General features: G+C 44.8%; 4 protein-coding genes across 6 annotated transcripts; 2 read left to right on the forward strand and 2 right to left on the reverse strand.

The window, feature by feature from the left end:
- Window positions 1–3,459: 3,459 nt before the first annotated feature.
- Window positions 3,460–36,872, reverse strand: slc36a1 (solute carrier family 36 member 1). The gene is made up of 12 exons (XM_018674987.2): window positions 36,663–36,872; window positions 33,139–33,255; window positions 31,272–31,386; window positions 31,092–31,182; window positions 30,403–30,491; window positions 28,559–28,648; window positions 27,974–28,058; window positions 26,159–26,386; window positions 24,542–24,640; window positions 22,756–22,922; window positions 21,176–21,345; window positions 3,460–5,126 (listed from the first exon to the last, which is right to left on the reverse strand). The coding sequence occupies exons 2-12, from the start codon at window positions 33,173–33,175 to the stop codon at window positions 4,852–4,854; spliced, it is 1,446 nt and encodes a 481-aa protein (XP_018530503.1). The 5' UTR covers window positions 33,176–33,255; window positions 36,663–36,872; the 3' UTR covers window positions 3,460–4,851.
- Window positions 36,873–38,601: 1,729 nt separating this feature from the next.
- Window positions 38,602–40,726, forward strand: atox1 (antioxidant 1 copper chaperone). Of its 2 annotated transcripts, none has more exons than XM_018674992.2 (4): window positions 38,602–38,752; window positions 39,281–39,356; window positions 40,038–40,191; window positions 40,291–40,726. In XM_018674992.2, the coding sequence occupies exons 1-3, from the start codon at window positions 38,747–38,749 to the stop codon at window positions 40,160–40,162; spliced, it is 207 nt and encodes a 68-aa protein (XP_018530508.1). In that variant the 5' UTR covers window positions 38,602–38,746; the 3' UTR covers window positions 40,163–40,191; window positions 40,291–40,726. The 2 variants fall into 2 exon arrangements, with proteins under 2 accessions (XP_018530508.1, XP_018530509.1); XM_018674993.2 differs by having other exon boundaries at window positions 40,038–40,180.
- A 265-nt stretch (window positions 40,727–40,991) lies between these two features.
- Window positions 40,992–44,324, reverse strand: LOC108882478 (uncharacterized). 2 transcript variants are annotated; one of them, XM_018674991.2, is made up of 3 exons: window positions 43,987–44,324; window positions 42,750–42,881; window positions 40,992–42,219 (listed from the first exon to the last, which is right to left on the reverse strand). In XM_018674991.2, the coding sequence occupies exons 1-3, from the start codon at window positions 44,162–44,164 to the stop codon at window positions 41,993–41,995; spliced, it is 537 nt and encodes a 178-aa protein (XP_018530507.1). In that variant the 5' UTR covers window positions 44,165–44,324; the 3' UTR covers window positions 40,992–41,992. The 2 variants fall into 2 exon arrangements, with proteins under 2 accessions (XP_018530507.1, XP_050925583.1); XM_051069626.1 differs by having other exon boundaries at window positions 42,666–42,881.
- A 4,866-nt stretch (window positions 44,325–49,190) lies between these two features.
- sparc (secreted protein, acidic, cysteine-rich (osteonectin)) lies at window positions 49,191–60,175 on the forward strand. The gene is made up of 10 exons (XM_018674990.2): window positions 49,191–49,334; window positions 54,880–54,945; window positions 55,084–55,137; window positions 56,226–56,313; window positions 57,227–57,348; window positions 57,573–57,693; window positions 58,269–58,402; window positions 58,752–58,900; window positions 59,053–59,201; window positions 59,756–60,175. Exons 2-10 carry the CDS (start codon window positions 54,889–54,891, stop codon window positions 59,782–59,784), a joined length of 903 nt encoding a protein of 300 aa, XP_018530506.1. The 5' UTR covers window positions 49,191–49,334; window positions 54,880–54,888; the 3' UTR covers window positions 59,785–60,175.
- The last annotated feature ends 773 nt before the right edge of the window (window positions 60,176–60,948 follow it).

The raw sequence follows: 60,948 nt of genomic DNA on the forward strand, positions 1-60,948 counted from the left end.
GAAAGACTCAAGTGATCAACTACTGATTACTGGAGAAAGTCCTGTGGCTGCAAATGAAAAATCAGTTCACCACCAAACCTACACATGACATAGCCTTTATTGGAAATGTAGTTTTACATTAATCATACTGCAGCAGCAGTGAAATCATCTGTGTGTGGCTGCTGCTTTTCAATTAGAGAGCGACCAACCGAGCTGCTAACGGCGAGAACCGATCATTCTTTTAAACAGAAAATCCACATTATTCTCAGCTCGGCTCACTCCGGTTTGAAATGGAAAACAGTTTCCAAAGATGAGAAATAAGAGAAGGATCCTTTAAGCTGAGAGTCCACAGGGAAGCTGCTCCTTATCTGCTGAGAGCTGCCTGCTGCTGCACCTTCAACAAGTTCTGATTCAACCGAGACTGATGGGGCTTCAACAGCCTGACAACAGCCTGTCAACACGGTTTCAACAGCCTGTCAACACGGTTTCAACAGCCTGACAACACGGTTTCAACAGCCTGACAACAGGGCTTCAACAGTCTGTCAACAGCCTGTCAACACGGTTTCAACAGCCTGACAACAGGGCTTCAACAGTCTGTCAACAGCCTGTCAATACGGTTTCAACAGCCTGACAACAGGGTTTCAACAGCCTGACAACAGGGCTTCAACAGTCTGTCAACAGCCTGACAACAGCCTGTCAACACGGTTTCAACAGCCTGACAACAGCCTGTCAACAGGGTTTCAACAGCCTGTCAACAGCCTGACAACAGCCTGTCAACACGGTTTCAACAGCCTGACAACAGGGCTTCAACAGTCTGTCAACAGCCTGTCAATACGGTTTCAACAGCCTGACAACAGGGTTTCAACAGCCTGACAACAGGGCTTCAACAGTCTGTCAACAGCCTGACAACAGCCTGTCAACACGGTTTCAACAGCCTGACAACAGCCTGTCAACAGGGTTTCAACAGCCTGTCAACAGCCTGACAACAGCCTGTCAACACGGTTTCAACAGCCTGTCAACAGGGCTTCAACAGCCTGACAGCAGCCTGTCAACAGGGTTTCAACAGCCTTTCAACAGCCTGACAACAGCCTGTCAACACGGTTTCAACAGCCTGTCAACACGGTTTCAACAGCCTGACAACAGGCTTCAACAGTCTGTCAACAGCCTGTCAACACGGTTTCAACAGCCTGACAACAGGGCTTCAACAGTCTGTCAACAGCCTGACAACAGGTTTCAACAGCCTGACAACAGGGCTTCAACAGTCTGTCAACAGCCTGACAACAGCCTGTCAACAGCCTGCAACAGGTTTCAACAGCCTGACAACAGGCTTCAACAGCCTGACAACAGCCTGTCAACACGGTTTCAACAGCCTGACAACAGGGCTTCAACAGTCCTGTCAACAGCCTGTCAACACGGTTTCAACAGCCTGTCAACAGGGCTTCAACAGCCTGACAGCAGCCTGTCAACAGGGTTTCAACAGCCTTTCAACAGCCTGACAACAGCCTGTCAACACGGTTTCAACAGCCTGACAACAGGGCTTCAACAGCCTTTCAACAGCCTGACAACAGCCTGTCAACAGGGTTTCAACAGCCTGACAACAGCCTGTCAACAGGGTTTCAACAGCCTGTCAACAGCCTGTCAACACGGTTTCAACAGCCTGACAACAGGGCTTCAACAGTCTGTCAACAGGGCTTCAACAGCCTGACAACAGCCTGTCAACAGGGTTTCAACAGCCTGACAACAGGGTTTCAACAGCCTGACAACAGCCCTGTCAACAGGGTTTCAACAGCCTGTCAACAGGGCTTCAACAGCCTGACAACAGCCTGTCAACACGGTTTCAACAGCCTGTCAACACGGTTTCAACAGCCTGTCAACACGGTTTCAACAGCCTGACAACAGCCTGTCAACACGGTTTCAACAGCCTGACAACAGGGCTTCAACAGTCTGTGAACAGCCTGTCAACAGGGTTTCAACAGCCTGTCAACACGGTTTCAACAGCCTGACAACAGCCTGTCAACACGGTTTCAACAGCCTGTCAACAGCCTGACAACAGGGTTTCAACAGCCTGACAACAGGGCTTCAACAGTCTGTCAACAGCCTGACAACAGCCTGTCAACACGGTTTCAACAGCCTGACAACAGTCTGTCAACAGGGTTTCAACAGCCTGTCAACAGCCTGACAACAGCCTGTCAACACGGTTTCAACAGCCTGACAACAGGGCTTCAACAGTCTGTCAACAGCCTGACAACAGCCTGTCAACACGGTTTCAACAGCCTGACAACAGGGCTTCAACAGCCTGACAGCAGCCTGTCAACAGGGCTTCAACAGTCCTGTCAACAGGGCTTCAACAGCCTGACAGCAGCCTGTCAACAGGGTTTCAACAGCCCGTCAACAGTCATACAGTGTGAGACTGACACAGTGAGGAAACAGAAACAGTCAGTAATAACCAGCTTGTCCACTCTGCTCCTTCACAGGATGAATGTAACTGCAGCTTTCACCTCTTTCCTTCCCAATCCAATCAGCCTCCATCTCATTTGTATCAATTACACAGTGAGTGAGATTACTCTGATTACTTTGATTACTTTGATTTACTCAGTACTCTGATTTACTCTGAGTACTCTGATTTACTCTGATTTACTCTGAGTACTCTGATTACTCTGACTGCTGCCGTGGTGAATGCTGAGAGGCGTGAACACTTCAGGGACGCAGAGAAGAAGAATATGACGGAGAGAAGCAGCTGAAAGATTCACTGGTTGATGGTTGGACTCTGTTACAGCATCAGATACATATGATCAACCAGGTGAGTTCACCTGAGATTTCCAGGTGAGGCTGACTGCAGGAACCAGGTTATAAAGGTGATGAGCTGAAGACGAGAGGAAACAGGAGAGTCAGCAGGCGACTGATCATCAGGTGAAACAGCTGCAGCTGTGGTCACGACAAACAGGAAGAGACGTCCGACCAATCACAGGAGGAGCAGCGGTCGTCCTTTAAAGACGAGGCCACGCTCAGTTTAACCTTCATACCTCACACTGACAAACAGACGTCAGAGCTGAGAGACACAGAAACCTTTACTGTTGCTTTTAGAATCAGAGATAAAGCTGCTCTCACGACTCCACAGCAGGAACACGTTTTAGATTCAGATAGAAAACAGTTTCTCATCCTTTCAGAGAGAATCTCACTGCTGCTCCACAGTCCAGCTATGGATGACAAACCAAGCTCTATCCACCGGTCTGCAAACAGTCCAACTCTGACACACATGAAGACACTTTACCACTGAGATGAAGAGGTCCAGGTCCAGGATCAGGATCTGGATCTGGATGGAGAGAGAGACAGAGAGACAGACAGAGAGAGAGACAGAGACAGAGAGACAGACAGAGAGAGAGACAGAGACAGACAGAGAGAGGACCTGGAGGACAAACAGGATGAGATGAAGCTTTGTTTGTCTCCATGTTTAAAGAAATGAGTTAAATTCAGATCAGCTGGTGTCTGACGTCTTTTATTGAACAAACTCAGGACATCTGATGGATCCAGTCTGTCGAGCTCTGGGAAGTTGAGATTTTCTTCTTAATTTAAACAGTAGATTAACTGGTTAATGACGTTAGTCTTTGGGTAACTTCTCATCATCATAAACTCACTACAACAAGTTGAGCTGTTAAATCCTTTAAACAGGAGAAGCTGAGGTTCAACAGCTCTGCAGCTTCATGATGAACACAACATGTGATGAATCTTACTCAAACCGCGGTTTATTTTACAGACATATTACATTATGTTACATGCAGCGTCTCTCTGGAATTAAAGTGAAATAAAACTGTGTGGTTAGTTTAACTTAGTAAATACATCCCAACATAAAAACACATAAAAAGAAGAACTGGATAAAAAAAATAAAAGATTTAAAGACAAGAACAAGTTGTTACAGAGAAGAGTTCCCACATCAACACTAATACTAAAATCTGATGTGTCTGTTTCTGGGCTTCATGTGGATCTGATTCATTGAATCCTGGTTTCCAGGATCAGGATTCCTCCCTTTTCTTGTTTAGTTTGACTTCACTTCAGTCACCACAGAAAAAGCCAAGGTTTCCTCCAGCGTCTCATTCAGTATCTCATCACCTGCTCCTGCTGCTCCACTCAAACATTACACAACATTTATCTTGACTTGTTATTACTTTGTTCTAATGAGACACTGGAGTCATGATCAAACTGTTTTCACCTCTGGAGGAGGAGAGGACTCTGACAGGAAACACGTTCTGACTCTGGACCTGGTTCCTGTCTGAGAAGCGGGTTGATCCTGAACCCTGCTCCAGGTCTTTTCTAACGTTACGGGTGATTTAAAGGTTGTGTGCTGCATCGTCTAAATCAAAGTAGTGCGCTGTCTCATTGAATAAGGCAAAAATCAAAGTGCAACAAAATAAAATGTGTCGGGTTTTTTTCTTTTATTCTAAATGAGTTGGAGGGAGTTAAACCTGAAAAGGTCTGAGTGACTCGATGTTGAGTTGAGTCGAGGGTTGAAGTCCACAGATGGCAGGTTCGAGAAGATGAACGGACCGAATCGATACCAGTTTGTGAGGTAGTTTGATTTTCTGACTGAAACATTAAGGACTGTACCTGTGAACCCTCCACTCCTACTCCACATTACTCACCATGATCATGTTAGATTGCACTGTGTGGATGTGATGAAGTGTGAGTACTACAGGCCACCGTAGCACAGCAGTGACATCATCAAACACAACATCGAGCACCACCAACGTCCATTACACCTAAAATGGCCACCGTGTCCAACAGCAGCGAAGAAGAAAGGAATTAAAATGTGCCCTAAAATGGTTTCTAAATGTCCTCAGGGGGTGAGGGGGGCTAACCCGAACCCTGGGGGGGGCATCACTGGACCATGAAGGAGGACAGCGTCTCTTCGTGTTTGAGTCCATTACGGGTGATGATCTGCTCCACGGCGATGTATGTCCCCGTGAGGAAGCCCACCAGCCCCACCAGGCTGATGGCGGCGTTCTTGGCGGTGACCAGCGGAGACAGACCCTCGGTGTGAAAGGTCACGATCTGCAGCAGCGGAGGGAAGATCAGAGCCAGAAAGCTGCTGCTGACCGAGCCCACCAACGAGATGACCAGGTCCAGCTCCGGGATCAGGATGGCCAGAGCACCTGGAGGAGGACAGACAGAGGGACAGGGTGAGGAGGAGGACAGACAGAGGGACAGGGTGAGGAGGAGGAGGACAGACAGAGGGACAGGGTGAGGAGGAGGAGGAGGACAGACAGAGGGACAGGGTGAGGAGGAGGAGGAGGACAGACAGAGGGACAGGGTGAGGAGGAAACAGCTTCAGACCTTCATATAGAAGGAAAAATACATTATAGCAGCTCTAAGCTCTGACCTCGTCTCCTCCTCAAACATGAGGAGGAGGAGGAGAGGAGAGGAGGGAGAAAGAGAGGAGGAGAGGAGGAGAGGAGAGAGGAGGAGGGAGAGGAGGGAGAAGAGAGGAGGAGAGGAGGAGGAGAGGAGGTGGAGAGCCTGTGGCTGTGCAATAAAGCTGATTGTTTTTCACGTGTTAGGAGTGGTGATCACGCCGTCATGGTCGCCGGGCGCCCGAGTCACCTTCACCTGTCGTCATGGAGACGGGTGTAAACAGCAGCGGGCAGCCGCCATCGGACAAAACAAACACGTGTTCATACGCAGCGATGCTGTCAGAGCTCCTGCTCCTGCAGAGAAACTCTCATCCTCAAACACCTGCACAGGAGCAGCCGTCACACACCTGGACTCACCTGAAGCACACACACACACACACACACACACACACACACACACACACTCCTCACACCTCCCTCCTCCTCCTCCTGTCTCCACCTCCTCCCACACTGAGGCTTGTTCTCTCTGAGCGTCAGACAGCCATTACCAGCGGCTGATAAAAGACTCTGAACCATAATCAATTGTTCGCTGCTGTGTGTTCACACAGTCTGTCAAATTAACCTACAGGGCGACGCCAAGGTCGAGCTTTCATGTGACAAGTGCGGCGAAAGCACCTCGCCGCCGCACGCTCCCGGGGAGTAAACCTGTCACTTCCAGGGAGAAGCCGTCGCCGTCGAAGGCTGCTCTTCAAACTACAGCTGAAGCTTTCTGAGCCATCAAACACAGCAGGAGAGGAGGAGGAGGACACCGACACTTCACAGCAAATAAAGCAGGAGGCTGCGGCTGAAAGCCCGGCTGGCGTCCCCCTGAGACAGAGGCAGAGTGGGGATCATCAGGCAGCTTCAAAGGGCTGAGGAGGGAACGCTGAGAACAAACTAATGTGGACAAACCATCTCCCAGAAACAAAGAGCCTGTCTTCTCTTCAGCCTGCAGAGCTGTGTTTGATGGAGAAGCTCTGAACAGGGAGAAGGATGTGTGGTGATGATGATGATTGGACCACAGTGAACCTGCAGAGCTCTGTAAAGGTCAGACACATCTGCAGACAGAAAGTGTCTGTGCAGTGAAAAGAACTGAAATCATATTTAATTATAAACTGGTTGATTTTAATAACTGTCTGCAGATAAACAAGACGTCAACAAGGAAAATGTTCCACAAACTACAGATTTAAACCAGACAGAAAAAACAAATGAGATGAAAAGAGAGAATTTAATTTAAACTGAGATGAATCAGTCGACAGTTAAAGCGGTGAAGGCCGGTGGATAACGTCGGTTCAGAGTAAAGTAGTGAGGTGTGAATAACCGTCTGCAGGAGGAGCAGAAGGTTCATGGCAGTTCAACAGTGTTTCAAGGAAAGAAGGATGTGGACCGGCCCAAACGACGTTACAGTACAATACGTATGGAAACACTGGACTAGAATAGAGATCTGTTCCCAGGTCAGATGAGATATACAATGCCTCCAGTTCTGAGGAGTACCCTGAGGAGGAGACCTCAGGGTAGACCAGGAGGATCCTGAACCACATCAACTGGTTCCTTTGACATGAAGCAGCTAGCTGAGCTCTACTCTGAGCCTCCTCAGACTGGCCCAGACCCCCTGAGGAGGAAGCTGATTTCAGCCGCTTGTATCCACGATCTCATTCTGTCGGTCACTGCCCACAGGTCAGGACCACAGCTGAGGGTTGGATCACAGATCCACTGGTAAATCGAGAGCTTTGCCTTCAGGCTCAGCTCCTTCACCACAACAGTACGGTACAACGTATCCACCTGTATCCACCTGTATCTCTAAGGTGAGAACACCTGGCATCAGACACCCACAGGTTTTCTCCACAGTCAGATAATCAGACCTGATTCACATGCACAGACCTGGTCTGTCTCCATGATCATTCTAATGAACATAGAGATCAGGGTTTGTCCATGTGCAGTAACACAGGACCCTGACCCTGTTATAATATAAAGTTATTTAACAGTAACAGCGTTTTTATCATTGTGGAACATGGTTATGTTCGACTTGGACGTCTACAAACAGCTTCCACTCCTGAACCAGATGGTTCAGATGGATGGAGGGCAGGGTCTGACAGAATATATCTCTAAAGTCTTCTGTAGTCATTTTGATTCTCCCAAAATCAGTGAAGGAGAAGGAGCTGTTTCTATTTTTAGCTCCATCATTTAGGACAACACGCTATCAGAAGCTCTGAGCTTTTATCTTCACCCCCACCAGCATCAACAGAGACGCCACAGAGGCCAGGCAGGTTCAAATAAGCAGCCGGAGGAGGGAAATAAAGGACAGGCTCAGAGGGAAGGAAGGGAGGAGGGGGTCTCTCTGCCTTTACACTGTCAGCAGGCAGTTTCTGAAGCCAGCCCACAACTTTTAAAACAACAGCTCCTGAGACAGGTGGAGTCAATTACCTCCAGAGACACAGAGTTAGAACCAGCAGCAGGGGATGCTCTGAGGTTGGATCAAAGATTGGTGTGGAGGATCTTAGTTTCCTTTTCTCCAGCAGTCGACCAGGATGTACAGACGCCGTCCCACTGTCTCATTTCTTCACCTTGCCGTTGGCAAACACCACAGAAGAAGGAGCCATGGAACTCTGCCGCCTCCGGCTCAACCGGCTGGGAGAAGACTTTCATCTGCTGCTCCAAGAACCGGCCAATCTGCTGCTGCTCGGTGGACTAGAGCTCATTAAAGATGGAGGGGAGCTTGGTCTCCTCCGGCAGACTCCCGGGCCGTCTTCACTGAGACCAACAGCAAGTGAAAAGTCAAGGTCTGAGTTATGCTAATGTTAATTAGCCAGGAGTGGATCTGATCAGCAGGAAGCCACGAGCAGCAGCAGCAGACGACTTCACTGACTCCAAACAAAAATCATACAGACGTAAACACAGGAAGCTGAACAGAAGCTTTAACAACAAAACATCAGGGATTCGCCAAGATGACGGGCAGACAGCTGATCAGATCTTGATGTTGAAAGATGAAGACCAAAGAAAACGTCACCATCTTTCGATAACTGACCGTCACTGAGTGAAACAACACCTCTGCTCTTTTTCTCTAAAGGCAGCGTTTTGTTTCAGCAGATGTTCGATCTGATCTGATTCTACATGATGAAGCTGTGACTGTTTATAAAGCAGAGAATAGTTTTAGGGCCAGAGAACATTTCTGATGTGCTGCCTGGTTGTGAACAGTCCAGACCTCTCGATGGTCTTGGACACGTCTGTTTTCTGTCTCCAGAGTCAAAACTGAACCTGGTGAAGCCACATTTAGTTTTTATCTGGAACAAACTCCCAGAAAACATGATGAATGATCCAAATCTGAGTTATTTTAAATCAGAGCTGCAGAGTTTTCTGTTTGCTGCTGCCTTTTAATAAATGTATTTTTATCTTGCACTGTGGCTACATAAGAACTCTCTTGTTCCAGTTTGGACTCTCTTCAAATGCTACTCATGTGAATCCTTGTGCTTTTATATTTTGTCTTAATGTCAGGCTACGTCACTATAACACGCCTGAAACACGCCACATCACATGACCAACACCGGACACGTGTGTACTTTTTGATTTCATGCAGAAATGGGTCACATGATCAGAACGTGACGACTCAGGGAGGGGCATGTTATCACTGATCAGGAAGAATAATTGTTTCCGTGCATCTTGACTAAAACTCGACTTCAGAGTTTTCAGACTAAAACAGGACAAGCGTTTTCAAAAGTCTTAAAGTTTCAGAGTAGTTTTCAGAGTAGTGCACACACCAGGTGTAATTGTAGCCACTCGCCTTATCTTACAACTTTAAGTAAGTTTTATTGTGTTGGAAAAGTCGCCACAGTAACTGTAGTTAAAGACGTGAAGCTGCTCAGCAACATTCATCTATCTCCTCCGACTGAGTTCACACTGAGCTTCTTTGTTCCTTAGTTGTAGAGAGAAGAATGACTTTGCCTTGAGATAACTCTCTGCTTCTTGTATACATCCTGTGATGGTGAACTGGAGTCCTTGCTGTCAGCTACTTTATGATGTGTTGCTGCGTGTCTCCTTCAAACAACCAAGGTTATTACCTTGTAGAAAAATCTCTACACAGCCTGAGATTTTCTGACCCAGTGGACTGTTTATCTGTCAGGCCGACCCTGTCATCAACAAATCTGTGAACCGCGATGTTGGAGAGAGAAAGACAAAGTAATAAACCTGTTAAATATGCTGATTTGCATTTTCTCTGACAGCCTCATCCCTGCCAGCACAGTATAAACAGCCATGATCCCTAATGATCATTAACTTGGCATCAGACACACCTCCTCTGCCAAATCTCACCTCCCTCTCTCCCACCTCTTCATCACCGAGTTGACTGAGCAGTCACTTTTTTCCTCGCCGTGATGAATGGACAGAGGCAGAGAAACTCCTCTACAAACCAATAGAATCTGCTTCGTCACTTCCTGAGGAAAAAACAGGAGGGATGAAGCTGTAACTGTGTCAGCATCAGTGAACTCAGGTCAACGGCACGGCCTGAGGTTAACTGACCGACTGACGAAGGACTGTTTCTGGCTAAACTGGTGTGATGGAGGACGAAGGCAGTTTGACAAACTTTCTTTGTGAAAGTGAAGGATTTTCAGTCCTTTGTATGAACCTGCAGTCAGGATGAGTCACTGCAGCACAGAATAAAAACTATTTTCACTTTCACTAAGAAACATTATACGTGGGCCTGAGGACGAGGTCGGTAAAAAAAGTCCAAACATTTTCTTACTGTTCAATTACAAACTTGTGTTGGAGGGGGTGTCTGTCCCCGCTGAACCGCTCCTCCCAGATCCTCCACAAACGGCCTGAGTTTCTTAGGAAATTAAATTGATTATTTCAGCTCCTGGGAAACAGTGTGAGCTCAATCAAAACCTTTGGCCGAGCGGAAACAGGATGTACACTCATCAAAGTTACCCATTCAATTTATCGTGGCTCATGGTTGTTTAAAATTAGAGGAATGTGAGGTAGCAGGAGCTGTCATTACAACTCCTCCCCACGAGCATGTGTGAGGATTCATTTAATCAGGAGGTGACAGTCTGCTGCAGGGGCTGTAATCAATTTCATTTTGACCTTTACTTAACCTCAGAGACATCTGACGTCTGTTTTTAGGCAGCAACATCACTGAGTCATAAACAGCAATCAGATAAAACACAAACTGTCCGTCACATCAGGTGAGTTGATGGAGGTGTGACTAGAGCTCCAGAGAGATGTAGAGAGAAGATGTAAATCGATAATGAGATGGTTGTTAATGCTTGCACAGATATTTCTTCCTAATGGATCTACCCTTCAAATCAAACTCTGGAGAGCTGGTAGAGACAGACCCAGCCACTAACAACTTCACAGGGTTTGGGCTTAGTGAGGATCAGTTAGTACAAATCTAATTTAATATTAGCTTGTTAAATTCTTTCTCTCTCTCCCTCTTGCCTCAATTTGGTAATACCAGAAACGAGTGGCTCTGTTTTCAGTTTTCATCAAGTCTCTGCCTCTAGTTAGTTTTGTGGTTTGTTCATTTTAAAGATCTGGTTGTAAAATTTACAGCCTGTTGCTCCTGTAGTGATCTGTGTGTGAACTGTGAGGCAGCCCTAACCTTTAATTTGTGGAATTCCAGAATCTGTTTCATTCTCAGATTAACAGCAGCAGCACATTGTGAACATGAACTGTGTTTGTCTCTGATAACTTGGAGGTTTTAATGTGGAGAAAAAGCACAGGGGCATTGACCGATTAAGGTGTTCAGTGAGTTTCTTTCCTGCTGAACTGAACCAGTGAAGTCAGTGTTTTTCTGAGGAGCTGATGTACAAATGAAAACGTAAATGTACAAACACCACATGGAACAAAAGCTTGCATTAAATGTCAAGTAAAAATAAAGGGACACTATATCACAGCATTCGAACAGTCTATGAATGCTGAAGCACTCAGGCGTATGAAAACACACCTCACAGTGTTGATTTTAAATAACAGAGATTTAGCCTTGAACAGCCGCCTGGGTTTTATGCGTGAGCGGGGTAATAAACTGCAACAGAGAGAGTGGAGAGTGCTGTGAGAAAAAGCCTTCAGGGTGGAATTACAACCAACACAGACGACTGTTTACCTTCTGAAGCAAAGCCAACAATTGTGGAAAATGATTGCTCTAAATTGTGCGGCTGTGAGGGAGAGGTATGATAAATAAGGATGTTTGCTGCTTGTTTAGAGCCTGGTTTCATGAATAAATCCATATCAATCTCTTCTGAAACTATGATTTTGAAATAAGTAGCGTACATCTTGAACAAAATGGAAAGTGGGCCATGGAGGGAGCAATCATGTTTCCTGGATAAGATGGAAAAGTTCACGTCGGATTACGAGGACGAACTGGTCACATGCGAGAGGTGGTGACGGGAGGAAATTATTGTATCGTCCTGTCACTCAGCAGCGAACATACAAGTGTGCACTGAACCAGAAATATTCTGTTAAACCAACATAGCTCTCAGAAGCAAGGGTGGGAAAAAAATATGATAAAACACACGTCACACACATCATAAAAACTGAAGCCAGACAGACACAATGAATGAAATGGAAAGGTAGAAACAGTCTTTGTCCAAGAAAGGACAAAGACAACACAGAACCATTCACCACCGCCTGATGAGCTGCCATTCTTTCTCTGTGCTGCTTTGTACAGCAACAAAATGTCATACAGACCTTTCTAGCCTGTCAAGTTATTTACTGAAAATATAACATTTAATTGTGTGAAGTCTGAGAGAAGCTGAAAACACAAAGGACAAGCTGCTGCCATTCAAACCTTAACTAAACTAAAAGTTTGTTCACAACTGAACAACATGAAGAAAAACAGCAATCAAACAGGTGTATCCTCTGAGAGCATGAATAATACCAGACAAACTATCCATATCCAAACCTAAAACCAGGAAGTCAGTTAGCATGTTAGCATGTTAGCACTTCCTGTTCCCTCGTCCCAGAGTCAGTGTGTTTCTGGTTAAATGTCTGAAATAAGGTCTGTGGTTTTAACACAAGCTCAAGACATTTTCAGGTTTGATTCTCCGACATAAAATGGGTCAGTAAATCCCCCACTCCTGATGTTTGAAGCTTTTACGTGTCTTAAAAAAGGCGGTTGCTAACGAGTGTCTAAATGAGACTACAGAGGTTGTCGGGGACGTTAACATGAAAACCTATCTACTCACCAGTTCACCTTTACAGCCTCGTTGTGTTTCTACTCACGCTCTTTCAAACTCTCACTAACTTTCTAAGAAGAAAGGCTTTTGTAGAAGAGCTCAGAGCTAAATGAAATGACCAGTTGGAAGCTTAGTGGTGGAGACGTTGACGTCATGTGACCGTGGTGTAGTTGGTTTATAGCCTAACATTAGCTTCTTACTTCTGGAGGTTGGATTTAGGCTTCAAACATCAGAACAGTGGTGTTCATCTGTGAAGATTATCTGATCAACTAAACCTGAAGGATCAGAAACTTTTAGCTGCTCAAAGTTTATTTTCTGGAATAAACCAAAACACAATGAAAAAATCCCATTGGCTTTTTGTGGAGGAACCAGGCTGATGCTAACTTCAGGACTGGACTACAGAAACACATCATCACTGTGGGACTGTGTTAGATATCTGGGTAAGTTCGACTTTACTTTGACCTGTGAACGGTGCAGAAAACTCTCAGACCAAACAAAATACATTTGATGTTATCTATCCATTACTTCTGTCCATAATTTTTATATTTCCTTTTGTCCTGACAGGGTTGTTAGAGAACATCCAGACAGGCAGTTTTCTCCAGTAATTGTTGAGATAAATGAGTTGTACAGATGGACACACCATCCTGCTCCCTGTTCCTGTCCAAAAAAGCAGTCAATCAGCAGTGCTCCTAAATCATCATTCACAGTCACTGATGTTCATTAAGCAGAGGTGGATCAAACACATTAACAGTACAGGATCAGAGTCTGATCAGATTTATTTGATGATACTGATCCTTCAACATCTCAGGTTATAAGACGTCTTTTCACGTCTTGTTTCAGGACGACTGTGGCATCAATGGTTTGTATATGAAAGTCTTTTCTGCCTCCAGCATGTTCAGAAATGTGAGGAAGCCATTTTCAAAAGGCCTTTTATGTTCTTTCTACTTTCTACTAAGTTGTAGAAAAACCTGAACTGATAAAAGTCAAGCGCCTCTTCTTCTGAACAAACATATCAAGCTGTAAGCACCTCTGGGAACACTACAATGAAAACAACGACAAAAGGACCTCAGCACTGCGGGCAGAGAGGTTCCCAGTGGACACTCAACTTTATCTCCTCACCAAACAAAGCTGAGGATAAACAAGCTACAGGATCAGAGACAGGGACTGTTGTCCTTGGTTTGACATCTCGCTGACCTGTCTGGATTTAAGAGCCCTCAGGTGCTCCTCCAAGTTGTTGGGGAGGTGCAGGATGGGCTTTAATGACAACAACAATCTTCCAGAGTGTCGGCCTGTGTGGCCCTGCTCTGGGAACAACACCACAACAACACTTCACACACAGAGACCGCAGAGTCTGATAAAGTGGCCGAGGTCACAGCTTCCTGACTGACTTTCTGTTGAATCTGTCTGAACACTTCTGCTGAAAATGTGCAAAACTCCCCAAACCCTGAAAACTCAAAAGTCCTGTCATGTCACGATACTGAGCTCCACAAAGCAAGCTCCTGTTACCGGACTCAGCCGCTCTGTGATGCTTTTATACCAGAGGATATCCAGAGGATCAGAGAGTCAAAGATCAAATGTTGTTGACTTAAGTTTTGTTCTCTGAACTTTCTTTCTGATGGAAGGAAGCTGTTGTTCTTCAAATCTTTGACTTGTGTGTTCAGACAAGGGATGTCAATGATTAACTGTTGATGAACCAACAAAGGAAAACAGAAATGTGAGCCATGATGAAGCAGGCTAAACGTAGCTCGGTGTGGGTCCTCCTCTAATACGATGCAAAATGTAAATATTAATACACCGTTCTCAAATACAGCTCCAGCACATCGTCAGTGTGATCTGTGTTAGCTCAGAGAAGCTGCAGTGATTCAGCTACTTTCAGCTGAAAGGGTTCAAGGTCGGACATTTTCCTTTTACGCACTAATGCGACTCCTGATCTGGCTGCGCAAGTTTGTTGTCAATTATTGTTTATCCAAATAAACTGGTTTAGTTTGATCTGTCTTGAAATTATTCCTGCTGTTATTCCTTCTTTTTTTGTCTGTTTGTTTTTGTTAATGGTTAACTAAACTATTGACTGTTCAGATACTTCACATAAAAAATATCTTTATCTTCTAAATAAGAGCGCTGACACATGTCTGTATTACATCTCTTACTCTGTGGAGTTTAGGAGGGTCTAAGGCCACATTCAGGCTGTGTGGGAAAATACAGCCTCCTCATTCATTTCAATGAGAGGTAGTGGTCCATTAGCAGAGGTGTCGACGCTCAGTGCTGCAGCAAGGGGAAAAAAAACCCGAACAAAACACCACAGAGCTGCAAACATCATCAGGACAATCAGTTAAATACAAATCCACACTGCTGGTTGATTAAAATGAAAACAGTGTTTCTCCTGTTTCCCTGGAAACTATCAGAACAGCAGCTTTCTTCTCTCACACATTCGTTTTTCAATTGTTAAACATTTGTGACACTTTTCATGTGAAAAACTGAGAGCAACACCCCATCACTGCTGCCCCCTTTACTCATGTAGAGGCCTGGTGAGGTGTCAGCTCTTAGCTTGTGGGTGGAATAACAGCGCAGAGGAAGGTTATAAAAATATGGATAGAGGAGGCAGACAGGTGGCCTACAAAACAACGACAAAAACCCGGCCTGCAGACAACCCTGATATTCAGTCATGAGATTTCTAGGACTAATATATCCTCTGATATTCCATTTGTGTTTAGTAAAATAAATAAAATGAACATGTTTTAATATATCACAATTTCAACACAATGAATTCTGAGTTTCTGCTGTGAACTGAAATACAAGAACACGCAGCGCTCCAAGTTAGAGTTACAGCTTTCTTTTCCTTCTGGTGACGTTACAATTTTAGGAGCTAAAAAACTAGGTCAGAGTCCAGAAAATGTCCCTGATCCAGACGCTGAGGAACAGAGGACAGCGACCTGAGGAGAGGGAGAACAGAGAGAACAGAGAACAGAGAACGTGAGGGAGGATGGAGTTGGAGGGTGAGGCTGACCTTCCCCGCCCAGCAGGAGGTCCATGCTAAAGACAGAAATCCTCAGGCTGACCTGTCTGCTCGCGGTCCGGCTGCACTGCCTGTGCTTCTTTTAGCTCGGCTGACACTCAGAGAGCTGCTGCTCCGGAGGTCTGAGGACACAGGTCGTCATTCAGAGATAAGGCCAGTTTAAAAACGTGACTTGCACATTCAGACGCTGACTGCTCTCTCAGGTGTGACCTTTAGGGCTGACTGCTCCTCCTGTCATCTCTAGGTGATCAGGTGAGACTCAACTGTTACCTTATCTTACAACAGGTGCTGCTGTAATGACAGAGACTGCACGGTGTGTGCTAACAGATGGAAAACAGGGACGAGTGTCTGACTACTGAATCCACAGCAGCATCGAGTCAGAGTCGAATCACAAACAGAGGTTTAATCCAGAGAGCTCCAGTTCCTTCTCACATTAAAACAGAGTTACTGATGAGTTTCTATTCACGCCACAGCCACATCCTGTTTCTTATGGTCTGAGCTCTTAGTCCCAGTAAAGGGAAATCTTAATGCTACAGCTTACAGAAATATTCTCCTGATCTCCTGATCCAACCTTTACAAAGGAGCTAACCCAGCTGCTAACCCCTCGGTCCACCATCTGTCTCAGCTCTGAAGGAGTCTCTCAGAAGGGGTCAGAGTGAGACCTTCTGTTTGTAAAAAGGTCTCGTCCACCATCCTGACAAAGACGGCCTGGATGGTGTTGGGGGTTTGTGGGATGTATCCAGAAGGAGAAGAAGCAGACCAACAGATCATCAGGCTATAATCCGATGCTCTGCCTTCATGATGTTAGGTTAGAGTTTATCAGCTGGTGGAGTGAACATGGTGTTGGAACAAGAAGTTCAACAATCATGTGTTATTTTGTTTTATTAACTTAAACTGAAAGGTAATGGAAAAACTCACAGATCCCGTCGTCCATGTTTCACTACCCTGTTGTTTTTCTCTCTATTCAGACAATTTATTGTTGCTTCTTAGTCATTATTATTCTAAAACAGAGCTGCAGTAGATGAATTACATCTGATCTTCGATTCGCTGCCTCTCTCGCATAGAGTAACTCGACTGAAACAGCCACAGAAAGCAAAGGCCAAACAGCAGAGATGAATTAGCTCCACCAGACATAAAGGTGAACGTGTGCATACATCATATTTCTCAATGGCTAAGACATATGACAGCTCTACAGTCCAGCCACATGCAGCATGTTCTCCCAGTGGCGTGCCACCTTTGTGCCGCAGCGCTCCAGGATGAAGTACAAAAAAACAAAGAGAAGAAGAAGAGGAGGCTCACGCGACATCCTCACGTCCTCTCTTGTTCCCATCAACAGCTTAACAACACACACTAGCTGCTCAGCTCCAGCCTGTGGCAAAGTGACTCAAACAGAAGAAGCACTTTCAGAGAGGGAATGAAATGACCAGTGCAGCTACTACAGCTGCTGCACAGGCAAAGACTGAGGCTGAGCTACGAGTGTGCTCTGTATTCAAAGCTCCATTACAGACGTAATTATGTGGAGATTACAGCATCTGTTAAATCATTCATTACATTTTGTTTGTAGACAACCAGATAATGGTGGTGAAAATTGGTGCAGTCCATGTGTTATAACCCATTCACCTGTGTCCTCGGCTCACACCTGAGGGGTGAGGACGGGGTGGGGGGGTCTTTTAGCTGATAGTTTCATTTCTATTTAAGCAAATTAACTGTTTCGGTTGATTCAGTGTCGTTTCCAGCAGCAGCTGTTTGTTTTAATAAACACAAACACAAAACAGCAGACACAGAGTCGTCGCCCAGCTGGTGAAAAAGTGAAAATCTAGGAGCTAAAGAAACAAATTATTTCTTTAGGATGTGGTGGAGACCAAAACAGACAGAGTGAATAATGGACTTCCAGACTAAACGCTAATGTTCTGCTCCTCAGTGACCAGAAAACTGTGAATAAGATCGTGTATAATGGAGTTTCAGAAATCTGCCACTGCTCCAACTTTACCAAGAGGATCAAATCCTGTATCATGGCAAGAACAAGTGCAAGAATCAAGACAAAGCCATGTAGCATTCCTCCACCTGCCAGAAACAGTGAGCTCCTCCTCAGCCTATCTGCTGAATTAGAATAGAGAGTTCACTTCAAAAGAAATCTCCCTGCACTGAAATGAACTGACCTTTCGAGCAGGAGAAGAAGTCACAGCACAGCTCAGCAGAGGCTGTCCTCTCTTTTAACTCTTATCTGACTGTTTAAGCTCAAACTGAAGGAAATGACAGTACAGTTAGTACAGTTCTGCCACTTCAAGGCCGAACTCCTGCTCTGACATGGCAGAAGGTCTGTCGACAAACTGATCTCACATTCAGTAAAAAACACCAAGTAAACAAACATGTCGAACAGTTAACATGAGAAAACACTGAGCACTGAGACGTTCAAATCTCTCTTCTCTGAAGTCTGAGTTCCTACTCAGAAGTTTGAACCTGAACGTCCAGGAATCAGTTCACCCTCATGGTTTAATGTTATGTTACTTAAATGTGAACGTCTTTTTAACAACGTTCTAAAGAGTTTGGATTAAAATCTAATGTTAACTGAGGAGTTCTTCAGGAGCAGATCTGTTCTGAATCTTTGACAGAGCAACAAAGATTTCCTGTGAGCGTCCATGTTTTTCTGACAGAATAAACTGCTGAGATGAAACATCCTTCAAACATCAGAGCTTTATCAAACAGACGTCTCTGGATGTTTCAGAGTCTCTGAGATGCTGATTCATCAGAACTTTAATGTGAACATTCAGAGGGAAATATAAAAAGTGATGCACCTGCTCTGTGTGAGGCTGTCGAGGGGTTTGTGTCTTTGTCTAACATGGGGCTGTGTTTGGCTGCAGATAACTCTGCAGACCGAGAGAGAAACAAACTCACTCTGCTAAAATACAGCAGCAGTAAAGACAAAGCTTCTCCCTGCAGACAGCCACGAACCAACATCTGCTGTCTATTCAAAGACTCGGACTCTCAGAGGTATTCCCTCCAAAGGCTTCTCTACTCACACACAGGATGACGCACTGCTTCAATCTCATCTCGTACTCGGATTCAAAACCAAAGGCAATCTCCTGCTTGAGCATGTAGGAGCAACACCATTCCTCCTCCCGCTCCCCCTTCCGTCTCCTTTCGCCTCCTTCATTCAAGCATGCATTAGAGGGATGTCTCTGGGAGCTGCAGCATCTCCACATTCACAACACACACTCTGCTCAGCGCCGATGAAACCACAGGGCTGCCTCACAAATGACCTGCAGACATGAAGTGGCACATGTATGCATTTATTCCCTTTTATTAGCTGATCAACATGCACACGCAGAAACCTGTGCAGCGTGGCAAATGTCATCTGCATAAATTCTCTGTGGGTTCCAATCACAGCTAATAAAGGGAATGAAGATCCTGAGGCCAACAAGAGCCATGGTTCTGTAACTCAATAACTCTGCTGTGACGTGAGGTTTTATTCTATGTGAGGAGCAGTGAGCAGAGAATGGTAATGAACTGGAGCTCAACACATATCTCAACATCTCTGACCATTTACAGCTGTTGGTATCAGAGTGGTGCAGTTCAATCGGTCTCTACTCGACACTCTACTTCCCTCATGTGCTGTATCTTCCTCTTAATAAAGGGTCCACATCTGTATCACACTCAGCTTATCTACTTCATTCTGAACCCTTCACGTCTCACAAAGGATCAGCAGCAGGTTTCAATGGGAATCAATAGCAATTGGAGGATTATTGCTGCTACAAATAGCCCAGCAGAGCTATTACAGGGAACTGTTTACTGCTGCCTGGAGGGGGGGGCAAACACACACTCTCCTCCTCCAGATGAACAATCAGCTGCTTACCTGCACGCACACACACACACACACACACACACACACACACACACACACACAACAACTGGGTGGTCTTTAAGGTGGTATCTGGTCTTTTGTTCGGCGTCCTCTGTGTTTAATATGTTACAGGATTGATTTGACTAATCCTCACACATCTACAGACGCTAACAGGAAAACACAACAGAGACTCTTTGTTCCTCGTTTCGTTCCTGCTCTTCCACAGTACCTGGAAATAATTGATCACACAGGGCTGGTAGGAGCAGCTCAGCAGCTCCTCAGAGACCGGATCCTTCCACCCAGAGTTAAACTGAGCCAGGAAATCAGCTCCAACTGTTGTTACTGAGGGATAACAGGCATCTTTCAGAGGATATACGCTCTCTGTGTGTGACTGGGACCTGCACTAACATGGCTGGCATTATTCTGTTTCCTCTGGTAAATTACTGTAAGAAGCAGAGACAGATTCTGTGACCCATTAAAAAAGGCTGTGACGCCTTTAAAGTGCCAGCTGGCACGCTGATTGTCTTTTTGTACAAATAAGCCTAATAAAAAATACAATAAAAGAAAGTCAACGTGCCACAGAAGGAAGCTTCACAGCAGCAGGAAAGAAAAACAGATGGTGGTCTCTTGTTCCTGCTCAGGACTGAAATGAAGGCATTGTCCTGAAGACGGCTGAATGGAGGAGACGACACAGAACATTCTGAGTTTATGCTGTGTGACTGATGGTTTCACTTCAGAAGATGAGAAGTTACACAGGAAATTAAGTTGGAGAGAGAGAAAGTTGAAGGATGAAGGAGGAGAGCAGGTCTCTGAGCTCCTCCTGAAACACCAGTGGATTTACACCATGTTAAAACCATTTTAAAAACACAGTGTTTCCTCTAATAAGCCCTGATTAAACATCAGCAGCAGCCGTCTTCTTCACCGCCTGCAGATCAGGAAACGGTGTGAGGACCGGTTTCAAGGTACACCGTGATTTAAAAAGTCAAGGTTTCATAACATCCCTCACCATTCCTATGGTTTAAGCTGGAATCTTTTCCCCTGTCAAAGAGAGAAGACAGACGGAGGAGGAGGAAGGTTCAGCCGAGCAACAGGAGGAAATACTTCAAACATCTACAGGAGCTCCACCGTCACTTTGTCAAATTCAAGGTAACGGTCTCCAAATGAAGCTACGAGTGTTAGCATGTCTAGCATTGGTGAAATAAATACTTCAGGCTGTTACTGCGGCAGAGAACAATGAACCAGCTAACATCAGCTGACTTTATTTCACAGAGCAGAGAGGTGCCGATTCTTTTACTTCAGTACGAGAGCTGTAAATACTGCAATACACAAACTGTGATATTTTTGCTACAGGCTACCATACTGTCAGAATCTCATTCAGACTTATGTCTTTGTGAAACCACCGGCAGGTATATTCATCACGTGAATGTGCATCCTTATACATGAGACTGAGAACATGTGTCTGTCGGCTGCCTGATGAGACTCAGGTTAATTACTGTGAACTAAAATTAACCTTTTACATTAATAACTTTTATATTAACAGATTGAAAACATACAAAACAGAACACATAGATAAGCAAAGACACTGTGACGGAGCCTGATGAGCTCTGGATACAGAACTGAAACAACAAGGCCTGAACGGTGACTTCCTGCCTCTGTGAAGCTGCTACCCACAGACTCACAGCAGCTCTGAGTCTAAATACAACCACAGCATCACAACACAGCTCAGAAAAATACAGATAAATGATTTTAATCAGTGAGTCTGGCTCTGTCTCGTCGGACGGTTCATACTCACATGTGAAGATGACCAGGACGGTGCGAAGCAGGAGGTCAACGGCCATCTCCCATCTCTCTGACACCCGGGCCACCACCGGCGGTATGAGGATCTCTGCTGGGACGTAGAACTGCAGAGCGAAGGTGATAAAAATACCAAAGCAGTACAGGAGCTTCACGGCCTGGTACGTCCTGGAAACAGAGACAGAAAGAAACCAGAAAACTGAATAAAATATATGAATCATGTTTAAATTAGTTTATCAAAACACTTTCATACAACACAAAACAAGCAGCAGCACACAGCCTCAATTTTCCTGTTGAACATCCATTAAAAACATATTACAGGACGTGGAGGAATCGATCTGCAGTAAAACACAGTAAACACCACTGTAATTACCAGCATCAGACACAGATACTGGTAATTACAGTCTTTCAGTTTTCAGCCTCATTAAACAGCCAATCTGTTCCGCTAATTAGACACATCAGTCCGGTCACAGGAGGATTTTCAAAAGACGTCAGTCTCCTGCAGCTGTGACGACACCAACGCATCAGATCAGAGGGTTGGTTTTTAACTTTACTACAGGAATAAAATGAGCTGCTTCATCAGAGAGGTGGAGATGAATGGTGTTAATCAAAACCTCTACGAACCAGGAGAAGTTAGTTTCCTGATGAATTTTAAAATTCTGAGCTGGGCTCTGCAGAGAGGACACTGCTTATTAACTCAAACTAATAACTGAAGAGAACTGGATTACACAGTCAGATATCTGTTCCTGGAGATACGACCTGATCTCAGATCTGCTGTGATAATCTGATCAAACTTATTCAGGAATATCAACTGTTACATTCAAACATGAAACTTGGTTTGTTCAATCTTGTAAAAAAAGAAAATATAAATAATATAAGATAAATTAACTGGTAATATCACTGACTAACTTTGTGTTTTTAACAGTAATGTAGGAGCCAAAAAATACCTTTATATATGTTTAATTTAATAAATAGCTGTGGTCTGTATTTTATTTAACAAGTGCTGTTGAAACAGTGATATAGGTTTCTGTTGTTCAGTTGTTAAACACCATGGTTTTCTAACCACGGTACAGTTTTATTGGGATGACTTGATTTTGAATAAGAAGCACAAACTGAAATAAACACTGTTCTTTTCTTCATCTGAGTCCTGAGGAAGTTTTCACTCCTCAGGTTAATGTAGAGGAGTGAAGCCGAGGCGGTTGATGAGCTTCGTCCCACACGCTGTCTAATCCTTCTGAAACCAGCCACCAGGAGGCGTTGTATCAACACTCTCCACCTCTTTCTCATTGGCCTCAAAATTCATCTGTAGCTCCACTGAACTGTTGCTGCTCTGACTCTGATGTTGGTTGAGCAGTGGTTGCTGATAAACTATAATAAACTATAACACAATGCTTTTGGACTCAAACTAAAGAAAAACACAGCAGGTACACGCTGAGAGATAACCAGGCTGGTTTTTGGTCAGAACAGAGCGATAGCCATTGGGTTTAGATTTGAAAAATCTTTATAAAAGTATCAGTATCAGCAGTGACTCCAGCTGTTCACCGGTCTGTCCTGTCAGACATGTTGGTGTTTCCTCACCAGCAGTTGGGCAGGTTCAGAGTGATGCTCCCTCCTATGTGCGCTCCGAAGCACATGTAGCCAATGGTTCCCAGGCTGATGTAGAGGAAGGTGACGATGCCCATCCCCAGATACAGAACCAGAGAGAAACTCTGAGGCCTCTGCATCTTGTTCTCCAGGGGAAGAACCTGTCGACCCACAGAGACACAACCAGACTGTTAACAGGATAATGGGCTGAAATGATTCAATGACATTTCAACAACATTAGAGGTAATAGTCCAAAGGAGTGAGAAACGCCTTCACAGTGAGTTTCTCATTTTAAAATGTCACTTCCTCTCAGGCTGCGATGTCTTGATTTTGGCTTATGGACGTTATAATGAGGCTGAATTTGTGTTGACATTTCAGCTGAAGACGGAGGCTCTCCTGCTCTGTTCTCAACATGTTGAAAAGTGTCATCTTCTCTCCGGCACACTGGCCAACGTTAACTGAATACCAATGAAGAGTTTGTTTCTGCAGAGCTGTCGCTTCAGAGCATCTTAAACTGAGCAAACAGAACCAACATGTAGGCTTCAGATTTTACCTCAGCACAGCGTCGAGCATGATAATAACCACTGTTCACTGACAGCCAGCAAGTGATTCAGACACATGGATTCTCATATGGAACAAAAACAACTTTCATTTCATAACAAGTCCATTTAAATTCATGACTCTCCATAAGACGTCATGTTAAACATCTGTTGAGCCACATTACAGTGGGGATAAACAGAACACCTGCTCCTGAATATCTTCTCTGGATCACAGGAAACACATGTTAATAGAAACTGTAAATGCACAGAGAGCTTTCAGTGATTAGACCTGAGGTCAGCTCTACATTATACATTCATCTACATTACTCTGACTTCGTCTGCTGCTGCTGCTGACTGAGTGTAAAACCACAGCAGTCACATCAGACTCATTCAAGGTGCTTCCTGCTGTGAGACTGAGCGACGGTGTTCACCTTTAACCAGCTGTTCTCATACTCATCAAATATACTGAACTCGACATGGGAAAACCTGCTCAGATGTTCTGTGTTTTTTTACACGGTGTTCCTCTCAACATGTCAGACTGTGAACCTACAGGCCTTTACACACTCAGAAACACAAGTTGTTCAGGCCAGAAAAGTAAGAAAACATCCAGGGTGATGTGTTCAGGTGCACAGAGGAGAGCAACACTTTTTTAATATTTATCTAGAAGAGAGATAGAGTCACAGACTGATAAAAAAACATGGGCCACAACATCACCAGAAGAGAAAAGAGGTGAAATATGAAGGATAAAAAATATGACCTCTAAGACTTTACTGCTTTACTGAACTAAACTGATGAACAGCTCCTGTCTGGAAATGAAAACTAAAGTGTTGGTGCACAGATGTAAAACATGATCAGATAAGTTGAATCAGCTGTAGAAGAGAAAACCACGGGACAGAACTGATCTGAAGCTCTTAGAATAAAACCTGCTAAACATGTCTTACTCCCACCAGGTTTTAAAGTCAGGTGACATGGAGACGTAGTGCAGCACCAGAGAAAGGACTAAACTTCTACCCAGCATGCATCACGTCAAGTCAGCGAAAACACCTGGTAACATCTCTACAGGAGGGTTAAAGGTCACATGAATGTGAGTCTACACACACGAGCAGAAAACACACAGGAGAATAACTCTCTCCACCTGCGACGCTTCATGTCTGTGGACAAACTCTGCCTCAGTAATCTGAACATTAAAATCCAGTCATGAAAACTTCTGACTGCAGTTTTTAATGTGTTTAGTCACGTACCACTCCGATCCCTTCGAAGGCGAAGATGGCCGTCCCAAAGAAGAGAGGGTAGTCTTTAGCTCTGCCCACCTTGGGCAGGTTGATGGGGTATGTGATGTGCTGCAGGAGAAAACAGAGGAAACACAACATTAACTCTGATAATCCACAGCTGCTCTCTGACTCTGTGGTTTGTTATTTCTGAATAACTGATAATTGTTCCAGCACTAATCACACCACTTCCTCTCTGTGGAGACTCAGTAATCTCCTCTCCTCAGCCCACTCACACTCATCTGTCCTCCAACACTCACAAATCACATTAGACTGTAATAGAATAATTCAACACGATTAGAGAAGTAGCTGTGGAATAAGTAGAGGAACAGACGGAGGATTAGCAGACGCAAGATTCATTTTTACTTCACTGAAAGAAGAGAAGAAGGAGACGCAGCAGGAGCAGTTGAAGTGTGAGGTCATTACAATCAAACTAGAGCAATCACATTAATATCATGATGTATTCTGTAGGTAAAATACAGTGAGGTGATAAAATCAAAGCAAACAACAGAAACAACTTGATCCCAGCTGCTGAAATCTCTGCAGCCTTCATGCTCTAGTTTTCACTCAGGTGATTCATCAGCTGCAGAAACTCCTCACAGGCCACATACATCTCTGAGAGCAGAATCTCTGGAAGCTTTCTGATGCAAGAAATTGCTTTTTTCAAGGCGAGGTCATTTCTCAGAGGCTGCAATGTTTCTGTAAAGGGCAGAAGCTGCGTGATGAAAAACTCCAGAGCTGGAGAACAGGTAATCTGCAGACTGTGTCAGAACCAGGCGTCGTGTTATCCATAACAAGGCCAGGAACCAATCAGAGCGGAGACAGAGGGAAACACAGAGGGTTCACTGACAGGGTGTAAACCTTAATGAGGAGAACATCATGTTCGTTTACTGTCTCCATCAGATCGAAATCTGTGTTTATAACGAGTGGTGACGTCAACAAAGACACAGATCTGAGATCCTTCCTGCAAATACAAAGCTTTATCCACCATCTTACGAGTGGTGGGAGGCTGAATCCCTCCTGACACTGGGTGAGAGGTCACTGATCTGCAGTCTGTCACAGAGCTGATATCAGCCTCTTGTACAGCCTTATCAAGGTGGGAATACTGCACCGTTATCCCTCCTCACTGTGCTGAGGGTTCAGAGGAGGAGAGAGGCTGATTGATGTCTGTATAAGACTGACAGTGAGGCTGCTGTGTTACACCCCACGCCTCTGATTCAGTGATGCCGACACCACACACCGTCAACACTGTGTGATCTCTGGGCTGAGAGACAAACAACCATTCACACTCACATTCACAACTACAGGTGAGTTAGAATCTGCAGTTCACCTGCATGTCTCTGGACTGAGGGAGGAAGCTGGAGAAACACAGAAAAAGGTGAAGAGAGTTTGGTCACCAGTGATTTAAGCCAACATTAGCCAGGTAATGTTAGCCAGGTAACGTTAGCTCTGTAGCTAAACAGCAGGTAGCTCCTCTGTCTCAGAGCAGAGCTGAGGTCTCCAGAGAACTGACTGTAATTAACTCCAGTTTTTCCTTTAATGTCAGTGTAACATTAATGTGGTGAGTTCAAAGCCAGGACAGGAGTTTACCGTGAGCGAGTAGAAGTAGATGAGCACCAGGCTGGCGGTCATCACCAGGTTGGCCACCAGAGACAGAGGAGCCAGGTATTTGAGGTTGGGGGTGAAGACGAGCAGGATGATGGCGGGCAGGAAACACAGCATGTAGAGACGGGAGTCGAAGCTCGGGACCAGGATCTGGGTCTGGTTGGTGTTGTTCACATGACAGCTGAAGGTGGTGGCGTTCGCTGCCTCCACCACCTGGAGGAGGAGAGAGGAGGAGGAGGAGAGAGGAGGAGAGGAGAGAGGAGAAGAGAGGAGGACAGGAGAGGATGAGAGAGGAGAAGAGAGGAAGAGAGGAGGAGAGGAGGAGAGGAGAGAGGAAGAGAGGAGGAGAGGAGGAGAGGAGGAGAGGAGGAGAGGAGGAGAGGAGAGAGGAGAAGAGAGGAGGACAGGAGAGGATGAGAGAGGAGAGAGGAAGAGAGGAGTTTATTAATAAATGAGAAAATGAAGGAAACTGATTTCTTTTTATCTCATTTTGGTTTGTTTGAATCTGTTTTACTGATTTTATTATTTTACATTTAATCTTTTCTATTTGTTCATTTGTCTAATTTTTTCTCTGTTTCATTATCAGTCATTAACCAGCCTGAAGCACCAGGTGAGGTGAGACCACAGCAGACAGACACCTCCACCTGGTGGTCACAACCTAAACTACACATGGACTCTTATTTTATCAGCATCATCCTGTGGATTAAAAACACAGGTAACAACATGTTCACTGAGAGCTGCTCAACCACTGTAACTTTCCACATCTTCAACCATAACAAGAGGTCAGCTGGTGGTAAAGAGGTCAGAGGTCAAAGGTCACAGGCAGTCACAGACAAAGCAAACACTCCTGTGACTTCACAGCAACCAATAGAGACGAGTGTCGCTGGTCCACAGAGAATCTAATCTGAATGATTCAGCCTGTTTCAACATTTTATTTCTCAGTCTCATAATGTTCCTTTGTTGTATCAGAGCTGGTTTTTGTTTCCACCTCATGCAGTCGACTGTCTGTGGAGCTGTTAGTCGAACAACAACTGTCATGTTGTTTGGTTTTATTTTAATTTGTTCTGTTGGAGCTGCTGCATGTAAATCCTTCACTGTGATCCCTCCACTGCTGCTGACCTATTTCTTCCTATCTGGTTGTGGTATGTGTAAACTTTGAACACTCTCTGAGGCCTTCAGTACATACAGGAAATACTGTTGCATAACGATGGAAACTGCCTTATAAACTAAAACAAGCTTCATGTGACCAAACTACCTGTGAGTCCACCATCAGAGTAAACAGGTTGACACTCTGTGTGTCTCCTGGGTCATGTAAACACTGATGACTAATCCTGCTTTCAATAGTTTACAGGTCAAAGACACAGCGAGCAGAGCGCTGAGACAAGCAGCAACATGTGAAACAGAAATCATGTGGTTTTAACTTTTGTCCAGTTGCTGGTGTTACAGGTGAGATGTACCTGAGTCCACCTCAGTTATCTGTGACTGAAGCAGGAGATTAATGAGCTGCTGTGTGAAACTCATCATTGATGTGTTGGTTGTTCACACGGAGTCAGTCTGAGCTGGATCTGAGTCTTTACAGGTCTGTAATGTACCTGTGATGAACCTTCACGGCTCCTGATAGGCTGAGACACCTGTCAATCAAGACAAACACACTCCTCAACTCTGCTCTGTCCCTAGTGAGGAGACGGGCCGGGGCTAGCTGTTAGCATGCTAGCTGTTAGCAAAAGAAGCTAAATGTGAGCATTGGTTTCCACAGCTGCTGGAGAGTGAAGTGTGAAGTGCTGTGTGTGTGTGTGAGACCTGTTTGACGTTGTCACTGAGGAAGACGAAGTAGACGCAGCAGAAACCGAGCTGAGTGATGATGAGGAACAAGTTCACTGTCCGTCTGAAGAGGAGCAGAGGTCAGAGGTCAGAGGTCAGAGGGTAAGGTTCTTCATACAGTAATGAACTACCAGGTGACTCTTGATACTGATATTATACACTACTCTTTACACGGAGTGTGTGAAGGAGCAGCTCCACATTTTGGGAAACGTTCTTTAATCAGTTTCAGCTTTAGAGGCCGACAGGTGGAGTTATTTTTACCTTTGGACAGATGCAGGTTAGCTGTTTGAGCTAAGCTAACCTGCTGGCAGCAGCTCTCTATTTACTGCACAGATAAGAGAGTGCTGTCCATCTCATCACCAACATGTTGAACTGCTCCTTTAAATTCAGCTGTTTTCATTTCACTTCATTTTACCGGTCTGTATATTTCTGATAAAGATTATAATCTGTTCTACTTATTCTTGTTAATAATTATTCCATTAATAAAAACTGTTTTATGTTTTATCATGTGTTAAAAACAGACAGAAGGACCGTGTGAGGAGGAAAACACAATGTCCATCTTACTTTCCCCACTGTGAATGTCTCCTCAGCCACGACACATTTTCCATCCCATACTGCACTGCTTCGCCGTAGGTCAGAGACGGCCTGTTCACCCTGGACCAGAAAAACACATCCTTTAACTGCCACGGTAAAATAAAGAGACGTTATTGTTGCGTTCATGTGTTGGGATGCAGCTCTCAGCCTTTATCACTGCTCAGAGATCAGATCGTGCAGTTACACACTGAAGGCTGCAGAATAAATCCACTGAACTAAAATTTAAGTCTGATATTTTAGCTGTACATTTGTAGTTAATGTGCAGAATAAACACAATCTGAGGCTCGTGCACGTGAAGGAAGAGGAAGTGATGACTGTGACTCTGCAGTAAATGAACCTCAGAAACAGGAAGAACAGAACTTTTCCCATGAGCACTTCTTCTCTGGTTGACATGTGACTTTTCAGGCGACTTGCTGTGGGAGTCGTTCATTCATCTTCTCTGTCAGTTTAATCCTGTTTAGCGTGTCGGGCGGGGCTGCTGTATATCCCTGAGTGGACTGGTCAAAGAGTGGGAACAGGACTCAGCTGTAACACACACAGCTCTGATAACAAGCGCAGAGTGTGTTATTCACCTCAGTGTAACTAACTAACAGCTTTATGGTCTCAGTGGATCAGTTACATAATCTAATGCTTTGAAACTGGACTGCAGCTCTACACCACCCCTGACGGGTGGAGCCGACTGTTACACTACGTCTGGTTCGACACCACAAACTCTGCCCATATGCCACTGATTACACAGCAGAAACAGGGTGGAGACGCACTGAAATAGAGTGTAATCTGTCAGAGCGACAACAAACAAGACGCTGTTGGCACGGAGTGTAAACACGACGACAGTACAGGGTTTACTGCTCAGAGTCTGACTAACACAAACAGTGGAGCTGCTGAGACAGAACGAAGGCTGCGTTTCAGAAACAAACAATTTCATCTACAGGGAAAAACAAGGACTCTGAGCCGAACCCAGTCCTGCTGCTCTCAGAGCAGAGGAGTGAACTCTCTGATGGAGACTGGGGCTCAGAGTTGGTGAGAGGTTTATACAGAGGAAACTACCTGATTATCTGCAGGGGAAAATAATCAGGTTCATTCACTGAAGTCCTGAAATGTTTCAGTTACTGTTCTCAGCTTTCATTAATAAATTACAACAATAAGTAAAAACAGTAAAACTCATTATTAACAATAAATCACCCTGAACCTTTCTGTAGGATGAGGACTTTTTGGATCCTTTAAGTTCTTTTTCCTGAGAATACTTTTGTATTTTTACTTCAGTGAGGTCTTTTATTTGTAGTGAAGTATTTTTAGATTCAAGAACAGTTCCTTCTCCTGGGCGATCTGTAGTTTCAACCAGCTTAAACATGAAAACAGTGAAAACAGTTTTGACGTTCAACATCATTCTTTCTTTCTTCTCAAGACACCTTTATATTGATGTGTTTATTTGATTATTTATCTAAACTGGACTCTGGGTTTTTGGAGAATGTGTGTGAGATTATTTTCCTTTATTTAACTTTGTGGCACCGTGTGGGAGGAGAACTCACACATCACAGTATTTTATTCACAGTATTTGTTCTTCTTAGATAAAGGAGAACTTCTTCCATCACTGCTGTTAATCACCTTCACAGTTCACCTCTCCTCCACACAGACACTCAGCTTCAAGGACCAACCTGTGATTGAAGCTCGACCCTCAGCTGCTGGACCTCATCATATGTCCTGAGATCATGACATTAAATGTACAAGTTTCAAGTCTAAACCAGCTGGAGGTGAGTTACCATGGCAGCAGCCTGGTGGTGTTCAGGTTTTCAGTCTGAGGTGAGTTTACTTACTTTCCACTGAGGTGATGGGAACATTTGACCAGCAGCCTCATACAGTGGACGGCGATGACGCCCATACACAGCAGACTGACCGGTCCGAGCTGAGGGAGGAGACATCAGAGGATTCACTGATTTATCTGCTCACAGTTACAACATCAGACTGAAGATATGACAAAGACAGGATTAATGCCACAGGTTCACAAACATTACAGGACACCAAACTGAAGACTTTGGAGTTTAATGGTTCACAGACCAAATGATTGATCAATTAACTGAGAAACAGATTAATAGATCATTTTAAATGTTAACTGAGTCTCAGCTGATTTTATTGTAAAGACAGATGTTAGTTGTTATTAGTCTTAAACACATGCTGAAGACGTTCAGGTCATTTCATCTTCTGTTTCGTCCCTTTTTCTTGAGAATCAACATGATGAGCTGAGTGCAGTTAAGATCTGATTAAGTTTATTACTTCATTTTTTTGTTGTTTATTTTCTTCCATCAAAGTTTATCAGAACACGGACAGAGGAGGTTTAATTATGAAGGGAAACATGACGAGCTTCTGTGCGTTTAATGTCTGAGCACAGACATTTCTGTTACTGTGGGTAAACCTCAGCCTCCTCTCGGATCCTGTGTCAGCTCCCTGTCATGACTCTCTGACAGGACAGACCTGCTGCGATCTGATTACATGATAAAATACTCACCACCAGACCTGCGTTCTTCACAGCCAGAGGCAGACCCAGCAGCCCTGTCCCGATGTTCCCCTTCAACAGGTGGATCAGAGTCTGACAAAAACTGCAGACCGAAAAAGTAAACCTGCGTCAAAACCAGGCCGACCACATTTTACCTTCACTGCTGGGTGTTATTAGATTTCTATCACTCACGATGTTCCTGTCTGTCCTCCGATCCTCTCGTAGTTACGCTGGGGTCTGGATGGTCCAGGAGGAGAGGGACACAGAGCGTCCATTTCTGACGGGTTCTGGTCTGAAAACAAAGAACCTATGACAAAAAGGAGAGAAAAACAATGACATGGCTGATGACAGACCACACAGAGGTGATGAATTATCCTAAAACTGATGAGTTTTTCAGTGTCGATGTGTTCCTCCCTTCCTGTCTACACTCCACTGATTCCTCTGTTTACCTCCGGAGAAACAGAGTCATTCAGAAACAGAGTGAACACAAGAAGAAGCTGCAGCTCAGTAAACAGGATGTAAACATACCTGCTAATGTCTCTCAGGTCTGGTTAGCTGCTGCTGCTGTGCAGTAACACGAACAACACGCTGTTTGCTCATTACAGGTAGCTACAACAGGTGTGTTTACTTTGTTCTGCCCCTCCTTATTCTCTGCTGCCAGCTCCTGTCTGCACACTGACTCCATTTATTTCACAACAGGAGAAATAATACATCCACAGCAAATTCAACAAAACCTAATTACAGCTGAATCCAGAGATGTTGTTTGGCCACCATATTATCACCTGATAAGATTTCTCAAACCAGTTAACAAACCGCTGCCTATTTACACACCCAACAGATCCACAGCAACATTATTACTGATGTGGAGTCATGTCTGTGTCCACCTGATGAATCCAAGTCCAACATTCACACCATCTGAGCAAAGTCAACAGTGAACACAGAGTGAGCTGAGTTTTCAGACACTGGAAAATACTGATGGTATTAAACTCACTGAAAAAGAGTTTTATTGAGTCTGAGATCTGCTGAGAAACAGACTCACATGACACAGAGATCTAATCTGATGCAGTTTTCTCCTGTAAACCAGCTGACTGTGTTAAACACGTGACAGTAAATATTTGGTCTGTTTGGCATGATGGGATGAGTCTGCACAGAGACTCAGCTGCTGCTGCCTGCTTCTCATCAGACCTGTTCAGTGATCAGTGTTTACTGTCGTCTGCGGTGACAGATGAAGAGGTTTCCTGCAGCAGGAGACAGAATGTCGACTCACAGTGTGAAAACTAAGACTGAAGTGAAACTGAACATCTTTAAAACCCACAGCTGAACGCTTCACAGCCTCTCAGCTACACCCTACAGGACCTCTCAGCTGGACTCTCAATCAGCATCACAACGGCCTGGATTCTCAGACTGTGCAACAACCCACATCCTGATAAAGTGTCCTTCTTCTCTAACAAACTACACCACACACGTTTCCTGCTGCTCAGCATCTAAAGTCCACTGCTAACGTCAGCTAATGAGCAGCACATTAAACAAGAGGTAAAGCTGCAGATGTTCAGCTGCTGCTGCTCTTTACTCTGTCCGTGACATGTAGCCACAGCAGGTGTGTTCATCCTGACTCGCCGGCCAGCTGCTGTTAGTCAAACACACCAAACACACACACCAACGCAAACTGTAAAGTTCAACACAAACAATGTGAATAAAATGTTTCTAATATTCAGGATGAATCAGAAAACCAACACAACAACAACAACAGAGTGTTCACACTCTTAAATAAGTCAGACCTTCTTCTGTCAGAGACTGGATGAGTTGTAGATAACACTGTGAGGACATGGTGAATATTTAATTCGATGCTGTGACCTCCTGCCAAACACACACAGCCGCTCTGTCACAGGGTTTAGAAATGAAATGAAAGCAGCTTTGATGATTCAGTGTCTACCTGCCAACTGGGATTACATCCACAATAATCCCACTGCCTTATATCATCCACACAGACGTCTTTATTTCCCTCAGACTGGGATCCAGTAACTGGCTGATCATGTTAGGGTGCGCTCGATTTCAGTACCTTCACCTCTGACGTCCACGTCGCTGGAGGCCATCATGTTGGGTCGGGTGGTGTCGTCTGTCCGAGCCTCGTGGATCCTAACGCTGGGAGATCAAAGAGTCCAGCATCGACAGCTTCCTACAGCAGGAGACAGAGTACCAGGATCATCAGCTGAGGGATGGACTGAGACTTTAAATGACGTACTGCTCCTTTAACTCTGATTCATTTACACTGGTCAGAGCTCACAGTGAGCAGCTGAAAATCCTCTTTAATATACACTACATGTGAAATAATGTGTCGAACATGATGAGAAATCTGCTGTAAATCACTCTTCATAGAAATCATGACGTTGTCCTGTTCCTTAACTTATAACATTTCCCACAAAAACATCTGCAGCTCAAACGTTTTCTCTTTTATTCAAGTTTTAATTTTACACATTTAGATTCAGAAACAGGGAGACGCTGCTTTCTGCTGTTCACTGCACTAATATATTTTTCATTCATTCCGTTTAGATTTTATCTGACACAAATAAACATGATAATGGTGTTAGATCTGTCTCCAGCTCTGCTCTTTAAATATTTAGATCAGTCGAGCACAGAATAACCTGCCTGCTACAGCTTCAATAATTCACACAGGAAAACAAACCTTCTCTGATTGGTCTTTAACGTGTTCCACATTAAAAATCTAATGGACTCGACACACTGAACCCTAACCCAATCACAGATCAATCATCATTCTGATAAATGTATAGAAAGTGACTGCATCCTGTCCACACCAGACATGTAAATCTGATCTGCTTTAAATCCTAATAATCTGTGTCCATTTAAAAATGATTATCATCTGCTCTGTGTTTTTCACGGTTGAACTCGTGGACAGAACATGTGTCTGACTCTCAGTATTTGTCACCTGTGCAGGTTCATGTTGAACCACAGGTGAAGCTCAAAGTTCCAGGAAACAATAAGTAAACCACATTTTCTAAATGTTTCATTCAGGTGTGAGATTTCCCTGCTGTATTATCACTTGTCTGAGAAACCACTCTGACACAGGTGCAGGAAGAAGACCTTTTATGTCTTTTTCAAACTAAAATACCAAACATCAGCTGACGCCACACTCTCAGATGTGAGGATCTGTTGATCCTTAGCTCACAGTTTTTAGGTTTTAGACAAAATGAACTGGTTGAATTCATCATGTTGGGAAATTATAAAGAGCATTATTTACTACTTTATTACATTTAACAGATAAAACAATGAGTGGATGATGGAGTAAATAATAATCAGATGCAGTTTCTCCCTCTGAACCTCAGCCTGACAGCCTGTAGATGGTCTTTGAGCAAGGCACTAAACCTCTGCCCTCAGGTGACAGTTTATTAGGTACACCTGGTTTAATCTAACAGTCCTGCAGTGATTCCTGGTGCTGATGATCAGTGTGGAGGCTGTAATCTGTGGTGATGCTGAACTGCACTGTGTACAGGTGTTCCTATTGTTTTGTCCACCCCATTCAAATCAAACAGGGCAGGTTAAACAACAGACACACCTCTGTGTATAATAAAGTACATCACATTAGACTGCATCAGGTTTAACTCAGTGTTCCTAATAAACTGACACTGAGTGAATAACAGCAGTGTGAGAACAGTTATCTCTAACATCTTCATGACCTGCTGCTGTTTCACTGTCCACCTTCAAACTCATATTTATCATTCATAACTTCCTTTATCTTCATGTCACATGATTGCTGTTCAACCTGTGAAACTGGACTGTCTGTTTCTTAAAGGACAAATTACAACCTGGACAAACACAGGCTGTTAAAGCTGCTGTAAACTCTCCCCTCAGGTATTTATCCTGACATCAGCACTGTAAACTCCTGAGCCCTGAACGTTACACAGTTAAACTACACAGTTTAAAGAAAAGCTGTTGAACAGACAGAGTGGAACTTATTTTCTTCCTCTTGGAGACGCTCAGTCATTCAGTGGTTTAACATGATTTCCACAGCGACAGTGAAACTGAGCTCAGTGTCTATTATGAGCGACTCAGCAGTTTTCACAACATGCTGCAACATGAAAACTGAAACTACAGATATAACTACAGGAGATACAGACAACACAACACTGAAACAGAGGATGGACACGATCATTAGCTATCAATAATTAGAAAATAAACATCACAGGTTCTTCATCAAAGACCAATATTAATCATTTTTACTGAGACAGAATAACTTTTATTTAATCTGATGATCTGCAGCTGCATCAGTTTTGTGTCATCAGGACTTCAACTAACAGTTATTTTAATGTCAGTTAATCTGACAAACACTCCTCTGATTAGGGATGGGGATCATTCATTCTAATGACAGTTTGTACTGATACCACTATACTTCTCTGGTGAATATCAGCAGTAATAAAGAGACTAACACACCAACAACTAACAGGTCTCAACAGGTCTGGAAACCTGTTAGTCTGGACAGCAGTATCGATAAACTCAGAGCTTATTAATTAATGAGTTTTAAGAAATATGGAACCAGGTCTCAATCTCCATCCCTACGTCTGATTGATTCATCTTTTGGTCTGTTATTTCTAAAAGGAGTAAAAGACATAGAGCTACAATTAGTTGGTCTATCGATTGGTTGATCGTCTGAAAAGTAATCAAACTATTTAAGATTTTTATATCACAGGAAATGACATATCGATGGATTGTTGTTTGGACAAAAAAAGACAATTTTATAGACAATAATCGATTAAGAAAATAATCAGGAGAGAATCATTAGGTGCAACATGTATTTTATCAAAAAAAGTTTTTCTAACTTTATTACATATATGTAAATGAAAGCTGAGCCTGTCAACTACAACAGTGGTTTTTCTTGTTGTGGGGACTCTGTCATGGAAGAAGGGCTGAAGGTGTAAACTGTGACCTTTACATTCAAAGGTCTGACACTGATACTGCACAAAACAGCCACACCACACATTCCCGTTTAACTGAGTCTGTGTGTCTTCATCTGGTCTTTAATGTTGTCAGATGAGATGTGTCGTCCTTTCATGACAGTAACACACTCACAGACACACACAGACACACACAGCTTTGAGCAGATCAGCCTGGTAATCCCATCATTTTAAACTAATCTTTGGCCAGGAGACGTGTGAGTGTCTCTGAATGGCCGCGGTGATAACACCACCGCCTGGACAAACATCACTGATGGAAACACCATCAAACGAGCTTGTGATTAATTGTGCTGTGCAGAGAAAGCAGTTAAATAGGGCTGAGCACAACCAGTTTCTGTTTTCCTCCGAGGCTCACCCACAGAGAAGAGACTGACACACCGACACAGGAAGACGGCAGCTAAGACGGGAATGACTGCTGTTTTTAGAAGATGGCTGTTCACTCGTTATAACCTGTTACCTGTTTATTTTCCTTCAGCTAGATGAGAACGTCGATGCTAGCTCGGCTAACGCTGTTAGTGATAAACCAGGTTTAGCCACCGTTAGCTATATGTCCCGATGCCATCTTAGTGTCCGCAAACACCCAGTCAACACGGCTCTCCCCCGAACAGCGACCTACCTCGGAGCAAGCTGGTCTTCTCTCTCGGTTCTCGGGGCTAGCTGTAAGCAGAGGCTAACGTCACCGCAGACCTCTGATTTTCATATCGTGATCATGTCCGGTGATTGAATAGAGCGCGGCGGCGACACTGCACCGATTGAACGCCGAAGGAGACTCGGCTACTGCTCGGCTCTCTCCGCGTCAGGGAGCTAGTAGGCTATGGTCACATGACCTGTCCCCGGCTGACGAGAACTGAGACGCTGCGGTGATGTCGTGGTGTTCGACGTGCTGTTGCCATGGAGAGGGATTATAACTGACGGCTAGCATTAGCATGCTTAAAAGTCGTTATATTTAGGCTAAAGCTGACATATTTCACATCTACTTATAGAAGAAAATCCTCTTTAAAACATTCCTCACCTGTTTACCATTTATTTGAATCTTCACTGCTCTTCATAACTAAAGAGGAAGTGGAACTGTCTTTATCGTTTAGATAAAAGTAGGCTAATTATCAGCCATTTATCTGCAAATGGCTGGATTAACTTCCTGCTGGGCCCAGGGGCCATTCTGCAGGAGAAATGAGTAGCTGATTGACAGAGTTCTTCTTTGAAAGAATAGTTTGTAATAGTTTGTCATTTTTCTATGACAGTGAGCTCAAAAATAAAAAAAATAAATCTGACCATGTTAACTTCATGAATAATAATAATGATAATGACTTTCACAGTTGAATAAGCTGTATACGTTAAACACTCAATTACATTCTTCACTGTCACATGTATTGATAATGAAAAAATTATTAACAGTTCCAGTCATAATGGGATACGACTGTACGATATCAACATAGCTGATAGACACTTCACCTATGCAAATGTCCAACAATTTTTTGGATTAAGACCTGGATCATACTGAGTAAATCTGGGGCTATTGGGGCAGTTGTTTGCACGATTATTTGCTAATCAGCTCAGAGGAAAATAAACTCAAAGAGAATACAGAGATGATGATGAAAGAAAATGATCTATACAATCTAAAGCAAAGAAGTGAATGACATCTATCTATCAGTGTTCTTGTGTAAGACATTTAACAACGACTCAGATTCTCCTTCCACTGTAAATGCAAGAATCAGAATCTGTATGAAAGCTGGAGTATTATGAGGGAGGAGACGTGGACTCACTGGTTCTCTTTCTGTTGACTAAATAAAGATGTAAGTAGGTCAAACTCCAAATGATCAGATGGAGGAATTAACTAAATTTACTTGCAAAATCTCCTCAATTAAAGTCTGTACTCCATGTGAAAACCGGGCTTTTATTTTGGAAAAAATGCAGCGGAATGGATACGCTCGGTTTGAGACCCGGGGCAGCCAGGCTACACTGAGGTTACGTTTAGACGTTCTCTGCGCAGTTTGTTTCTCATATAAACTCTCTTCCTCTTGTTTAATTTCCTCAAACCACCGAGTTAAAAGAAACGTGAGGTTTTTTAAATCAGCAGCGGAGAGAGACACATCCCCTTCAGTCACAGTCTCCGGGTCTGATCGTTTCCTCTGCGTCCAGTCAGCTACAATACCTTCAGAATAAAAGAGGAAGTGGAGCTGAAAGGCCTTCAGAATAAAAGAGGAAGTGAAGAGGGTTTTCCCCTGTAACTTTAATCAGAATATAGGCTAAACATATTCAAAGCAGGGGCGAGGTAAACCAACACGACAGGACATAGTAAACAGAACTAACACATAAGTATTTATAATTACAAATTTCTTTACATAATGGCCAAACTCTGTTTCCCCAAATATAAATAAAGAGAAACTCATATGTATTATCATTTCAGGTCTTTTTGTTTAAAGCCAAAGATAATTTGAAGGGAGAGGTTTATTTGTATCTGTTACATTCTTTATATGTTATCAATGATATATATATATATATATATATATATATATATATATATATACACATGAATAGACTTTTATTTTTTCACCGGAAGTCCAGCTGCTGATGACAGTTAGTTTGACGCTACAGCTAACCAGCTAGTGTCGGTCTCTGCTGGTTTTCTCAGTGTTTGCGACGGTTCGTGGACAGACAGAGGGAAAAGTTCGGAGCTGGTCTCAACACGTCCCTTCAAACATGACCGTGAGTTTTTACAACCCTTATTTTATTTGTTGTGGAAGTGTAGCTTCAGTTAAGACGACATTTCCTGTGTGGAGTGCTAAGTAGCCTGTAAGCTAGCTGTCTGAGTCTACTTATTCTAGCTGGTTTAGAAGTTACTGATCACTTTCATTGATAAGCAGGGTCTGTCAGAGGCCTGAATCGATTGCGATCAGTGATTGGATGAGCTGCAGCGTGAATCCAAACAGCGCATTAAGTTTTCATCAATAACTCATTATACACAAGTTTATGGAAGTGAAGCAGAATCAGAGCTGAATGATTGGTCGAACAGAAAAAATAATCTGCACATATTTCGATTACTGATGAATCAGTTTAGTCATGGTTCAAAAATGAAAAGACTGACTGAAAAATATCTGCATTAGTATTTTATTGCAGCCTGACATTGTCTCTCATGTTAAGTTACTGATGGTGTGTGTGAATGTGAAGTGGTGGTGAATGGGTGAATGATCACCTCAGTAATCAACAGCTGATCACTGAATGTGTCTCTGACAGAAACACGAGTTCGAGGTGGCCATGACGTGTGAGGGATGTTCAGGAGCCGTCACCAGAGTCCTCAACAAACTGGGAGGTGAGACTGACACCTGTTTATTACCCATGATCCTCTTCTCCTTCTGGAGCAGGAAGTGCTGTGGCTGTAACAAACACACCAAACTCTGCTTCTAACTCTTGATGTTTCCACCAGTTTCAGTCTCTTTAACTGATGTACAGTTCAGCATCACTCTGAACTCTCTGGGTCTGATTCCTGTGACTCAGTCAGAGGGAGATTGAACCTGAAGAACCACAGGTACACAGAGCAACAGCAGGTGTTCAGACAGAGGCTCTGTTCTCCCTGCTACACTGAACCATCACAGTGATTCTTCTTTAGTTTCAGGAAAAGTGAAAGTGCAGGCTCAGGGTTTTAAAGCTCCTTGCATCACATCAAACTCATGACTTCTTGGCTCTCAGTGTTCAGTCAGCCAACAAGTCACCTGACACAGTTCACTCAGTCGTAAAATTGTCGAGTGTCCGACTGACTTGTTTTTCTGGCCCAGAGCAGTCCCACAGTCTGAGAGGTGACTGGACAACAGGACACTGATGAAACACACCTTCAAGAAAAATCTCATCAGCCCACAATGTTAAACTTGTGAAAAGACTAACACCACGTTAAAGTCAAAGCTTCTCTCTGTGACTCAGTGTGTTACAGGCTCTGCAGTGTCTGTGGTTTCTGTTGCTTCCTGGATTTAAACAAAGAGCCTCTTTGTTTCCTCAGACGTGAAGTTTGAGATCGACCTGCCTAAGAAACTGGTTTGGATCGAGTCTGACAAGGACGTGGATGTTCTCATGGAGACGCTCAAGAAATGTGGGAAGGAGGTCAAGTACAACGGCACAAAGTGAAGGAGCCTGAGTCTGCAGGTGTGGAACAGGTGACATGAAGCTGATGAAGAGTTAAAGTTTTCTTCCCGCTGCATGAACACATTCCTCTGTGTTCTCACACTGATGTGTATGTGTGTGTGTTTCTGTAGGAAATCATTGCTGCTGATGTGATACTTATTCTGGAAGTCACCAGTTCTCCACCTGTCAGGAAGAGTCTGATTGCCCCCCTCCCCGTGTTAAAACAGCTGTGTGTTGTTTCTCCTCCTGGACTGAGCTGAAAACATTCCCTGCGTTAGAAATCATTCTGATGATTGACAGTATGTATCCAAACATTATTGTTGTGATTAAACTTTGAGAAGTTCCTGATGCATGAAGATGTCTGCAGGCCTACGGGGGGGGGGGCATCATCTGCTGGACTTTTAATTTGTAAACCTACTTCCTCTTTGCTTCGTCACAGTTTACACTACAGGTCAACAATAATCATGAGATTTACAGTAAAATGCTGCAGTTCAGACTGAGCTGTTTGTGAGTGTCTGTCTCCATCTGTTGTGGATGAATGGGAAATAAAATCGAATTACTCTGTTATTGTCCAGAGCTTCATCATGTTCATGTGTTCTAATGTGAGAAAAGCAGGTCTTCAGGCGTGGACGTTCATAAAGACTGATTCATTAGTTCAGGTTGGATCAGTGAAGAGTCAACATGAACTGAATCTGATGAGTAGAAGATGAAGTGACAGATGGAAACAGGTCAGATCAGACGACCACAGTGGTTTTAACAACTGGACATATTCACATATATATCACATATCTGACAGGAACAGAAGTAAAAAGAAGAATAGATTATACCTAATAATATACATCATTCAATTCAATTTTATTTATACAGTGCCAAAGCACAACTCTTTAAAATGTGGTATTCACAGAGAGAGCCAACAGATGCACCATGAGCAGCACCAGGCGACAGTGAAGAGGAAAAACTTCCTTTAAGAGGCAGAACCAGATAATGCATTTAAGGAAACATCATCTATGTGATTTGGGATTAAATGAGTCAAAATGAACACAAACACAGACCTTCTCTCTACAGCAGCTCTCCAAAACAAAAGCTATAAAAAGAGGAAACCAGTGTTTAATCAAAGTAAAATGACCAGAACAAGAAAATATCTGACAAAGATTTTTCAAACAAACAAAATAAAACAGATCGTTTTTCCCGTTTTATTGTTTTTTCTCTTGTTTTTTGGAGCTGAGTTTTTGCAGCTGCTTCATTATTCTGGCAGTTTTAGCTACAGTGATTCAGCAACACGTCGTAATGTTGAGATAATTAAGGACACGCACAGCTCTTCTTCTGTCTGTATGTACTGTAGCTGTGGGGTTGTGAGTCAGTGTGTTGACAGGCTGAACCTCTGTCTCTCACTCTGACCTGAGGGTGTGAAAATGTTCAGTTACATAACAACACAGAGCTTTAACCAGCAGGAGGCGCTGTGAGCTCAACATGTTTCCTCAGGTCTTTGAAACTCAGCACCTGCCTCCTTCTCGGGCTGAGGACGGGTCAGGAAGTAAAAAAAGAAATAATCATTCAGCGATCTTCCTCATACACTTGGTCCTGGTCTGAATATCCAGGAGGAAATATTGAATCTTGGCCGTCACTGCAGACACAGCTGAAAAGTTATGAAACCCAAATACCTGAGATTCCCTCATTCCTGCCTCAGCTCAGGTGTGTGAGGACTGAGCCAGGTAATAATAAACACATGGAGCAGGTGTTTCCTGTGTTTGTTGTGTTTATATTTTCAGTAATGAAACCACAGACAGAAACACTCACAGCTTCCTGACATCTACATGATCGTGTGTCTGTGGCTCAGGCTGCGATCACAGACAGATCCACCGCCGCCGCCCCTGCTCTCACGGCCGGTTCAACCCGCCCGCCGTCACCGTGGATGACCCCCAGCAGCACGGTCACCAGGGAGGCGTAGAGCAGGGTGGCGCAGCAGATGTAGAAGGTCCAGCCGAGACGGTGCAGCAGCTCCGGGTCCTGCTGCTCGATGGAAACCAGGAAGGAGATCAGAGAGCCGGCACAGAGGGCGACTGCATTACAGGGACAGGAGAGGAATGGAATCAGGCCCAGGTCAGATAAAAAGACTCATCTCTGACATCCAGCCAGGAAACAGACAGAAACATCAAGAGTTAGAAACAGAGTTTGGTCTGTTTGTCACAGACACAGCACTTCCTGCTCCAGGAGCAGAAGAGGATCATGGGTAATACACACCGCTGGGCTGTGTTTCAGTCTTTAAGCTTTGAGTTCTGTTGATGAAAACTAATGAAGACAGACTCAGAACAACTCAGAGGTAGTGACCAGTGGAGGCAGCAGGGGGCGCTGCTGCTCAGAGACGTTTACTGACACTGACCGATGGTTTACTCTGAGATGTAATTAATGAGCTAAAATCACATGAACAGACTTTTGTTTTCAGGTCAGAGAACTTATAAATATATGAATGTAACTTTAAGTCAACACAGAGAGAGCCTCTGCTCACCCTCACTGAGCTGCACAGACACTGAATGAGGACGTGTCAGTGTGTTAATCTGTTGAGTTATAGTGTGTTCGCTGTGTGTTTTACTGGAGGAGATGTTGAGCAGCAGAGCAGCGACGGCCTTCCTCCCTCTGATCAGAGCCGGTCTGACGGTGAGCAGAGCAGCCAGAGACAGCAGGCAGGAGGCAGACAGGAACATCCATGACAAACTGTAGCTCCCTGCAAACAAGGTTTCAAAATGTGCACTCAGGTTAATCTCCTCAGGCTCCTCCCACCTGATCACCTGTGCAGGTGGTTCAGGAAAAAAAAAAACTACAAACATGTTCTGACATGTCTGGATCCTTAAATCTGACTCAGCCTTGGAGACATGAGTTTAAACATTCTGTTGGATCAGGATGCTGATGTGTTAGTATGCATCAGATTAGCATGTTAGCATGTTGCAACATGATTAAAATGCCAACAGTTGCAACATTTAGCATATCACTGTGCTATGATTAGCTCTTTAACATTTAGCCTGTTAGCATCAGGTGTTCAGTTTGTTAGCCTGTTAGCATGCTAACATCAGATGGTTGGTGGGTTTATCGTGTAACATCTGGATTATAGGTCAGTCACTTTAACACAACCTCCCCACCTCAGGAGTCAGTGTTTACAAACAGTTACTTCTTTTGTTTATTTTGTTTTTGTTTTGTTTATTTTGTTTTGTTTGTTTTGTTTTGTTTATTTTGTTTTGTTTTGTATTGTTTTGTTTTGTTTATTTTGTTTTGTTTATATTGTTTTTGTTTTGTTTATTTTGTTTTGTTTTGTTTATTTTGTTTATTTTGTTTTGTTTGTTTTTGTTTTGTTTATTTTGTTTTGTTTATTTTGTTTTGTTTGTTTTGTTTATTTTGTTTTGTTTTGTTTATTTTGTTTTGTTTGTTTTGTTTTGTTTGTTTTGTTTATTGTGTTTTGTTTATTTTGTTTTGTTTTGTTTATTTTGTTTTGTTTGTTTTGTTTTGTTTGTTTTGTTTTGTTCCTGACTCTTCACTCTGTTGTATCTCGTCTCGTCTGTTGTTTTGTTCTCTTTCTGTTGTTGTGTTGTCATCTTATTTTGCAGAGTTTAAACGTTGACTCACTCTGTATCTGTAGATGACTGACAAATATTTATTGATTCTTGACTCTTATGAATATGAATATACTGTATATAAACAGCAGCATAAAGTTTAATGTCTTTGGCCTGGGCAGCACTCATTGTTCTCATTTCCAATAAATAAATTAAGAATGAATAAATGAAGCCTTATGTAAAGTGTAAATGCTGTGAGCAGATGACAGGATGGTGGATTCTTACCGAGCCAGGCTGGAAAGGTGGTGCAGCTGGAGAAGCCTTGGTAGGCGCTGCAGAGGGCAAAGAGTCCCTCGCTGGCCCCCGCAGTCAGAACCAGCCACTGAGGCGAACAGAGACTCATTGTGTACAGCACAAACTCCACAGATAACAGGGTGGTCAGCACAGTCACTGGATTCCTCATATTACCCTCCCACACACACTAACACTGTCTCTCTGCTTCGCTGAGGGAGCTGCAGTCGTCTGGAGCTGATGGAGGTTTTTTAGTTGAAAAACTCAAACAGAAGCTTCAGAGTGAAACAGGAGCAGCTGTGACCGTCCTTTCCCTGACTGCTGACCTGACCAGGTATATGTGTGTATATGTTTCCGCTGACAAACACTGGCTTCTGTTGGAACACAGTCGATACAATTAGTGTAATATACTGAAGCAAATACAGCCTGTTTGCTTTTACTGTGGAGCTGACGCTGAGCGGCAGGTTGCCATGTTGAGTCCAGGCTGAGACTTTTGTTTTGTGTGTTGAATGTTTTACTTAATGTCCTTTTGAATGGACAGAAAACAGCTCAGAGCAAAGTCGGCCTGAGTTTATATCAAACCTGTTTGACCTGGGCTTCATCTGAAACATAAACTCTGTGTACTGACCATTTCTTTACCTTTTATAAAGACTCAAAGTCAGGCCCCAGACTTCAGGTACTTGTTGGTCTCCAGCTGTTTATCCTGTTAAAACAGCAGCTATGAATAAAAAGGTTCCTGTTCCTCAGACCGTCTGATCAGAACCTCACGTTCTGAGCACGTTAGCATGCTAACATGCTCAAAGCTCATACTCACACTCTGTCCTCAGCTGACCACTGCCAGGTAATATATGTGTGTGTGACTGAGAGTGTGAGTCCCATGGGTGTGGGTGAGGAGGGGTGAGGAGGGGCTGTCAGATTCTGCCCCAGGTGCCAAAACAAACACACCTGTCAGCAGGAGGCTGCAGCCGCTCGGGGGAAATGTAGAGTTTGAGTGAGGAGAGCAAACAGAGGGCGAGCTGCAGCTTCACGTCTCTGCTCGTTACTTCCTCTGTGTTCACTGGAAACTCATGAAGACCCGTGGCCATAACTCAGAGGGGAGTCAGACCCAGGTTCAGGCTGAGTCCAGGTGCTGATCCCAATGAGACCTGGTCCCACCATCACAGGTAAATCACCTGGACAGAGCTGAGGCTCCTCTGCAGGAACATATGACACGGACGGCGTCGAGACACGTCCTCCAACACAAAGCCATGTGGAGCTTGTTGTTGTTTTGACGTGTACGAGGTTTGATTTGGATTCCAAACGTGAAGAGTTCCTCAGGTGGAGGAGATAATTCTGAGAGAGACGGCAGATGAGGAATGTGATAGGATTTATCTGGAGCTTTATCACCTGCACACACAGGTAATGCATGTAATGTACAGAGGATGTAAACACAGTGAAACACGCGACAGGAAGGAGACGCTCCAGACAACCTGAACATAAACACGTATACATGCAGTATATATGGTTTTATCTGATGGGAGAGCAGACGGCTGCAGACACCACGCCTCAAACACGCTCACGAACTCATCAGTCTCTGAGCTCTGAGCTGTGAACGCTCAGACATGTACAGTGTGACCACAGAGCTCCTGTGTCCTGTCTCTGTGTCCTCGTCCTGTGGCTGATCTCAGACCTTCTGTGGGCGCCGGCGTGTCCTTTACAAATCCCTACAAAGCTGGACAGAGATGGAGGCAGTCAGGGAGCGAGCTGCTCTGCTGTCCTGTGTGTCGGTGTAATTACAGCCTGTAACCCTCCATCAGGCCTGAGCCTCCATCTGACTGTTTTCAGGAACGACTAAATCACAGCCTGCAGCTCGCTCTGATTCATTTTAGGCGTTCGACTGATCCACACTGGGAAACCACACACTGCACTTAGACTCACTACAGTACCACATTAATATCTACCTGTGCTTATATAGAACTTTTTCATTTTTGGATTATTCCAGAAAATAAACTGAGCAGCTAAAGTTTCTGATCCTTCAGGTTTAGTTGATCAGATCATCTTCACAGATGAACACCACTGTTCTGATGTTTGAAGTAAGAAGCTAATGTTAGGCTATAAACCAACTACCACCACGGTCACATGACGTCAACGTCTCCACCACTAAGCTTCCAACTGGTCATTTCATTTAGCTCTGAGCTCTTCTACAAAAGCCTTTCTTCTTAGAAAGTTAGTGAGAGTTTGAAAGAGCGTGAGTAGAAACACAACGAGGCTGTAAAGGTGGACTGGTGAGTAGATGGGTTTTCATGTTAACATCCCCGACAACCTCTCTCAGATTAGCTCGTTGCTGGTTCAGCTGCTCCATGTTGAACCTGGTCTCAGAGGTTCCCTCCAGACCTCAGGCATTTCAACATGTGTACAGCAGTTAACTCCAGCAGCCAGTCATAACTTTAATTTAGATCTTATGATGTTCGTCCTGGTTTAGTTTTATTCTCACAGCTGCTCTGAAGTTTTCACTTTAATTGGTTTAATTAGTGTTTTGTCTGGTCGACCAACGAACAGGCTGCTCTGCCAACATGTCATTTACACCTCCACGTTTGTTCCTGTGAGTAAAGAAAATCCCCTAAAAAGAACCTTAATATACAGCTGGAGGAGGAGGAGCAGGAGGAGGAGGAGGAGGAGGAGGTGGAGCAGGAGGAGGTGGAGCAGGAGGAGGGAGGACAGAGGGAGGTTCACTCAGCTCACTCTGTTTGAGCAGGACGTGTCAGAAACTGATCCTGGATCTAATTCAGTTCAGTTCGGTTCAGTTTTATTTATCTAGCACCATATCACAACAAACCACAGACCATACTCTTTAAAACAGGTGTTTACAGAGAGAGACCCCAACAGTTCCTCCATGAGCAGCACTAGGAGACAGAGGAGAAGAAAAACCTCCTTTAAGAGGCAGAAACCTGGAGCAGAACCAGACCAGGGTGGGTGGGGCCATCTGCCTCGACCGGTTGGGTTAAGTGGGGGGGGGGGGGGTAGTGGGAGAAGAACATAACATAACACAGGTTCCATATAAGATGTAAGGTGATGCCAATAATACAGCAGTAGTAATGATAATTAGCTGCTAACGTGGCACTGGACCCTCTGCTCAGTAAAGTCTGCTTCTTTCTTCTCAGAGGGAAACTGAACACGTCTCTGTGCTGAGGCTGGGAGGCTGCAGGAGCAGAGCAGGTGATTATATACCTGAGAGACTGATGAGGGGGAACGAGGGCCAGGTGTTCACACAGGTAACCATCAGCTGACTGATCCTGGAGGTGGAGCTGCAGTCTGAGACACTGGAGCTTCCTTTACTACAAGAAAGGAGACAACAACGTCCCATGATTCCTTGCAGCAGCAGCAGCGTTTAAAGCGAAGCACGGTCGTAGTTTCACCGCTCTCTCTTCCTGAGTCCTGATCACTTCTCCTTCACCTCATCATAAGACTTGTCTCTGTTCTTCTTCTCCTGCATAAAACCTGCGCTCTGAATGAAAACACTTGTTCTTCTTCTTTAGTCCAGGAACTGACCTGATGAAGCACAGGATGAAACCAGGCCTCAACAGGTGACACAGAAAATAGTCTGAGTAAAAAGACATCCTATAAAATCTAATGTTCTTTGTCTGACCTCCTGATGTGGGAGGTTTTCCCAGAATTCCCTGCTGTCGTCAGCCAATCAGCTTTGTGGATTCAGATCAATCTAAATGTTTTCAGTAAAGAAAGAAGAACATTTCTCTCTCTGAGTGTGAGCAGGGATTAAACAGATGAGTGCTCCTCACTCTTCACTTCATCATCTGTTCTCTCACATACAGAGAGACAGCTGCCACGTTTACACAGAGAGAGGGTGAGTCAGAGAGGAGGGGAGAGGGTGAGGAGAAAAGGAGAAATAAAGAGAGAGACAGTGAGGAGAGAGGGAGAGGCTGGGTGAAGGAGAGGATAAAAGATGTAGGAGGAGGAAAGAGAGAAAGAGAAAGAGAGAGGGAGAGTCTCACGGTCTAATGACACCCCCCTCCTCCCCCTCCTCCCCCTCCTCCCCCCTGACTCTCCATCATCAGCTTCCAGGCAGAATGGAAAACGCCACGTTGCACCGCAGGTTTTTTCTCTCCCTCCTTCTGATCCAGCTGTTCCTCACATCAGCCCTGTGGGAACAGAGGGAGCACCCCCCCCCCCATCTCCCCCACCTCCCCCACCTCCCCTCACCCCCAAAATAGAAGAAAAAAACAGAGGAGTGAGGAGTGGATCTAGAGGCTGATGGTTTCTGTCTGTCAGCAGCAGGTGTCTGAAGAGAGAGAGCAGCACACTCTGATCACTTTATTAGGAACAGTGACTCTGGGTAGTTCCTCTCTTTGCTCTGATTCCTCCTGATGTTGAAACTTCCCTCAGAGATTCTGCTCCATGTTGACACTCCTCATCACAAAGGAGTTCTACTGGATTCTACTGGACAGTAAACTGTGGCTTTAACCCATAAGAACCCACAGTGACACAGGTCTCACCAACTCTTTAAAGTTCCTCAGAACTGACTAAGTGGTATTCCAGCAGCTCCTGTTAAATCCCTGTTTTTGTCAGTGGAGTCTGGTAGATAGAGAGATATAGAGATGTTTCTGGTTAAACTAAAGGATCTTCCTCTTTAACATAAAGCTCTGTCTCTGTAGGAATCCTGTCATCATGTTGTCAGAGAAGAACAGCCTGAGTCTGAGCTGGATGGACTCTGATGTGGCTCAGTACCTGTTCCTGTGTCTCTGTCATTTACACTCAGAAACAAGGTTTTAAGTTAGAGTTTAAAAAGCAGGAAGCTGTCCTCTGCAGCTCCACGACTGTATCTGACCTCTGACCTCTGACCTCTGACCTCTGACCTCTCTGTAACAGACCTCTGTGTCTCAGGGTCCAGATGGTGAACATCAGAGCCTGAAACAGAAACAGGTCAAACTCTGCTGCAGGTCCAGCTCACATGCTGCTGATCCACAGGGTTTTTACTTTTTACTGATTGAACCCAGTCCTTCATCAGACTGTGTCTGAACGTCCTGCAGACGTGTTTCAGACAAACACAGAATCTGTCAGAGTTGGATTCAGGTTTTCCTCAGATCTCTTTCAGACTGGATCCAGAGTTTGACTGAGAACACGTCTGCGTTCCCTAAGCTCAGCCTCAGTGGGAGCAGAGAGTTAACACCATGCTCCTCCCACCACAGAGAGGGAGGGAGGGTGTGATGGGAGGTTTGAGTGGGGGGGGGGGGGTCTGTGTCCAAGCTGGGACGTCCCACTGGAAAAGTCTTGTGTGTGAAGTGGTGAAGCAGTTAGATCGTCCCGGGCCCTGCACACAGCTGACTGCTCTCTGCTGAAAACTGAAGGTAAGAGGTCCGATCCAGTCTCCTGACTCTGTCCTTCATCATGTGATCAGTGTCGATGCTCTGCTCTCACATTCTGACTGTTTGACTGGAACCTGCAGACTGTTTCTGTGAGAACCTTCTTCTCTGTCTAGTTTTGGTCAGATGAATTCAATCAAACTAAATCTACAGACTCAAACTCACAGTTTATCAGCTTCAGTCTCTGAACTCAGATTCACTATAACTGTGTGTGTGTGTGTGTGTGTGTGTGTTTATCACCACGTCTCCAAACTTTCCTTTAAATCCACTTTAAAGCTGCGTCTGGTTTAAAGTGCTCTGTGATCACTGCTAACAGCTGCAGGAAAATCACTGCTGCAGGTAAACACACTGTGACTCTGAGGACTCCGTCTGTGTGGAGGTATTGTGTGCCACATCGGCAACAGGAGGAGGAGGAGGAGGGGTGGGGTGGGAGGAGGACTGTGGGTTCAGGATTTGGAGAAGGAGGAGGAGGAGGAGGAGGAGGAGAGAGATGTGTTGATGATGCATTTAATGATTTAGTTTAGTCCAGATTATCTGTGAAGCTGCTCCTGTGTTTCTGGATTCATGTGTGAGAACTCTGTGAAAAAAAGAAAGAAAAGAAAGACAGAAAGAGGAGGCTGACAGAGTAATGGGACTGTTCCTCCCCCCTCTCTGACTCCCCCCTCTCTGATTACTCCCCTGTAAAGGAATGCAGGTTGCCATGGCGATCGGTTACCAGCTGTTTAAAATGCTCTGAGTTCAGATGCCTTCAAGTGTCGCAGCGTCTCTCTGAAATTCTTACACAACGTTTGGTTCTGTCAGGACAGAGAGACAGAGAGACAGAGAGACAGAGACAGACAGACAGACAGACAGAGAGACAGACAGAGACAGACAGACAGACAGAGAGACAGACAGAGAGACAGACTGACAGACAGTGGGAGAGACAGACTGAGGGAGAGACAGAGAGAGAATCTGTCTCTGTTAACGTGAACGAAACCAGATCCAGACAGAACTGGTTTCCCAGTCTGGTGATAAAGAACCTGACTGGTCTGAGTCCTGAGCTCTGCCTCATCCAGCATCTTCACATCTTATAAGAGATGACGAGGATGAGGATGAAGATGAAGATGACAGGTTCAGGTCTCAGTTCTGTGGAACTGGAACTTTCTGAACGTGTTTTGAAAAGAAAAGAAAAATCAGCTGATTAATGAGCAGATAAAGACAGAGTCTCGTCTCTTCTCTGGTTCTTTCTCCTGGTGTTTGAGTTTGATTCGAGGCTGTTTTCACGTGTTCCTGCTGAGGAGGAAGATTCTCTGTTTGAAGCTCACACACACGTGAAGTGGAAATAAACCACGTTATTTATCTTAAAACCTGACGTGAACCCTGCTCCTTCAGCTGCTGGAGAGATGTGGAGACTGTGGAGACTGTGGACAGTTTGTGTTTAAAGTGAAGATTTCTGTGTTTGATAGGAGGGGCTGCCTCCTCCTCCTCCTCCTCCTCCTCCTCCTCCTCCTCCCTCTCTCTCCACCATCACTCTCTGAGTTGAAATCGGTTCTTGTCTCCGTGTCGGTCACACCTGTCCAGGATTTCTCTGCTGCCTGTGGAGACAATGTGAGTCTGCATTAGTATGAGTGAGGAGGAGACACAGACTCTCTGGCTGCTTAATTGTTGAGGTGGCAGGTCTGAACCAAAAGGGAGGAGGAGGAGGAGGGGTGAGGGAGGAGGAGGGGTGAGGGAGGAGGGGAGGATGTTGGGAAATATTGGGCCAGCTTGGCAAACTCCGGAAACACTCTAATCCCCTCGACAGGAAGGAAGAGAGGAGGAAGGAAGGAATAAACACTGAGATAAAGAGGTGAAGAGACACAGACAGAGAATGGAGAGAGAGAAACGAGGGGAAACAGAGTTTCTAAAGAGTAAAGAGATAAAGGAAGAAATTGTTTCAGCAGAGGAAACAGAGAAAAGAAAGACCAGGAGATAATGAAGCAGGAGGTCAGAGAGTTTTAAGCTGAAGGACAGAACCTGCAGACTTTTATTCTGACGTCTTGTCAGTGAAGTCATTTCTTCTCTTTCTCTTTTTTCTCTTCATCTCATCCTCAGATGAAAAACACCTGCAGCTTCTCAGATGTTTGAAACGTAAATCATTCATCCTTTAATAAAGAAAATGATCTGCAGGTTGAATCTGAAACATTATTATCAGTCTGAACGATGATGAACAGAGACGCAGAGAAAAGGATAAAAGCAAATGAAAGAGAGACAGGGTCAGTCCTGGTGGAGTGGAGGGGGGAGGTTAGGGTGAGGGGGGTGAGGTGGGGAGGGGTCGAAGAGGTCAGGTGACAGAAACTCAGGTAACATAGATCCTGACTTTTCTCCTCCTCTTGTTTGTGCTCTTTGTGCTCTGAGGTTCCAGACTGATCAGGACCACGGTGGTCTCTGAAAACTGCTCTTTGTCCTGGTTTCTTAAAGGGACCCCTCCTCACCCCCTCCTCACCCCCTCCTCACCCCCCACCCTCTCCAAACTGACTTTATCAGGTGTCTCATTACCTGTTGAAGAGGACGGAGCCTCGACTGAAACGTGGTTTCATCTCATGTCTTTACAACAGCCTGAAAGAGCCACACGTTAAAAACAGGTGAGACCTTCAGTCAGCTCAGTGAAGGTCAGAGGTCACGACTCAGTTCATCCAGTTCATACAAAGCTTCACTTTGATTTGATGATGAAACAGTGAAGGAATGTCAGAGCGTCTCAGGCTGAAACCAGGAAATGATTTGGACATTTTGAGGATTATTGGATTCATTTCCTGGTCCTGGTCCTGGTCCTGAGCTGAGCTCAGACTCTGAACCTGCCTCCTCTCAGGCCTCTGCATGTGGCTGCTGTTTGTCTGTCCTGTTTGCAGACAGACAGAGCTGCAGGCCTGTTATATCACTGAGGAGGAGGAGAGGGGCAGAGCTGAGAGGTAGCAGCAGCTTCAGTGCAGGTTGTTTTGCTCTGGGCTTACCTAACCAACCTCCCAGATGAAATACCTGTGGAGGGAAAAAGGCGCCTTTATGGGCCTGAAGTTTCCCTTTTAGCCTCGGCCCTGTTTGATTATGAGAGCGCCTTTCCAAATAAAATAATTTCCTTTGCTGTTACGTCGCTGCGTCCGGCCTCCTCCTTCCTTCTGACCAAACAGGAGTATGTTAAAGCGGACGTAAGGCCGAACGCAGCGTCCCTCCAAATCAAATACTGACCCACACCTTCTGGAGATGAGACCAGCTTTTATTTTCCTCACATTTAGCTCTCACTCTCTCTCAGTCGCTGCTTCAACATGTGTCAGAGCTGCTTTTTACCAAGTTTCCTGTCAGCAGAACTCCCCCCTCTTTTTTTAGCTCAAAGGCACAGAGAAGTTTCCTTGTGTACGGGTTATTTGGAGACGTCAGTGAACGCGTCCTCTGCCAGAGCTTCTGTATTTTTCCACGTCCGCAGAGCTTCACAAACACTGCTCACCTCTGTAACTCTGCAGCTCCGAGCCGTTGTAGTTTCCTCTGACAGGTGGAAGAATGAGCTCAGTTTATTACAAACGCTCGCTCCTCTTCAGGTCACTGATCTCAGACCTGCGTCACCTCGTCTCTACACCATCACCCTGAACTCAACGCGGTAAAAACAAGATGGCGTCGGTCTGCGTCGACACCTTCTACAGCTGAGATGGAGATTCAAGTCTCAGAGGAACAAAACCTGATCAGGAAGTTACATGCACCCTTCAAAATAAAAGCCTCTACTTTTCTAGGGCGTAACACCATCCTGATATTCGGTTAAACAGCTTCAGAATGAATCAGTGCTGGTGTGTGAACATGGCGGCTGAGGACTGAGGACGTGGCTCAGTCTCCTCTGAAGATTTTATCTGATGCTGAAACGAGTTCAAACCTGCTCCGAGGAAACAGGGATGAAAATGAACGAGAGAGAAGAACAATCAGAGCAGATGATGATTTGTCCCGAGGGCTCGTTAAACACAGGAACGCCCTCCACTTCTCTCGGACTTTATGCAAACTTTACCCTTTTCACTGCATGTGTCCAAACACGTCGGCCTGTTCAGACTCTTCATGTGGAGAGGCCCCGAGCAGCCGAGGGAATGTTCCCCTCCCCACCCTCAAATGTCAGCTTCACTCTCCCTCAGGGCCGAGGTTTTGTGAGCCGAGGCGTCGCTGTCTGATTTGATAATTGCTGCAGGTTTACAGTGTTTAATGTTCCTGAGACGCTGGGTTCGGTTTATTGTTGGAGTGAACCTGCTCACTCTGATCTGAGGAGCAGGAATTCAAACTATGCTCAGCTCCGTTTGGTAAGTCTTCTTATCCCCTGCTGATCTCCTGCAGAAACTGTGTCACATCACTGCAGCGCTGTTGCTCTGCACAGTGAACAGACACACACTCAACAACAATAACACAAAGCAAACAAAGTGAGAGAGGAGACGCTCCCTCCTCTGTAGACCAGGAGACGGTCGGTGGAGAAAACAGACACAAAAAGAGGAGAACGGCCGAGCGACGTCACACCATCCACACAAAGAGCCTCTTATTCAGACAGTTTCATATCGACTGCACAACAACAGACCCTCACACACAGAGGACAGACAGACGGACAGACTCATATCTGTTAATGATGGAGGTTCAGGATCAGTGACTGATGATCCACAGAGCTGAGCTGCTGAGAGTCAGAGTCAGCTGTGATGGTGCAGAGGGTGGAGGGCTGGCTGTGGACAACAGATGGAAACAAAGAGCTGGAGCTTAAATCCTGCAGCAGCTTCAGTGTTGATGAGCTGATGAGTCACAGGTGGGAGCAGGAAACAGGAAGCCACGCCCACCTCGACCTGCACACACAACAGTTCGTTTTCTCTCCTGTTGTTGGTGCATCTTCAGCCTCATATTACACAGAGGCGCTGCAGAAAACCTCCCCTCAGGGCTCAGTGTAAATCAGTGTGTGAATAGAAACAGGTCTGATGGAAACACGAGCAGCACAGGTGGAGCTGGTCTCCGTCCAATCAGCACAGAGATCCTCCGACCTGTTCCCTCGATCAGAGGCGTCAGCTCCTGATTCTGAATCTCTGCTGTGGGAGAGAGTTTCCAACAGAAACACAATGAGAGTCAGACACAGGACAGGACGAGTCAGGAGACAGAGCAGAGACACTTTCCACCAGTCTGCAGAGACACAGAGGCCAGGTGCTTCTGTTGTCTCTGTGTCTCTCTCTCAGGATCAGATGTTCACCAGCTTCATCAGCTTCATCAGCTTCACCTGTTCATCTGTTTCCTTGTGTCATCATCCTGGTGTTTGAGTCACATTATTTTTCCATCTAAAATAATTTGATGTGAAACAGGTGATTCCTGTACGAATGTTTCAGGTGCTTCAGTCTAACAGGAAGCTTCCTGCTTCTTCTCCTGTGGTTTCTCTGTCAGATCAGTGAAGTGAGCTGATGAGGACAGATCCAGCTCAGTGTTCTGAAACAAACCTGTTTCCATCTGAATAATGATATAATAATAATAATGTAGATCAATGATCATTGATGCAGTGAAACTCCGTTTGTCTCCTCAGACTCTGAACATGAGGATGTGGATCGTCTTCCTCCTCTGCCTGGCCGGACACGCCATGGCTGCTCCTGTAAGTCACACTGTGTGTGTGTGTGTGTGTGTGTGTGTGAGGATGAAATGTTTGTTTTTCTAAATCCAACTGCTCCTCTCTCTCTCTCTCTCTCTCTCTCTGTCTCTCTCTCTCTCTCTCTCTCTGCCCCCCCCTCAGACTGAGGAGGAGCCCATCGTGGAGGAGCCAGTGACTGAGGAGCCAGTGTTTGAGGTCAGTCCAGATGTTCATCTCGTCCTTTAACATTCATCATCAGCTCATGATCTTCATCAACAGGCGGAGAAATGTTGAGACAGACAGACAGACAGACAGACAGACAGACAGACAGACAGACAGAGGTCACAGATCAGTTCCAGTCGCTTTAGATGATCTGGATAAACTCTCTCTGCTGAATGTGGTGAATCAGAGAGGATCTGTTGTCCTCTGTATCAGAGTCACTGTGATTACTTCAGGAACCTCAGAGAGGATCTGTTGTCCTCTCTCTGCTCACTCTGTATCAGAATCACTTCAGGAAACTCGACCCACATACTTTTGCTCCCGTCTGAGTTTGCTTTGGCTGCCGTGTTGTACTTCCTGAGCCATGCAGCTGCTCTCACACATGATCTGATCTGTGACGGAGCTTTCACACTCTGCAGTGAATCAGGTCATGTGACAGAGCTGCAAACTTCTCCTGTGAACAAACGAAAGGTTCTCAGAGTCTGTGCAGACAGAGGAGTGTTTGAGGAGGTGAAACAGCTCAGTGTCCAGGTTAAAGCTGATGATCTGCTGCGCAGCCTCAGAGAGTTCAGTCTGTCGATGGAGGAAATCCCAGATCTGGATCACAACCAACAACATCATCAAATCAGATTGTGAGTCCAACAAACTGAAAACTCTGATTCTGCCTTAAAAGGAGAAACAGAGGATGATCAGAGCAGAGGCTCCTCCACCTCCTCTGTAAACCTACACAAATACCCTGCTTCCCCTGGACTCCACTTCGTGTGAAAGTTTTTAGCGTTTCCTGCTGCAGAGGTCCAGCGAGACCAGAGATCCCACAGCTGTTAATTTTAGTCTCCAGCCGCTCAGGAAACCATGACGTTCTCTGCGGCTTCACCACATGTGGAAACAGCTGCTGCTTGTTGTTGAATATTCTGCTCTGAGCTCAGGGAGGAACCTTCTGCTGTGGTTTGGTTTGTGGACGTCAGCGCAGAAATAGACTCAGAGACCTCTGCACCAGAATCAGCTCAGATCAGAAACAGGAGAAGCTGTCGCAGTGTTTTCTTTTCTTATCTGACCTCTGACCTCTGACCTCTGCTGTTCCACAGGAGACTGAGGTGGGAGCCAATCCAGTGCAGGTCGAGGTTGGAGAGTTTGACGAGGCCATCGAGGTCGTGGAAGACGTTGTTGCTGAGAGTAAGTCCATCAGGACCAGGACCAGGACCAGGACCAGAACCAGAACCAGAACCTTGTAGGGTCATAAACCTCCACAGTGACTGAGTGAACATTTTTACATTTGTTCTCTTCATCACATGAAGTTCTTTTCTATTCTTCAGTTTGCACAGACACAAACACTGAGCAGAGTGACGAGTGTTAAAGACACACCTGAGCACAGGTGAAGGACAAAGACAGGGATCTGGTTCTGGTTGTGGTTCCTCTCAGGCTGAGAATGAAAGACATGAAAACCCTGAGAGCTCAGACTCAATGAGACACAATGAACAACAACTACATTCATCCTCCACATCAGACACAGAGGAACTGACACAAACAGCTGCTGCTCTGCTGCAGGTGAGAGGGAGCACACCTGAGCTCTGACACAGCCAGGCTCCTGCTCCTCCTCCTCCTGTCTCCTCCTTCTCCTCTCTCCTCCTCTGTTGGAGCTGGGAGGTGCAGAGTTCCAGTAATAACAGAGTGCCTCCATCTGGACTGTAATTACATGTTCCTGCTTTAAGAGGCCGATCAGAGACTCAGCCACAGGAGACAAATCCAACTACACAGACTACACACAGAGTACACACAGAGTACACACACAGAGTACACACAGAGTACACACACAGAGTACACACACAGAGTACACAGAGTACTCTGACAGGAGGAGACCAAATGTCTCCTTCACTCCTGTGAAAACTCATGATGAAGTTTCTTTGGTCTCCTTCGTCCTTGTGTGGAGCAGCTTCTGTCTGATTTTCCATGAGCTGAGCTGTTTGTCCTGAACAGAAGCTCAATTCAAACTCACTCATTAAACCTGTGAAATGACTTCATCAGAGTGTGTTGGTGTGTGCTTTGAGTCCGTCTGTAACTCTGAGTCTTGGTGTTTTTCTTCACACAGATCCCTGTCTGAACCACCACTGCAAGAAGGGCAAAGTGTGTGAGGTGGATGAGAGCAACACCCCCATGTGTGTGTGTCAGGACCCCTCCACCTGCCCCGTCGCTGAGGGAGAGTTCGAGCACGTGAGTTCACAAACAACAAGCTGAACTGTCAGTTCCTATTTATCTAGTGAGTGTAAACGCAGCACTGACTCTGTAGCTCCCTGAGCAGGGACATTCTGTTTTCACGGGGACAGTGTCGAGTCTTGACCTGTAAAAACCTTGTTTCCAGGCCTGGAGATGATGAAGCAGGAAAGCAGACTTTGTGGAGTGGTGTGTTCAGGGTCCATCTCTTTGTTCCTCCTCAGGTCTGCGGCACCGACAACAAGACCTACGACACCTCCTGCCACTTCTTTGCCACCAAGTGCACCCTGGAGGGAACCAAGAAGGGCCACAAGCTGCACCTGGACTACATCGGACCCTGCAAATGTGAGTCCCCGTGTGTTTGTCTATGTCCCTGCTGTTAGTTGTGGTGCTGTGTATGTTGAGGTGAGTGTGGTGTAGAGATCATCACTGCTCTGCTCTGCTCTTTAAGCTGATCTGAGGACTGTAGCAGGAATTTAATCTGTGTGTTTAGACACTGTGTGCTTTGTGTTGTTGTTGTGTGTCTGACCTGATGAGGGATCAGATCTGAGTCTGATCTGAGTCTGATCTGAGTCTGATCTGAGTGAGGCTGAGCGGCTGAGCTCTCTCTCTCTCTGAGTGACAGAGGATCTGTTCAGACATGAAGCTGCATTTCTTCCTCTGTCCAAACTCAACGCGTCACAGTCAGAGTGAGGAGATGAGTTAGGGCTGGAGGGTTCAGATGGAGGTCTGGGTGCTGTTCACATACAACAGGAGGAAGAACTGACTCCATTTTACACTGATCTGGGAACAGCTCAGTGTCTCTCTGCTTTTCAGACTGCAGGTTTTAAACGTATTAAAACTTTATTCAGTCAGTTTCCATGCTTTGTTTTCAAATCTCCATTAAATCATGAACTAAAAGAAAATGCTGCTGTCTGCAGACCTGGAGCCCTGCATGGACAACGAGCTGAACGAGTTCCCTCTGCGTATGAGGGACTGGCTGAAGAACGTTCTGGTGACTCTGTACGAGCGCGATGAGGACAACAACCTGCTGACTGAGAAACAGAAGCTCAGGGTGAGTCACAGCTACGTTCACACTGAGCTCAACATATAGTTTCACTGGTGACGATGTGTCTGGAAACCACATGTTCACTCAGTCATCACACAGCAGGATGAAAACTTCACATAAACATCTCCCTCTGATGTGTTTATCACACTGGACACGACAGGACTGAAGATTTGGTTTTCTTCTCAAATAAAACATCAAAATGTCCCAAACACTGAGAGACGTGATTATAAAGAGTAAAGGTTGTTGGTTCTGCAGGAACAGAGTTTTATTTCAATCCAAACTGCTCCATGAGAGCAGAGGGACCTCGTTAACTGATGGTTACAGGTCTTTCACTATGTGAGTCTGTGTCCTGCAGGTGAAGAAGATCTACGAGAACGAGAAGAGGCTGCAGGCTGGTGATCACTCTCTGGACCTGCTGGCTCACGACTTTGAGAAGAATTACAACATGTACATCTTCCCCGTCCACTGGCAGTTTGGACAGCTGGACCAGCACCCCGTCGACGGGTACGTACGAGGAGCTGATCCTGATCCTCACCTCAGCTCAGCAGCTGCAGGAGCTGAGCTCTGAGGATGAGGCTGCTCAGCAGAGGAAGCCTCGCTCCTCCTCCTCCATCAGACGCTGCATGTTTCACTGATGTTTGTCTGTTTCCTGTCAGGTACCTGACCCACACAGAGCTGGCTCCCCTGCGCGCCCCCCTCATTCCCATGGAGCATTGCACCACCCGCTTCTTCGAGCAGTGCGACGCCGACAACGACAAATACATTGCTCTGGAGGAGTGGGCCACCTGCTTCGGCATCAAGGAGCGTGAGTGTCGACTCTCAACCAGTTCTACACACAAACACGTTCATGACAGACCCACACGGTTAAACATCTGTAGATGTAGAAATGAAGCACTTTACTGTCAGATTTCTAAACCTGAGATGAGGCGTTCAGGTTCCATTATTCTGCCGATGTTTAGTCTCTAAAATGAGTCAAACATCCCAGCGTGAGCTATAATATTTTATACTTAAAGATTCAGTAATTACAACAATTATCAGTTGATCCTCTGCTGATCAGTTCACTGACTAATTAAAAACATCAGTTAATGTCAGTGTTTCGTGAGACTCACAAATATTATTTTATTCACTAAACCTGTTCATGACCAGACTCTTCATCTGTCAGAGCCTCAGAAAACACGAAGCAGTTAGAATAAAAAAGAACGGGCTTCGTTTCTCAGGCTCAGTGTATATACAGTGAGGGAGCTGATCAGACACAGGTGAGACTCATCAGAGAGGATCAGGTGATCACAGCTGATGATCTCCTTCCTTTCCTGTGTGTTTCCTGTGTTGATGATCTGTTTGTTGTGTGTGTGTTTGCAGAGGATGTGGACAAAGACCTCATCATCTGAGCTCCTCTGACCTGCAGCAGCAGACACCTCCTAGTCGCTACTAACGGGACAAGGTGCTGATCCCTAAGTTAAAAATAAAATCACAGTAACGGTGCTAATTGCAAATGATTTTATATTTTGTTTTTAATAATGACCTTTCCTACCTATACCACTAGAAAAGATTCAGACAGAGAAACGTGCACAGTCTGTACTAACATCACGTGTTCATGCATCTTTGAATTCTCTTCCCAGTAAAACTAAAGACCTCTGATGTAAATGTCTGTTGTTGATGCTATGATCTGTTCAGGGCTTTAATTAGAGATGGATTTGAAACATTATCTCGAGGAGACGAAACTGTAAAGTCTAAATAAAGTTTCTAAATAAATGCTCCCTCTGCTTGCTTTCTACTAAACTACTGTTTAGTTTTTGCACTCTTCTGGTGGTGGACTCTTCTTTTGTCACTGTGTATTTTGGTTGTTGATCTTTTGACTACTGCTATACGAGCTGTTCATTTTTATTTTCCATGCAGATTCCGTGTCCCCGACGAGGACACGCGTGTACTGATATTTGAAAACAATAAAGAGGATTTGTTGTTTGGACGTTGAAATGAGGAGAAAATCTCGCAGGCTGAGAGTTTTTCTCACGATGAACCTGTTTCTACTGAGCACGACCAAACTCTTTCCATGAATAAAAGACTCTGAAAAGATGAGGAAATCTCTGCATGTGTTCATATCTGCGTGTCTTTCTCCTCTGCTGAGGAATTTTCACTGAGATGATCTGAGCAGGGATCAGTTTGTTTACAGGGATGATCTGACCATATTCTGCTGTCAGATTTTTGTCGTTCTCAGGCTTTAAAAACACAAGAATTCCTCTGATAAGAAGCTGACCCTCACGTCTCGTCCTCACGAGTCTCTTCTCATGTATCACCTGTGTGTGAGAGCTGCCTTAGTGCAGCAGTAAACCTTCCCTCCTGATAAAAACAGCCTCTGCACTTGTTTCTCAAACAGCGTCTGCAGAGTCTTTTCTGCTGGGTTCCTTCTCTGATTGCTCAAGACCAGAGAATCCTCCAGATGCTGAACATGCAGATGTTACATGCAGATGTTGTGAAATCCTGCACAGCTCCACCCTCATGTTTACTCCGTCCTGTCAGCGCACGAATCACCACAGAAATTGAACGGATACATT

Source organism: Lates calcarifer, unplaced genomic scaffold (genome assembly GCF_001640805.2).
Source record: "Lates calcarifer isolate ASB-BC8 unplaced genomic scaffold, TLL_Latcal_v3 scaffold_62_131, whole genome shotgun sequence".
Lineage (NCBI taxonomy): Eukaryota > Metazoa > Chordata > Actinopteri > Centropomidae > Lates > Lates calcarifer.

Coding starts and splice junctions, on each gene's coding strand:
- atox1 (XM_018674992.2), top strand. Junction 39,357..40,037: donor AGTCCTCAACAAACTGGGAG/GTGAGACTGACA, acceptor TTGTTTCCTCAG/ACGTGAAGTTTGAGATCGAC.
- sparc (XM_018674990.2), top strand. CDS start 54,889: ATGAGGATGTGGATCGTCTTCCTCCTCTGCCTGGCCGGACACGCCATG. Junction 55,138..56,225: donor CTGAGGAGCCAGTGTTTGAG/GTCAGTCCAGAT, acceptor GCTGTTCCACAG/GAGACTGAGGTGGGAGCCAA. Junction 59,202..59,755: donor CTGCTTCGGCATCAAGGAGC/GTGAGTGTCGAC, acceptor GTGTGTTTGCAG/AGGATGTGGACAAAGACCTC.
- LOC108882478 (XM_051069626.1), bottom strand. CDS start 44,164: ATGAGGAATCCAGTGACTGTGCTGACCACCCTGTTATCTGTGGAGTTT. Junction 42,882..43,986: donor CACCTTTCCAGCCTGGCTCG/GTAAGAATCCAC, acceptor CCTTGTTTGCAG/GGAGCTACAGTTTGTCATGG. Junction 42,220..42,665: donor GTCTGTGCAGCTCAGTGAGG/GTGAGCAGAGGC, acceptor CCTGTAATGCAG/TCGCCCTCTGTGCCGGCTCT.
- slc36a1 (XM_018674987.2), bottom strand. CDS start 33,175: ATGATGGCCTCCAGCGACGTGGACGTCAGAGGTGAAG. Junction 26,387..27,973: donor TCAGTGACAACGTCAAACAG/GTCTCACACACA, acceptor CTCCTCCTCCAG/GTGGTGGAGGCAGCGAACGC. Junction 24,641..26,158: donor TCTACTTCTACTCGCTCACG/GTAAACTCCTGT, acceptor TTTCTCCTGCAG/CACATCACATACCCCATCAA.